General features: G+C 47.7%; 1 protein-coding gene across 1 annotated transcript; it reads right to left on the bottom strand.

Moving 5' to 3' along the window:
• Positions 1-11708: 11708 nt before the first annotated feature.
• RGS8 (regulator of G protein signaling 8) lies at positions 11709-32663 on the bottom strand. Its single transcript, XM_069459567.1, has 5 exons — positions 32638-32663; positions 29990-30091; positions 29097-29161; positions 13098-13264; positions 11709-11891 (listed from the first exon to the last, which is right to left on the bottom strand). Exons 1-5 carry the CDS (start codon positions 32661-32663, stop codon positions 11709-11711), a joined length of 543 nt encoding a protein of 180 aa, XP_069315668.1.
• Between the last annotated feature and the right edge of the window lie 39208 nt (positions 32664-71871).

The raw sequence follows: 71871 nt of genomic DNA, 5'->3' as shown, positions 1-71871 counted from the left end.
GGGCTTCTTTTCGGGAAGGCAAAGTGCAGGTGCGGGAGGTGGAGGGAGGCTGGGACGAGAGCTCCCTGCCAGGTCGCCACCTGCAGGCTGCAAGCCCCTCCCACCACTCACCTGGAGAATCGGGTAAGGCACCCTCAGGGCCCCATTTACATTTTCTATAACACGGGGATGACAATATCTGCTTCATGGGCCGAGGTGAAGCTTACAGACAACGCTGCTTGGAAAACAGGGCGTGTTGTGAGTGCTTCGTAAACAGCAGCGACCTCTGTATCAAGAACCGACTCTTCCCCAGCCCCACTGAGTTCTCTGTTCGAACTCAATGACTACAGGTGGGCTCCTTCCTGGCCTCTGTTCTGTTTCTTCCCGCCCTTTCTTCACTCGTGCAGAATGTGTCCCCAGCGGCATCTTCTTCTGCAGCCTTAGGGAGCGTCTGCCTGCTCTTGTATTCCTACACGCGCGCACACACACACACACACACACACACACGTGCCCCAAAGGCTGATGCATCTGCTCAGGGCGCGTGGGGCAGGCTGCACATGTCCTCATAGAGAGGTGAGGGCAGAAGGCTGAAGCCTTGAACCCCTCCAGAGTGGCCTGGCCTCACCGGCCTCTGCCCAGACTGCTGCTAGCTGATCTGGCTCTGGGACAGGTGCTACCTTGGGTGCAGGGACGTGGGAGACAAGCTAGGCTGGCAGGCAGGACAGCTGCCAGTGTCCCGATGGGGCAGGGCAGGGCATAGGATGGGATGGGCACCTGGGCCATTTTGAGAAGCCAATATCTCAGGCAGGAGGCACAGAACACACTGTGCCCTCTGCTGTCCCTCCCATCTTTATTCAAGGGGCCAGGTTCCTGCACTCCTGCTCAAATACTGGCTTAGCCTGGGCTGAGGAGCAGGTGGCCAACAGCTGCTCCCTCAGCAGAGCAAGCTTGTCTCCGTGACTGCAGAGCAGCCCAAGATGCCAGCCCTCTGCGCGAGAATGTTTCCTCCTGGCGGAGACAAGTCCCTCTGCAGAGTCGCCTGCAAAGGGCCATTTGCCAGTGGGAGGGACAAGGGTCCCCCAGCTCCCATGGCTACTTGCAGGCACTGTCTCCCCTCTTCTTTTGCAGGTGGCTCTATCATAGCAACAGCCGCCCAGAGTCAGGAATGCAAGGCCTTTTTGCCGTGCAGCCCTGGTCCAGCCCTCACGGGCGCTGCCCCGCTTCAGCCAGACCATGGCCAAACAGTGAGGGCCGGGATTACTTCTGAGTAACTGCCCCATATCACCCGCCCAGGAGCCAACTCTCCAGGGAGACTAAGAGGAAGTTTGCCCTGACCCAGCATGCCCTTGTCTCCAGGGTCGCTGTGATTTCAATGAGATTATGACACACGACATCCCAGAAGCCACACTTGAGAATCCCCCTCCCGGCTCTTCAGCCCTTCCTTGCCATTTCCGGGGAGATGCTGCCAACGTAGACCCTGAGGAGTTGCGGCTTTCAATCATCCTTGCTTATTGGGTTAAAACTGACCCGATAGAGCACTTACCAGAAAACCCCGACAATTTCGTTTTTAGAACATATGGTTAAAATCATTTCCCTTAATATCCCAGCAAACCTACACACAGCTATTCCGTTGTCAAGGAAGGCTCCATTTTAACCTATTACAGAGCCGCTTACGAACTCTACACCTTGAATCAGAGACCATCCTCATCAGTTACGTTTCCTGTGTTTCTCCAAAGTCTATAGGTCAAAGGTACAATCCTGGTCATCCCGGGATAAATTAGATAAGAGCATGCCCAAAGTGCCTGACCAGATGATTTGGCTCAGGTATTGTTTTTTTCCTAATCTGCCAACTCCAATATCCAGTTAATCTGCTTGCATTTTGGGTGCCACGTTGAAAATCCTGTGTGGCCAGTGCATGATCCCTGTTATATTTAGCTCCTAGGGCCCTAAGGGGTGATGCAAACACCCTGGCCAGGGCAGAGCACCCTTCTGAATGAAAGGCACCTTGTTTTGTTTCTCGCTGACTGAGGTCCTATTTTTCTGCAAGTCCAGCTTCCGTTCAACCTAGCTCCGCACACTGCCTGCTGTCAGCCTCTCCGTGACAGGCTCTGACCCCCAGACAAGGTGTACAGATGTCTACAAAGCAGGGTCTAGATCTCCAGTACTCACAGCTACTATTTTTTGAGCATCTGCGCAAAAGCAGTACTAGGTCCTTGCCCAGGAGCTCTGCACATTCATCCCTCATCCTTCAAGCCACCCTACCTGGAAATGTGGGTGCTATTATCCCCCTTGTGCTAATAAGAAAACTGAGGCCATGAGCAGCTAAGTACCTTCCCCAAGGTAACACACAGTAAGCAACAACGTCAGGATTCTATCTCAGGCCGGACCGCATCCGAATCCCACGTTTTTTCCCACATAGAGCCCCGGCCCTTTTGGTGCCTGCAAGCTGGTGCAAGCGGATGGGGAGATGAGGGCGGCTTCTCTCTCCTTGAGAAGGGCACGCCTGGAGCCTGCACCCACAGACGTGCTCTCCCTGTAGTAGACGCAGGAGATGGAGCCAACACTTGTCCCCACGACTCAGCCTCCCCAGGAAGAATGAGCTGCTCCGAGGACGTGGGCTACAGCGCGCTGTGGGAGATGGCAGCATACTGACCATCCTAACGAGAGTGCAAAGGGCAGGGCAGAAACAAAGCAAACCCTGCCTGCTCTGCCTGCACTCGCTGCTGCTCTGCTGCTCGGGCGGGTAATTGGCTAATCCAATTTCCAGCGGGCTTTGCAGCCATCAGCATTTCCCACCAGGCCTCCAGCTTCTCCAGGGGCCCAGACTTCTGAGTGAGCAAAAGATGGAGAACTGACTCATCCTTCCCAACCCATGAGCAGTGTGGCTCCACCTTCTCCACCCCTGCCCCTTCCTGCACCCATCCCTCCCCTGCATTCCCTCTGGTCCACAGCGCAGGACAGTCTGAGAACACCGGCTCTGGATTTACAGCACCAGGGTTCTAAATCCATTCTGCCACCTCCATGTTGAATGAACTTGGGTGTACCATTAACCCCTCTGCGCCTCGGTCTGCCCATCCGTAAATAGGGATGATAACTGTATCTACCTGCCATGAGCTGAACTGTGTTTCCCTCACATTGGTATGTTGATACCTGACCCCCAGTATCTCAGAATGTGACAGTATTTGAGGATAGGGTTTTTAAAGAGGCGATTAAGATGAGGCCATTAAGTTGGGGCTTTAATCCAACATGACCGGTGTCCTTATGACAGGAAGAGACGCCAAGGGTGGGAGGCACAGAGGAAAGACCGTGTGAGGATACAGCAAGAAGGCCAAGGGGAGAGGCCTCCATAGAAACCAACCCTGGCCACACCTTGATCTTGGACTTCCAGCCTCCAGAAGCGTGAGACAATACATGTCAGTTGTTTCAGTGCCCCAGTCCGTGGTGCTTTGTCTGGGCAGCCCTAGCAAACTAACACCCCACCTCTTACAATTGTTGAGGGGACCCAACTAGATGAAGCATCTAAATGGCTCAGTGCAGTGTTTCCTATGAGTATTGCCGCGTCTGAATACACAGCTATTTACTTTCTGTACCACTCATTCGATAAGTGCCAGTGTTCGTAAAGCGTTAAGTCCTCTTAAGAGTTAAGTAAGTTCTTACCTCTATCCCCATCTACCCAAGTGCCTAATCTATAAGAGGTGCTCAAAAACATTTGTAGGCCGGGCGCGGTGGCTCACGCCTGTAATCCTAGCACTCTGGGAGGCCGAGGCGGGTGGATCACTCAAGATCAGGAGTTCAAGACCAGCCTGAGCAAGAGTGAGACTCTGTCTCTACTAAAAATAGAAAGAAATTATCTGGCCAACTAAAATATATATAGAAAAAATTAGCCGGGCATGGTGGCACATGCCTGTAGTCCCAGCTACTCGGGAGGCTGAGGCGGTAGGATCGCTTAAGCCCAGGAGTCTGAGGTTGCTGTGAGCTAGGCTGACGCCACGGCCCTCACTCTAGCCCGGGCAACAAAGCGAGACTCTGTCTCAAAAAAAAAAAAAACAAAAACATTTGTAAATACAATATTCTTTCAATAAATATGTAGAGACTAGGCAGTGAGTGCAAGGCAAACCCGGTCTCTGCCCTCAGGGGGGTTAGAGTTTAGCAGCGAAGGGGTGAGCCGCTGATCCTGTAATATTTGAGTGGTTTTCTTTCTCATTCACCTGAGAAGCAGGTGAGCGTTAAAGGGAGGTGCTGGCGTGGCTCCCTGGTGACTCCAGCGTGAGAGAGGATGCCACTTAGCACACACCGTGTGCCTACTGTGCGCCACACTTTCCCCATGTTGACCTACTTGATGTTCATAACAGCCCCAAGCAGTCGGCTCTGTTATTACGTTAGTCGTACAGATGAGGAAACAGGCACAGGGAAGCAACTTCCCTGTGATCACACAACTTGCAAGAGTTGAAACTGGCATTCAAACCCAGACAGCCCAGCGTCAGAGCCCTAATTACCAGGAAGAGTGTGTGATGTGACCCTGGTCAAAGGCAGTTCTCTCAGGCTGGTGGCTTTTCTGCTACCATGGCTGTGACCTGGAGGGGTGGGCTGGGACCCCCTCTGTGCTGGGAAATGAAGCATGAACAGGGGAGGCGGCACCCATGGCATGTCCCTACCCTTTCCCTTCAGCCTCCAGGGCTTTGTCCTGGATAGAGAACCAGGACAGACCCTAAAATGGACTGAATGTTTGTGCCCCACCCCCAAAATGTATATATTGAAACCCTAACCCCAATGTGATGGTATTTGAAGGTAGGGCCTGTGGGAGGTGACTAGGTCATGAAGGTGGAGCTCTCATGATTGGGATTAGTGTTTTTCGTAAGAAGAGGTCAGAGATCCAGCCTGCTTTCCTCTGCCATGTGAGGATACTACAAGAAGGCAACAGTCTGCAACCCAGAAGACAGCCCTCCCCAGAACCTGACCGTGTTGGCGTCCTGATCTTGGACTTCTAGCCTCCAGAACTGCAAGAAATAAATGTCTGCTGTTTGTAAGCCACCAGTCCATGGTGCTTTGTTATAGCAGCCCAGACAAAGACAGACCCCAACTAAGAAATGTGTTCACAGGCGGGAACGGCTCTCAGTTTCTAGATGCAGATCACATGACCAGAAGGGACTCTGCTTGTGTTTTTCCATGTGCATTACATGTTAGTGAGATGCCAGGCATCGTGCTAAGTGTCTTACACATGTAAGAGCCTTTTGTCAAGGCCTAGAAGGGAGATCTCAGATAGCAAAGCAGATTCCAGACCAAGCCAACACTCCGGGGAGGATGTGAAGAACCAGCGAGAGGCACCGAAAGCCTGTCCCACAGAGAAAAAGATCAGGGGGTGGAGAGAACTTGCGAAGGGTTGTGGAAAGTGCTTACTGTGCTGTGAGCCCCACCCCCCCAGAAGAAGGAGGAGGGTGGGTTACCTGCCTCTCAACTCACTCCCAGGGAAAGTGGGGTCTGTGGGTCCCTTGGAGTGCCTCACATGTGCCTTTGATGATGTTTGAGGACCCAGGAGACTGGTGTCTATTCCAGCCTGGAAAATCAAACACATGAGCAGCAAGCTGGCTGGGGTCTGGCTGCAGAGCAAGGAGAGCAGCTGCTGCCTCATATTCTAGGGGAAATAAGGCCGAAATGCCTCCAATAAGCCAGGTGTGGGGCTCTGGAGACAAAGACTGCATAAGTTCATCCTAGGACTTGTCCAAGTGGGTGACTGGAGGGGCCAACACTGCAGCAGAGGGAAGCTGGGCACCGTCAGGAAGGACCAGGCACCAGCCAGCGGGAATCACTCACCCTCCTTGGGAGAGCTGCACGGGGGGTTCCCAAGATACAGTCTCCAATGGACCAGGAAGGACCCCCAGAGTCCTCCCAGGCTGGAGAGCCCATGGGCTATCCCGGATGGCGTCTATGTCAGGTGTGGGCCTTCCCCCAGCTCCCTTACCTCTCCTCCATGGCCCCCATTCTCTCCTGGAGGGGTCAGAAGTCCCAGGTGGCAAGAGGCGTAGGAGGAGAAGAGCTTGAGGGAGAGACACGGCCACCCCCAGCCCCCCCTGTGGCTGGCCTCCTGTCCGCTGCAGCCACTGGGCAAGCCACCACTCCTAGCCCAGTCTACAAAACTGGAACTGCTGGTGATCATCTGCATAACAAAAGGCTTTTTCATTTAACCTAAAGGATTCACCTTGGGAGAAATTTCAGTCTTCCTTTAAAGACAGACCTCTGGAGCATTTTCATTTGGATTAATAAGGTTTTGCATAGCTTCATCTTATCACCCTACCCGAGGAATGAACCTTTGTGAGCAGACACTGCCGTATTCTCCTTCAGTCCCCTCCATGGGAGCTGATCACCAAAAGACACTTAAAGATTGGTGACTAATACACACTTTTCAGGGACACACGGATTGTATAGAGTGAGGTACAGCCACAAGCGAGATCAATGCGCTGCATTTTCAGATTGCTCCAGCTGAATAAATACACAAACCATCCTCAGCCTTTTTTCTCCCTGCAGTTCCAAGCAGTGGGTGGCACTAATAAAAATACCACCTCGGGTTTGTATAGCACTTTACAGTTTCGCAGCCACTCTCTTAACCCAACGTGGCTCTCCACTCCCACGCTCGTCCCATTTCCACCCACGCCCCTGCCTCTCCTGCCGGCCAGCCCCGTGCCGGCTCCACCAGGGCCAGGCCGCGTGCTTCCCCGGGGGAGTCCACGTGCTGCGTGGAGAGTTTCCTCATAAAGAGTCAGCCGGCCAGAAATGTGGGCAGAGAGCAAAGGGCAGCTTGTTCAGGTTCTGTTTATTATGTGCTCACAGCCTTGTTTATAGTAAAGGTGAATGACATTGTTCCACTTTACACGGTAATGAAACAACTCAATGAGGACTCCATCAGCCAAGCGGTGGATACGGCAGATGAGCTGCTACGGATCTGTTGTCGCCGCGTGACTCAGCTAATGCTACCGTGGTTGGAGCGCACACCGAACCCAGCCACCTTTTCCGCACCTGGCAGAGGGAAGGGAGCAGGAGGAGCAAAAGGGAGTAAGAATCAAGAAAAGAACAGTTTATTGAGAGGACCAGACCCCAACTAGGAAGGCCCGTGGCCCATCCCGATGTCTCCCATCTTGGTCTGCAGCATCGTGTAGAGTCCTAAGGGGCCACTGGGACAGGAAGACATCTCTGCTCTTGGCTTCTTCCTCCACAATCTTATGCCAAGTGGCAGGGTGGCACAGGCTCTCAGTGCCAGGAGCAGTCTTGTCACCTCCGGTGTTTCTCACCTGGAGGGAGGCAGATTGAAGGAGAGCTGGCACTCGGCAGACTGAAGGACGGCTGAGGGTGGGAAACTAATTCCTCTGCCTTGCTTGGAAACGGGCACACACAGGGTCGGGAGAACTCGGGCAGTCTTGCTGAGGGGAGACCTTCTGCCTCCGCGTGGGCCGCCCCTCCCTTTCCCTCTGGGCCTCGGAGAAGCAGATACCACCTTAGCAGCTGGTCCCTCCTGCCCATTCCTTCCTCTCCAGTCTTGCCCCCTCCCACCCTTCCCAGCTCTCAACATGGCAGGTCCACACCTTCCCTCGCGGCAGAGCCAGCTTCTCCAGCTGCACAGGCAGACAGGCCGCCCTGCCCGGAAGTGCCCAGGGCCTGCGGCCTGCAGCCTGCACAGAACACCTTTCACAGCTTTGGTTTGTTCAGAGCAGCGAGTTCTGGGGAGAGCACCGGAGAGTAAAATCAACTAGGAACTTCCCAGCAGCCCACCCAGCCTGGGACCAAAGAGGGAATGGTAAGGGCTTGGAGCAGGGGCCAAAACCCCACTGTGGCCTTGGAAAGGCCACACTGATTTTGATGTCCCCAGGATGTGACACCCTCCACTGAGAAATTTGGACGTTGTTATGTGACTACTATCATCGTTACCACGACACTCTTCATCCACGACCTGAGTTCCGACTACCTGGTTGCATGGCCTTGGGTACAGAGGCGCACACAGCCTAACGCAAATGGCCAAACACAAGAGCGCATGAAAACAAACAGGGAACAGCCCAGGAGGCGAGCTTGGAGCAAGCAAGACTCAGACAGCACGGCAAAGCGTCTCTTGATGGAGGGCCCCTTCAACTCCTACCTTTGGATACCTGCTGCCAAGCAATGCATGTAACTCGGGCCAAAACACTTGTCTCAAGGGAGCAAGTCAGACTGAGAGAGCAGAGGCAGCGTCCTGAGCGCCCAACTCCAGGGCCGTGGGTGCCTGGGCATTATGCTTGTTTGCGCTGGACGTGCTCTCGCCCCCTGGGCCCTCACAGCGGTGTTCCGCCCTCGGCTATGTCCCCACTCCTCAGGCCTGCGCCTCCTGAGCTCCTCTGCACGTTGGAATCACCTGTGGAGCTTTAAAAACTACCGACACCTGGTCCCTACCAAAGAGCTTCTGATGTGGCTGTTTCGAGTGAGACCTGGACATGTGGGTTTTTAAAACTCCCCAGCTGGTTCTAATGAGCAGTCAAGGTTGAGAGCCACCATCTTAGACCACCTTTTTTCAAAGTCCACAGGCCGCTACCCAGCTAGGAGCTTTTTCAAAATGCACATTTCTGGTCCCCTTCCCAGGCCTATCAGCTGAACATCTCTGGGTGTGGAACCCGGGAATCGGCACTTGCAACAGACTCCCCGGGTCATTCCTGCGGTGCTCAAGTTTAGTAAGAAATACTGCCTGCGAGGATCCTTCCGCTCCCCAGAGGGGCCCGAGGCTGTGAATGACGGACACTGACTGTGTTCTATTTTGTTCGCCAAGGGCGACAACGAATCTCGCATCAGCCCAAACAGGGTAGCCGTGCAGTGGGGCCAAAGGCCACTCAGGGACGGAGAGCAGTTCTATGTCGCAGCCCTTCCCGACCTGCTGCCCTGGCTTGCCGTGAGCGTGCACAGGCCCCGGGACCAGCACAGGCGCACGGGGCGGTCCCCAGCGCGGGCCGGCACGAGGTGCGGAGGAAGACAGAGACTGGAAGTGGCACAGGTGGCCGCCAGCCCAGAGAGGCGGCGGAGGGCTTGCGGAAGAGGCAACGGGAGACGGGGCAGGACCGGGCGACACAGAAAGTAGGGGATGAGGTATACTCGGATATTGCTCTGGATGTTGTAAACATTTCTTTGTTTTATCACAGACCAAAATCTGGGTTGGCGTGACCAAAGTGCCTAAAAGTAGGCGTCAGAGCAGCGGGCTCTGTGCCTCTCGTGGGAAGCAGGGGGTGTGAGGAAGGCGCCACCCCGCAGGAAGATCACGTCTGCGGTGCACTCGTCTAACGCTCACGACTGTCACACGCGCGCACACACACAGAGACGCGCCACAGGAGAACCATAAATTTAGCCGTCACGATCATCTACACACGGACACGCGCCCACGCACCCTTGCTGAGCTGCAAGATTCAGGATACCCAAGCTTGGTCCTTCACACCCCCCCATCGTGGGAGGAAGTCGCCAGGGCACCGTGTCGCCACCATCCGCAGCCTTCATTTCACCGCTAGTTGGCCAGGACTCTGGGCCCTGAATTTGGCCACCGCACAACTCGCTGGTTGGGACTTTTCTCCTGGGGAGAGTGGAAGTGGTGAAAAGGCCCCTCTTAAGATGTCGCCCGTTTCCATGACTCTGTGCGGTTCCAATTTATACGCACCTCATGTTCGACAGTAGAGTTGGCAGCAGATGCACATTTCGTATGTAAACAATGTTTAAAATACCCTGTTAGAGAATTTAATCATTAAACTAATTCTGGCAGCTTTAGCTAAAAATGGTTTGTTGTGTGGCTTTTTTTTTTTTTTTTTTTTTTTTGCCAGGGTTGGGGGAATACTACCTGCTCTAACTATGAACACCCATTTGAGGCTTCGGAGTTTTTGACGGGTGAAATTCCACAGGTCTCTTCAGCGTGAGGGCCAGGAGGCGTGTGTTCCTCTCTCTCCTCGAGGTTCACACAGTCACGCCAAGCCCCACTCCCAGTAACTGCGCTGGGGCAGGGCAGTGGGCCCTAACCCCAGTGGGGCTCAAGGGCCTTCTCGGCCTATTCTAGCTGTCGCCAAGGAAGAAAGAGATTCTTAAAGTTACTGGGCAGGAATGCAAGCACTGCAACACCCCTATAATCTTGAAAGGTCCATCACCCCACAAAAGGAGAGGGCCTCAGCCCAGTTCTCAATCACCCGCACTCCAGAGCTCATGCCTCATCGTGTGCTGTTTCAAATATGCAAGCTGAAATTTTTGTAGATCTGCAATGACTCCAAATCCATTGGTGGTGAATTATCGCAATAGTACCTCCATCGCGTTCTCTGTGATTCCGTCCACCTGGAGACCAGCCTCTTCCAGGCCCCTCTTCCACTTTCTGGTCTCTGTTCTGAGATTCATCTCCTTGGCATTGCTCTGGTGCAAAAGTCAGCTTTTTCCTGGGTAGCTAGAGTAGGTTCCAGGCAGCCCAATCATCCTCCAAGGAAGAGTGGCCTGACACATTTCCAGGAGCAGCCCCAGGGTACCATGAAAGCATTTCAGGAAGGTTCTCCACAGCCACACGTTCACAGTGATCTTCTTAGCCACACTGCCTATTTCATGCTCAATCCCAAAAGGTCGACGATCAAGAACGAAGCTGCTTTGTGATAGCCAAGAGAGGGACCTTTCTAAGAAAGCACATTCCCTGGAAGCACACTGGAAAGAGTTTCAGCCCACGTTCCCATTCTCCCCCATCATAATAACATGACCTGCATGGAAGGGGGGAGGTGGAAAGACAGGGAAAGTGTTAGGCACCGTGACAGCTGTCCATGCTATGGGGCTTCACCTCCCTTTGCCAAGCTGCCTGTCATCCTAAGAGAGCAATGATGTATGATGCCACAGGAAGGCGAGGGCAGGGAAGACGTTGAGCAACAGACAGGTTATACAGGGCCCCATTGCACAAAAGTCTACTGCTGCTGCATTCCCTGGTCATTTGACTTCTGGAAAAGTTCTGGGTAGAATTGAGGAAGATTTGCAAGCTGTATCTTTCTTAATGGCAGCTCCACTTCAGAAGTCATGAAGGACATCTCCCAAGACCCTTTCTGGAAATGTAAGCGTAAGGGAGTCTTGTGAATTTCCTAAGCCAAGATGGGCAATGATCACAGCTTTTCACACTGGTCCAATGGAAATGGGAGAAATAGCCAACTCCATGGAGTTCACCCCCTCTCGCAGAGGTCACCTGTCAATGACAGTGCTAGAAACCTGGAATTCTACAGAGAGCTCTGTGCTAAGCTGTGAGGTCCCGGCACGTGTGAATGGCCATTAGATTGTGACAGTAAATCACAAAGGTGAGCCAGTCTTCCAGCTGTTCCTTCCAGGCATATAAAACAAGTGGAGAGTTAGGAACCCTAACTGAGGAGGGTGTGGAGGGTGTGCAAATGGCATTTGCATTATTTACAGGTGAGCCTAGCACAGCGGATCTGCCTTCTCAGTGGAGATGACCCAAGGCATTATGAAGGGCAAGTTGCTGACCCAGGGAAGGGTAACAGCAGCAAGGTGCTACCACTAACCAACACACAGACATGGGTACATGGAATAGAGTCCGAGCTCCAGCAGCTGGGTCATACTTTGGCATGGCCCTTCCTTTTCTCCTCACCCCCAGCCTCCTGCCCCAAACGCCACCGCTTTTGAACACCTATGACATTTCACATTAGAGTATGGTCTTGGCAGCAAGGGGAGGGGAAAGCCAGTGATTTCCAAGAGTCCCCATCTGAGGTCTAACTGAGCCTCCTCTGGCTTTGGGACAGCAAATCTAAGTACATTTTGGACCTCAGGAACCTGGGGTAAGAGTCTTTCTCCATGAGGCTGTGTACTTTCCCCTGGGCTTGGTCAAAGCAAGTCAGGGATGGCTCCTGCATGTTCTTCCTTGTGGCTTCTCGGGTCTGAAAGTCGATGTTTACCTGGAGACACAAACAGAGAGCAAGGTCACAGGCCCTCAAGGGCCAAGGCACCTGGCAGCAGACCCTAGCTATGTAATAAATAATAACGACAGCATCTTGTATCTTTAAGATGATTTATGTTTTTCAAACAGCTTTCACGGAGGTCATCTCTTTTCATCACAGCAAGAACCCTGTTGGATCTGAAGACCAGATATTCTCAGTCTCAATTTATAGATAAGAACACTGGAAAAAAGAGAGACTAAGAAGCTCATCTAAGGTGTATGGGACGTTAGTAAGAGAGCCAAGGCAAAATCCCAAATTACTTGAATCCTAATCCAGGGATCTTCACAATGTCAGGCAAAGGGTTAGGCTCAAGCCAAGTGCTACTGCTACAGTAAGCTTTCCCCCTTTGTTCTTTCTTAACTGCCTAGGAAACAAATACCCTGTGGAGAGAGACCCTGGTTAGAATGTATATCTCTGTTCCAACCAGCATTATAAGGGGTCTATAGCATTCTAGCCAACTGGTAAATACCTCATGCATCCAAGTCAAAGCATAATTGAAGAGCTCTAGGAATGCAATGCACCTAAACCTGTAGACAGCTGATATTTTTCTTCAGTCAAAGCCTCCCAAGTAAAATTCTGTATTATAACTCAGAAGAGCAATACAATACAAATTCATCCTATTATAAACAATTATAATAAAATAATACCAATAACTGTAATTACTCATTAATGAGCAGTGGCATTTATTGAATGGGTGCTTTATCCCTAATACTCTGAAAGGCAAGTGATAGTATACCGTTTTACACTGAGGAAAATGAGACTCAGAGAGGTTAAGTTACTTGACCAAGATCACATAGCTAGTAAGTGGTACTGCTGAAATGGGAAGAAGATTCCAAAGCAGATCTGTATTCCATTAAGCTATGTTGTCTTGTACTAGAAAAATGTACATGGACTCAGTGGCATTTATTCTTGCAAAACCCCTGTAGCAACCTAGTTCCTCCTAGCACATGTTCAACTGATAGCTAAAACACTCCTCATAGAGGATAGAAGCTTTGGGTTTCTTGTCCTTAAAAATGATCCTTTTCATCAGAAGCCACTGGAGTCGTGAGGCTCAGTTCAGTGTAAGAAGGTCTCAAGCCTGTCTCAAACCCCCTTTGAGGAGAGAAATGTGAGCCCGGAGCCACGGACAGCAGTCTGACAGGGTGGTCGCCACTGCAAACGTACCTCCCGCGGAGCCTGCACGTCCACAAACTCCTCAAAGATCCTATGGGCCTTGGAGACCAGTTTTGCAGTTGACCTGGTCTTCTTGAACTCCTCACAGGCCAACCAGAACTCCAGGTTCTCCTCACTGAACTCCGTCTTCAGGAAGGCGCGGAATGCAGCCACCCCATCTGTGCACGTGGAAGGAGGTGGAAGGAAGAGAGACAGGAAGTAGCTTAAGTTCAAGAACAGTAGGAGAAAGAAAGAGATGTCGTAACAATATGAGGGCGCCCTAACTGTCCGAGCCCACCGTTCCTCCTCACCCTTTTGAAGGCTCTATTCTCTTAGACACACAGGTACCCTCAGAGGAAACCATGTTTCTTGTTCAAGGATTATAGTGATATTAGAAAGCAATGTTTAAGAAGCCATAGTATTGTTTAGGGCAGAGTTGGCTGTCCCCTGGGTCTACTGGTGAGTCTGTGTTGCTAATTAGGCCAAGATAATGCAAGCAATTTATTCCCTACCCTAATCCAAGTCACCCACCTTGAGAAAACACACAATCTGTTACAAGATGAACTACAAAGGGGTGTGAATGTCTCAGGGCAAATCCTCTACTCCCTGAAAGTAAACACCGTACCAAAATTCAGTCAGTACAGTCATTTTATTATACGAATAGGGTTCCCAGTCTCTCAAAAACCTTCAAGGTACTGTATTTTAATGTTTTATTCCATACATTCTTTATTTTACAAGATCTTGCCTATCAAGTTATATGTTTTAATTAAGATGGATTATAGTTTTTCTACCAAGTGATTTAACAAATTAATACACCCTTTCACTTTTATTAATCAATGTCACACATATTGCCAAGCAAAGCTTCCAATCAGTACAAGACAAGCAGGGTTACCACACCGAGTTGGAAAAGGAAATCACATTTATTGTTAGCGTGTGCATCCAGTTAATGTTTTTATTTTAAAATATTTTTAATAAATTATTTTAACTTTAAAATACTCTCCTCTGATTGAATAACAGTTATAGCTTTCTATAAACTCTCAGGACACGTACAAGCTAGCATAAAGAAGTGCTCCACTGGTTATAAAGGACGCTGGCAATAATGCTTTATTTCTTTTCTAAAATTTACTAGAAAGACAAATTGTTAACAACGCTTAATCCCAGATGAGGAGATGACCTGGGCGTTTGATGTCCACCAATACACAGAACAGTCCACTGCCCAGTCCTTCCCCGGATTGCTGCTGCCCTGCCGTTGATGTATTTAAATGCTTATTTTTACTTTTCTGAAATGTTTTTATTTCTCCAAGTAAAAAACTCATTGTGTATCTTTGTCTTTCAAAACAGACATTTTAATGTCTACACCAGTACAATAGTCATAAAAGCCAAGACTTTTAATTGTAAGAGCCAGAAACTTGAGAGAGAGAAAAGTTTTCATTGGACTCCCAAAACTAAGCTTTACATCACAAAGACATTTACTTTTGGAAGCCTGGGCTTGAAATGTTTTTAAAGAGGAGGATGGCCATGGAATTTACCATCCAAACCAGGACATTTTTGAGCGGGAAGAGGGCACTACTGTTCATTATGCAGGGACAACAAGCATGAACCAGGACCACCACAGTCAAAACCCAGGACACATGGTCACCTTGATTCTAAGCCATGGAGTAGGGAGAAAGCAGAACGTAATACGAGGTTACTTCCCACCAGGCAAGATGGAAATAAAATCATTCCTGTGCTAGGGGTTGGGGAAGAGGAGAGTATCATAGTTTAGCCTCAAATGAGAGGTCTTCTCGGGGTACCGCTCACCCCCATTCCTATATTGGATTCAAAACTCTGGGAGAAGGGAGCAGAAACCTGAAATAAATTGAGAATCAAAATGAGCATAAAACTATGACATGGCAATGTTTGGGCAGAAATGGCCTGAGAATTGTTCATTCAATTCAATGATGTTTTTTAAACAACTACTGATATAAAAAGTACAGATGCTCCTCAACTTACAATGGAGTTACGTCCTAATAAACTCATCCTAAGTTGAAAATATCATTAAGTCGAAAATGCATTTAATACACCTAACCTACTGAACATCATGGGTCAGCCTAGCCTACCTTAGACATCCTCAGAATACTGTTGGTACAACATTCAGTAAATTACATAAGATATGCAACACTTTGCTATAAAATAGGCTTTATGTTAGATTATGCGGCCTGGCATCATAAAAGAGTATCATACCACATGTTGCTAGCCTGGGAAAAGATCCAAATTCAAAATTCGAAGTGCAGTTTCTACTGAATGCGTATGACATTCGGATCATCATAAAGTCGAAAAATCATGAGTCGAACCATAGTAAGTCAGGGACTGTCTGTCCTGTTCAAGGTTTTGGGCTACATCAGAGAATAAATCATAAAATCCTTGCCCATTAAATCTCGCGTGGATATTCTCTTTGCCACCCACCCCCGCCCCCATACTATCCCCTCGAAGTTCTCCAGGGAGGAAATCCAGAAGTCTTCAGAGGCTCCAGCGGGAACTTGGATTAAAAAGCTGGCATGTCTGCTCGCAGAAGGGGCCCAGGGGCAAGGGCCACAGGCAGGGGGTGGATGGAAAAACAGCTGAACCTGTGGAAGCCTCCATGCCCTTGTAGCAGACCCAGTGCCCTTGAGAACCAAGGAGGGGCTGGTTCGGCAGGAGGAACTCTGAGCAGTGATCACTCCACAAGTTGCAGCACACAGAGAGAACCTAAGGACTCAGCCCAGAGGTTCTTTCTCGCTGCCTCCATCTTAACAGACTTTCCACCGTAGTCGGGGGGTGGGAAGGAAAGTGGAGCAAGGAGGCCCCTCAAAGACTGTGCATTGATCGAAAAGATTAACTAGGAGGGGACTTAGAAGAGTAACTCAGAAAAGCCTGTTGTTGTTTTTCAACCAGGAAAGACTAAATTCCTTGAATGGGAAAGTTTAAGTTTGTTGTTTGTGTTGAATTTTGTTTAGCTTTTAACCAAACAAAAACAGGTGTTTGTGAACAAGTTCAGTGTGGTTATAGGTATGAAAAGAAAATTACCTTTCTGCCTTCCCTGATGGTATTGGTAAAGATAACCTTGCTAAGAGGTTATGTCTTATCTCTGTGTCTCTTGGTAGGCAAGGTACAGACATTATCTCTTTTAGTCCAGGTCTCAGCTTTGTTGGGTCTTTGTGTGGATTCAAAGAGATCACACCTGCAGAGTGTTCTCAGGAGTGTGGCTTTACTTAATCCCATTTTATAGATGAGAAAACCGATGCTAAGAAAAGTGACTTGCCTGATCTCACCCACCTAATAACGCGTAGCATTAAAAACTTAGTATAAAGTGTACTAACTCCCAATCCAACATAGCAATAATGCCATCTTCATGCATTCATTCACCCATTATGTGACCCAGGCTTTGCTAGGTGCTAAAGGCAGGCATGATTGTGGTCTATAAAACTTGCTGTCGGCCGGGCGCGGTGGCTCACGCCTGTAATCCTAGCACTCTGGGAGGCCGAGGCGGGTGGATCGCTCAAGGTCAGGAGTTCGAGACCAGCCTGAGCAAGAGCGAGACCCCGTCTCTACTAAAAATAGAAAAAAATTATATGGACAACTAAAAATATATATATAGAAAAATTAGCCGGGCATGGTGGCGCATGCCTGTAGTCCCAGCTACTCGGGAGGCTGAGGCAGGAGGATCGCTTGAGCCCAGGAGTTTGAGGTTGCTGTGAGCTAGGCTGACGCCACGGCACTCACTCTAGCCTGGGCAACAAAGTGAGACTCTGTCTCAAAAAACAAAACAAAACAAAACAAAAAAAAAAAAAAAAAACTTGCTGTCAAAGGGCAGTTTGAGCCAAGAAAACATGCTGGTGATCGTGGTGTAGTGTGAGAAATTATTCTGTAGGGAAAATATAGGGTGTAACAGAAGGACCCAGAGGGGCACCCAAGCCAACCCTGAAGAGGGAAGGGAAGACCTCCCGGAGGAAGAGGCTTTTTAAGCTGAGATGGGAAGTTGAGGCGGAGGAAGCTAAGCGAAACAAGGAAGGGGAAATGGAGAAGAGAATTTCAGGAAGAGGGAACCGTACGTGGGAATCGGAAAAGTTTACTTGAGTAATTAAAAATAGTTTAGTGAGACTAGGGTTTAATAATAACACAGCTAATAATTAGTAGGCCATTAGGCATACAGTGGGAGGCCTGCGAAAAGACCAGAGAGACAGCATTGCACGGCACTACCTAAGGCCTGAAAGAGGACACTTCAAGAAGGAAGAAGTGGCCACTGAGTCTGGTGATGCCCAGAGGTGAAGCCAGGTGCAGTCTGAGAAGGGCGCTAGACTCAGCAATCATGGGCAGGAATGGTCTTGGTGGCATGATGGGGCCCTCGTCACACTGTGGTAGATACGGTGGCAGGCGAGAGGGGAGGAAGTGCAAATGATTCATTCAGAGGGCTCTTGTGGGAAATTTGGTAGAGAAGGAAGGAAAGAGATCAGACAGTGGAGCTAGAAGGAAACATGAGGTCAAGAAAGAGATCTTTTTTTTTATTTTAAGACAGCCTTGGGTATGTTTAAATGTTAATCTGATCAGAAAAGACTTGTTGAGCAGCAGGACTTGAACTTAAAGGAAAGAAAGAATCTAATTAACAAAACGTTGCCCCCAGGAAGGCAGAAGAAATAGGCCTGGGAACTGAATTACGATGCGGAACAAGAAGAAAAGCAGGGAGGTTTCTAGTTTTAGGCAAGAAACGGAAGGAGTTCCTGTCTGATACTAGCTGGAGAAGGTGGCAGGACCTAGGGAAGGTAGAGTTTTATTTTTACTTATTTATTTAGGATTTGGGGCAGGGAATTTTACTTACTTACTATATGCCATGCTTTTTGCTCAGGATTTTACAAAACACCAGCTCAATTTATTTTCACAACAATGCTGATCCGCAGACAGTATCATTCCCATTTTCCACGGGAAGAAAATAAAGCTTAGAGAAGCTGAATAAATTGCCCAATTACACAGCTGGCAAATTTTAGAGAACGAGAAGGACCAAGACAAAGTGCAAGACTTTGTCTTCCTTAAAAGACAAAAGTAAGAATAAAAGAGAGCAGTAGATGATGATAGAAATGGCCAGGAAAGGGACGTCTCTGAGATGCCTCTAGTTGGGCTGCCTTGATCTTTAGTCATCTGGGGTGAGGTCACTGTGAACGTGGCTGTACCCATGCGCTAGGTTTTGGGGCCAGGGCACCTTACAAATCAGATCAAGTCACCACCTCACAGAACTTACAGGCTAGTCTAGTGTAGCAGACACTGGCGATAATTTAAAATAATTGCGTCATTACAAGTGCAGAGTGCGCTACAGTGGGGGTGCGGGATGGGGGGGTGAGGGTTTGGACCAGCTATCTTGGAAAAATGAACATGAACATGATGGGGAACAGGCAAACAATAGACTTTGGTTCCTGGAGAGGGTTACGACGCACCAAGGAGGGAGCAAGAACTTGTCATTTGGGGGTGCGGCCAGCAGCAGAGAGAGGACACCATCGGTTCCAGGCTGGCAACTGAACCTTGCACTTGGAGAACAGCAAGGACTTAGGAACCAGCAGGTGACACATAAAGGAAGGGGAAAAGGATGAGCAGGAGATTAAAAAAAAAAAAAAAAAGTTGAAGCCAGAGAAGGAATTTTAAAAATGACCACAGCAAGCATTTACAGAGCGCTTACTTGGGGCCAGGCACCACACGGAGGCTTTATGAACCTTTTGGCACTTTCTCCTCACGGCAAGTCTATAGCGTATGTCCTGATGTGTTCACTGTCTTGTAGGAGAGAACAATAAAGCTTAGAGATGTTAAATAACCTGCCTGGTCACACAGTTAGCAGGTGGCAAGGACGCCAAACTACCAGGCCAGCACTGCCATGTGTCGGTGATCCAGTCTCCAGCTCAGCCGGACGGTGGCCCACGGGAAGCCTGTGCCAGTGACCACTAGAGTGGAGGGAGAGGACCCCCATTTTAGAACAAGGGGGCCACAAGGGACACCATGGATGGTGACATTTCCAGGAATGATAGCCATAGGCGGAGTGGAGAGAAAATGGGGTAAGTGACCCAGGAAGGCGGAGGGGTATCTGAGCATAGAACAATGACAGGAACAAGGGTGGCCATGGGCAGGACAGTTCAACTGAGTTGCACTGCACACAGCTGAGGCTGACTCAGTGGGGACCAGGATTTGGAGTAAGACGTGTGCTGAACCCGTAGCCAGCTCGACTGGCCGGGCTGCCCGCTGAGGAGGAAGTGCCACAGGTCCCAGCTGGGAGCACCGATTCTGATCCGAGTCAGGCCCATAACTAACCGTGTAACCTCGGACAACACACTCAACTCCACTGGGTCCCAGCGTCTGTAAGGAGAGGGGCTGCCTCTGATGCACTTCCCGGGTGGCCCTAGTGCTGTGCTCTGTGCCCCGTGGCAGCTTAGACCGGCCCCCATCAGACACGGCCCTCAGCCCATCTTCCTCCTCCTCACCGACCTCATCACTGTCACGCAGGGAGGACTCACTCCAGGCCGAGTGCTGTGCTGTCCAGTTTACATACATTCACTCATTTAATCTTTGCATCAACTCTGAGGCCAGACAGCCTGGGTTTGCATCCTGTGTGACCTCGGAAAAGCCTTAACATCTCGAAGCCCAAGTCTTATCTGTAAGGTGGGAAAAATGAAGAAGCCCAGGACTTGCTGCAGTGGCCTGTCATGAGGATTGAATGAGGCAAGCCACATGTAAGTGCCCAGTAGCTCATAATAAGCAGGCGATACGTGTTAGCTTGCAGAGAGGAGTGTTTTTGCAGACAGGGAGAGAGAGGTGTGGAGAGTTCAGTTGTCTGTGGTCACCTGCCCGGGGAAAAGGTGGGAAGAGGATTTGCACACTCATCTGCATGACTTCAGAGCCCACTGTGTCTGTCTCTCCTCTGGTGACAGTTGCCTCGCCTCCCAGATTGTCACTTCCTCCAGAGGAGGGACAGACAGTCACCCCAAGTCAGCCACACACCCTGTGAGGATGCCACAGTGCAGGAAACGCTCCATTTAGCTCACAGACCTGGAGCTTCTCCGGCAGGAGAATACCGGCCATCATCGCCTTCTCTGTGGTGAGAATTAAAGCCATTAGGTGCCACCAATAATCAGGAATCTGCCTAAACTCTCGCCTCCCACAGCGCTGGCAGCCCACTCTACCTCCGATCTCTCATTTGGAAAGAGCTGCAGCACTCTCCCCAAGGTGCCGCGGTGCCGCACAGAACAGAAAGGCAGCTTTCCGGACCGTGGCCCAGGGCCACTGTAACAAAGCATGGCAGAGTGACCGCATAAAGACGCCGTGTTCTTGCAGACAGCCTCAGCCCAAAATGTGGTGCCTGTCTTTCCAGGGCGGGCTCAGAGGCAGTGGGAGGGGAACCAAAACAAAACATGGCACTTGGAAGTTGCCAGGGCTTTCAAGGGAACAGCTTGAGAGATGGGGAAGGAGGAGAGCATGGCCTTACTCTCACGGGCCCTTTCTGGGAGGGTCTGGACCTGAGACGCAGCGGAGAACAGACTGCAGCAAAGACACCCCAGTAGACAAAGATCACAAAGGCCTGCACAGACTGCACCTGCCAGAAGCCCTCCTCCTCTGCTCACCCACTTTCTACGCCCACCTCTCCCAGCCCCCCTGTCTCCCCAACCCTTTTCATATTCCCAGGGCCAGCGCTGAGCAAGGCAGGCCACAGAGGGGTCACTGTGCAAAGAGAACCCTCCCCCTGCACAATAGAAGTGAGAACTGGGTGGAGGGTGGGATGGCGGCGGAGCCCCTCCCCTTGCCCGGAGCAGATGGCAGCAGCCGGCTTCTGTGGATGGACCACCTGCCCCTCCCAAACTGGCCCACCTTTCCCGCTCATGTGACCCAGCAAACAAACTGCATGGGACTAGAGCCAGCTCCACGTTGTTTCTCCCCTTCCCTCCACCTCCCACCTCCTCCCTGCAAACTATTCCTCTGCACCTCGCCCTGACCCCTCAGCATCTTTCCCTGCCCCTCTCCCTCTTCTTCTGTTCTGTCCTTTTTTCTCTCCCTCCTTCCATCTTTTTCCCTTTCCCCTCCATCAGTCCCCTCTCCTTCCCCTCTGCTTGTCTATGAACAGCAGTTGGTTCAAAATGCAGGATGCTGGTTGATCTCTGAAAGGGTCATCAGCATCTACTGGCATCTCTCAGGGCGACGTGCTTGGCATTGGCTGTGCTTCCTCTGCCAGGGCCCCGTGCGCCCCACACCCTGCTCCCTCCCCTAGACCCAGGGAGCTGGAGTGCCCCCTCCACCTCCCCGACAGATTTCAGGCTGCTGGAAACTGTGACTGCACTCTGACCCCAAAGCTCTTCTGCCTGGGATTGTGTCCTGGCTCTGCTGCACACTAGTGAAGTGTGACCTTGGGCAAAAGGCTTAACCTCTTTGTGCCTCAGTTCTCTTATCTGTACAATGCAGATCCTGACAGCACCTGCTCCATGGGGATGTGGTTTGTGCATGTAAACAACATGCAGAAGCTGACACGTAGACAGTGAGTGTTCAAACTGTGTTAGTGACTATTTATTATTCTTGTACTCCAGTGGCTTAAGGAGCCATCATACAGAACACGACATACCTAATGCTAAAAACAATCCTGGTGACTTAAAGGCAGTGGGGTGGTGACTAGTTCAGGACAATGGGAGGGAAACAGAGGGATTTGCCTTTTTGTCATTTCATTTTGGTTTTCTTTGGTTTGTATGACCCTTATGGAGTCAAAGTGCCAAGAACATTACAAATGTTTTGAGATCGGTGCCCACCTAGTAGCAGGAAGGATAAGGCTTGTGTCCAGAATTCCTGGAACGGTAAGCAGAATTTTGGCATCGTCCTGAGCATCCACAGAATCTCCAAGAACACACCGGCAGGCCACACGTGCTGCCGGAGGCTGGCTTTCTCCCCCTAGTTCTTTGATGCAGGGTGCTTACATAAGGAAAGAAACTGGGTCACTACGAATGAACAGTGCAGCTAGTACAGCAGGGAGTGGGGCTTAGGTAACAGTTCAAGGGCTGGGAGCCCTGATTTAGCTGGCATCCGGGGTGGGCTTGTGCCCAGCTCAGTTCTCAGGCTTGGAAAAATATAAGATTACAAGAGAAAAAAAAAAATGTTAAGCTGTTTACCAAAGTGTTGTTCCAAAGACCAGAGTCCTCTTTTGTCCCTGATCAATTGGCGAAAATAAACTGATGAATGAGTTCCAAGGCCAGATAAAGGATAGGAAAATATATTTATAAAATCCAGGGTACAAATACTAACGGTGAAGTCGAAACCTCTTTGATTCAGAACCAAGCCACTGCTTTGAAATTTGTGATGAGAATAGCATCAGGATCAGAGCCTTTCTTTTGTGTTGTCTACAAAGTAAATGTATTTAAACAAATCACTGGGGCCAAACAAGATTTAGGCAGGGAGATTACTCAGAGGACACGTTATTTCCAGTTATGACATTTTATTGGCAAGCAATTGGTTTGCTAATTATACTTCAGTCTGGTGATGAACGTAATTTTCTTCAATGATCTCTACTTTGTTAGTGTATATATATAGCCAGATAATATGTTGTAATTGTAGTAGGACTTGAAGGTTGTTAGAGTCTTTGAGCTAGAAAGGACCTGAGAGATCCTAAGATCAAACCCTGCATTGGACACAAAGCAATGGTGAGGCTCTGAGGTCACGTGGTTTCTTATTCCCAGGACGCGGAAGAGGAAGAGTAAGAAGAGCCTGGGTTTTACAACTCCTATTTCAATGTTCTTTCCTATTGTATCAAGCAGAAGCTGAGCCTAGTAATTAGGAAAAAAAAAAAAGGAAGAGCCTATATCTGCAACTATGATTAGAAATTGGCAAGTACTTCTCTATTAAGGGGGAGACAAATGCAGTTTGCCCCTAATAGGGCAAAAGTTCAGCATTTGCAAATGACCCCTATAGTACAGGAGAAGTGATGTAGAACCTCATGTACACCTGCCTAAAGGATTACAAAAATTCAGTATCCAGGAATATTGGTCTGGTCAGTTTGATACAGGAACGCTGCAGGGACTCACAAAGAAAGAATATATCAAATTCACCTACTGGGATTTTTAGAAACTACATCCCCAGCAGGATCCCCTCCATACATCAAGGGAAAGTAGGAGGCATGAGAAAGGGATGCCAAAAGCCCATGAGGCAAAGGGGGTGAGGTGTTAAGGAATGTGAATAAGCCCCACTGGTGATTCTCACACTGCCCCCAATCCACAAACTCAAGCTGTCTGTGGGATCGAGGTGCTGATACTATCTCTGGAATATAAGAGGCACAAAATGCATGTTTTCTTAATGAATTTAATGTTGTATTATAACAAGAATTTTTTTTTTTTTTTTTTTTTTTTTGGAGACAGAGTCTTATTCTGTCACCCCGGGTAGAGTGCAGCGGCCCAATTATAGCTCACTGTAACCTCAAACTCCTGGGCTCAAGTGACCCTCCTGCCTCAGCCTCCCAAGTAGCTGGGACTGAAGGCATGCACCACCATACCTGGCTAATTTTTTCTATTTTTGGTAGAGATGGGGTCTCACTTTTGTTCAGGCTGATCTCGAACTCCTGACCTCAAGCAATCCTCCCACCTCGGCCTCCCAGAGTTCCAGGATTACAGGCATGAGCCACTGTACCCGGCCTATATAGCAAGAATAACTAAAAACAGCTATCCTTTATCGTGGCCCTGTATGTACAAGTTGTCATGTTTAGGATTTCAGAACCATAACCACATTGAATTCTCACAACTATATAAGGTAAGTCATATCAGCCACCTTTTACAGATGAGGAAAGTGCGGTTTATAGAGGTTAAGTAATCTGCCTAAGGTCACGTACCTGGTAAGTGAAAGAATGGATTGGAAGCTTGTCCAATTGCTTTCATTTAGACCTTTTTCAACAAGCTTTTAGCAGTGGACTAAGATATTCCAGGCATTCCTTCTAGAAAGGCCAAATGCACCCACATTCCTGGGTCCAGATAAAAATTACAACAATGTGGAAATGATGGCAAAGAAGCAACGAGGTTTCTTTTTCACCCATCTCTACCTCACATAACTGTTCCTAACTCTTATCCTCAGTTTAACCAGAAAGCACACCGGCCATACTTGTTTATTTACCGTGGAACCCTCCACCCTCCATATGTGGACTCTGTGATCCCCGATGAACCGTTCAAGGAACGCACTGCCTGAGAACTTTGGAAAGTGCAATCCAAGAGACAGTCTTTAGTGGTTTCTTGGAAAGCGCGGGCCACCTGCCCCACCAAGATGCTACAGCGTCATGGTTTTACTTACTTATGTCTGACAACAGTGCTTCTCAAGCTTCCCTGCGCATAAACATTCCTGGAAGGCTGGTGGAAAACAGATTCCTTGTCCCCACCCCGGCCCCCCTCACCCCCTGGCCCCAGGGATTCTGATTCAATAGGTCTGAGACAAGACTCCCAAGTTTTCATTTCTCAGGAGCTCCCAGCAGAAGCCGGTTCCACCTTCCTTGGGTCGCACTTTGGGCAACACTGTTCTAGAACCTTTTGGCTTGAAGAGGGATGCAGGGAGGGCTGTGCAGTAAGTGGAAGCCTGACTGTTAAACTGCTCTAGAGCCACAGGCCATTTAGATGAATGATCTAAGAAATTCCATAAGGTGATAATTTTAATGTTTGTTTATCCATTGTTTGTTTTGGGTTTTCTGCTGGGTTGCTGTGTAGCCAGCTCAAGTCATTATATTTCTGTATATCTCAACCGTTATCTCAGAGGGGCTAATTTTTAAAAACTAAAAGATTCTTTACTGGTCTCCTTTTCTCGGAGATAGATAAATAACTCTGCAAATGCAAAAGAGTTTTCAGTTGTACTATTCCACCAACCTAGAATTCCCCGGGTCTGGCGGGGACAGGTTGGCACAGACCCTCCATGCTCTGTGCAAACAATGAAACAAGGCCAAGTTCCAAACAGATGCCCAGAGTCAAGCGCTCGGTCATCCAGGTGTGGGGTCCGGTTTGTAAAAGTGAGAGGAGAGGGGGAGGAACCCTGCCTTCATTTTTGCCTTAAAACTGAAATGAATCTAACTTTTATGTCCTAAAAAAAAAAGGAAGACAGGCCAGACAGATGTAGGGAGGAAGGAAGGGAGGAAAAAGAGAGAGAGAAAGGGAGGAAGAGAGAATTGACTCAGAGTTTAGGACTCAACGTCCCACTAAAACCTGGACAGGTAACAAGCACATGCCTGAACCTCACGAGGAATAAAGAAGACGACACACAGTTTTGTGCCTGCTCTCCAGAGACCTGTCAGAAAAGATTTCCACACACTAGGAGCCTTTGCTACACACACACACACACACACACACACCCTTGGGGGCAGACCACATGTACAAATCACAGACACCAGCTCTAATTGTTACTGGATGAACAGGAAGGAAAAACGTGCCAAATTAACACACATTAGGAATCCTTCCCTATTTAATGAAGCTGTCAGCAATTTCAATTTCATTGTTCATTTGTTTTTTAAAAAAAAAAAAGAACACTTAGCAAGTGATTACTGCCCATACCTCAGTGGGTACTCAATTCGCTTTGTACTGAGATTGTGAACAAATGCGATTAGAAATAAAACTGCTCCAAATATTTGCTTTCCAGATTTTTTTTAAAAAAATAGCAAAGTTACTTTCTTTTTGCCTGAGATTTGAGCCCGTGAGGTGGTCTGCTGAGAAGGGGCCCTGCCAAGGAGGGGAGAGGCCTTATCTATCACATAGGTACCTTAGCCTCTCTTCTGGCTGCTGGAGCCATTTCAGCTTGGGAGCAGTTTTACATAACCCTGCAGGCAGTGCTGAGTCAAAGCACCTGCCATAGGTGATTGGTTACTGCCCAGCCTCGGCGTTTGCTACAGACACCATCCTAGAACAAGGGAGTAGAACTGGATCCAGCCTCCCATACATTCTACTCTAGATCTTTCTTTGTATAGACGAGGAAACAGATTTTCCAAGAGCCTGAGGAATCCCATGCAGGCTACCCACCTATCCCATAGCAGAGCTGAGTCAAAATCGAGAACACAGATTGGACTACCAGCCAATGCTCTTCACTTAATTGTCCAAAAGCATGTTCCCTGATTAAGTGGAAACCATGCTCTAAACCAAAAGCAGCTCTTCTGCTCCCAGATCAGTTGGGTCTTCTAATATTGACAAGATGCAATGGAAGAAGAGCACTGAACATCAGAATTCTATTTGAAATGTTAAGACCACCTAGTGTGTAGTCAGCGCATTGTATTGCTTCTTGTGTTGTTTGTATTCATGCCTGTCCTCTCAGAAGGCTGCAGTCTCCACCAGGGATGGACTATGCCTGGCTCATCTTTGTGCACACCCTCCACAGCTTTCGTACCATAGATTTCGTACACAATAAACTCTCAGTACATCTTTTTTAAAATAAACGAGTGTCCAAAACACCCAACAGAACAGAGACAGTAAAGATGCTCTATAGATTGAGAATGAGGGACAAAATAATTACCTGGATTTCCTGAAATAGAAAACTTAGGAAGGACAGCTGCCTAGGTGTGAAGCATCACCAGGGAGTGGGTTCTAGACTAATGCACGTTTTTCTGGAGCCTAGGTATTCAGGGATTCTCCACTCTTTCCTTCTTAGGACATTTTACTGTCTTAAGCGAAAGCTCTATACACCTCTGATAAGAGCTGTCCTTCCTAAGGGACCAGTGCAATCCCTTGGAAAAGCTTAATCAGCCCTAATTGAGCCATCATACCAACCCAAATTAATTAGACTTTTAGAAAGTTGTCAACACCATTCAGAGTAACCTGGCTCTGACTACTCTGTAGCCGTCGCAGGGGAGTAAATGTTCAAGTTCTAAAAGCCTGAAATTCTACCAGTGACCCCTGAATAAAGACCCCTTTCTTCTCAAAGATATTCACTCCACTGACTTTTTATTTCCGTGCTAAATGGAAATAAAAACAGAACATCAGACTCCAAGAAGGATCATCGAACTTCAACATTCAAAAGGACTATTTCTGCAGTGGTTTTACAAAGATGCAATCTGGTGTCAGCTTGTGACCCCTTATCAGAATCCTTATCCAAAAAGTGTCATTGCAGGCCTGGAAACCAAAAGCATCCCTGACAGAAGCAGAACCAAGTGTCTTCAGAACTGCAAGTCATCAAATCAGACAAATAAAATTCAACATTTTAACTCTCAGGTCTTGCCATTGCAGCAATCCAAATATACCCTAAGCTTCCAACCACTAATTTCACCACCATAAACTCTGTCCACAATGGCTTACTATCAATAATTGGCAGCAAAATTCACAACCTTATTCCCCAGGCACATTTATTTTGCATTTGATAAGTAAAAGTGTCATTTTTTTTTTTTAAACCTACCCTATTCTTGCAAAACACCTTTGAGTAGAAAACTCAAAATCCTCTAGAGGTGTCCTTTTATTAAGTGGCTCGTATGCAGGTGACAGGTCGCAAGCCGGTATTTCCATCCCCATTTCGGAATGAGGAAGCAGCCTCAGGGACTTGAACTAAGTGAGTCAGTTGTGAGGCCGAAATAGCAACCAAACTTCAAGATGACCTTGAATCAAATCCAGCCAGAAAAGAATAAATTGGCAATGACACTTGTTTAGCCTAATATGACTCCAGAAAAAAAGTCAGAATAGCCTCATAAGGAAAAAAAAAAAAAAACCATTACTGTGGAATCCTAAATATTGTCATACATATGCCATTACCTTGGCAACTTCACCACATAAGCTTGCTGTTTGGGGTATGGCCATATGTTACATAGGCTGCATCTGTGCTGCTTTATTTTCCTTCTAAGTGCAATCCATATAATGCTAAAACGACTGTTTGTCTCACAAAATTACTTGCTACAATATGTGCTTATTTTTAAATTTTGCATTACATTTTAAAATCTATTCAAATGCATTTGTTTTTAAAATGAGGGGCATCGTGGGAGAGAACCGCTCAAGTTGAAAGCAAAATCATATCTAACAACACCTCCTGAAGACCGAGAGTGTCCATCAAGGCCACCCAAATACCCAGTAACAAAGCTGGGTCAAAACTGAGAACACAAACTTGACTCCCGCCCGATGCCTTTAACTCTATTGTACCAAACCGTGTTCCCCAGTGAAGTGGAAACAATACTTCAAACTCAAAGCAGCCCTTCTGCTCCAGATCAATCAGGGCTTCTAAAATTGACATGGTATATTTAAGAGGCACACCAAATGTCTGTCTGAAACCTTCCTGCCTCTTCAGAACATCCCTCTCCCTCGCCCCTGCTCTGCCACGCGCATGCACTTAATGCTTCTGAGATCTCAAAGCCCAAAGAATTTGGACTTGCTCATGAGGAGGAAAAAACAAGAGCTGAAAATTTGGCTGACATCAGATTGCCCTCCTCACGCCATCATCCACCATGCGCAACTATTTCCGCCCTTGTGGGAAACAAAAGGCATCACAGAGGAGGGAAAAATGGAAGACAAGAGACCGCAGGGCTGTGTTCTAGTAAAATTCACACCCAGGAAGAAGGTGAAGGGTACAAAGCAGCTAGGGCAGTAAACCCTCAAAATAAAAAGCAACAAGAAAACTCAAAACTCTGTCGACTCAAGTGAAGAATAAAATGCAGAAATAGTCATTGGACCGATGCATAGCCCAAGACTCTCCAGTGACTTGGGGGAGGTCATTCAAGTTCATAAACAAGCTCTCGGCTGGAGCCTACATCTCATTCCCAATTAAGCCCATCATTCCAAGCCCCTAAGCTAAACTCTCTCTTGCTAAAATTGCTGAGAACATGAAGCCTGCTTGGGATCACAATTGGAACCCGGAAAAGAAGGCCCCCATGCCACTGCACGGAAATTATCCCTTTTCTTACCTATGTGCTCCTCTAAGCAGGAGGCTGTGTGAGGGCAGGACGCACAGAGGTCCGGGACTCCTAGCTCAGTACCTGAATCACGGTAGGCATTTAGTACATCTTTTATTATACTAAATGGGTGATTTCCCACGACATGATGTGACCTGAATTCGACTTACACTTGTGGGAGAGAAGCACATCAAAGGAATCTGCCCACCTCGTAGCTTCTTCTGTGGATAGTCTCCTAGAAAAGAAGAAAACATCTCTCTTCAATATTTCTGAAATGACCTCCTTGCCCTCAACGCCCATCGAGATCTGCTTGGGAGAACACACTAGAAGGGTAGGGGGCAAATGAAGACCACACCTGGATTCCTGCAACGCTGCCGCCTACATTTGTACATTCTTGAGTAACTGATGAAAGCACCTGCGATTGGAATTCCGTGAGTTTAGGATATTGGCTTTCAGTCTAAAGAACAAAGCTAAGTAAGTGCATGATTTAATAATGTCACGGTAACAAAGGAAAGAAACTGGTCTTGGAGTCAGGAAGGACTCTGGCCCTCACCGTCACCTTGATTTCTGCACCTCTGAATTGGGGACAGTGGGGACAGTGATACCGACTCCAGAGCCGTGTGGGGGTTGAATGAGGTAACGTCTGGGACATTTAATACAGCGCCAGCACAGAGTAGGTGCCGAATCCAGAGTATCTGAATCTAAGCATAATTTTGGAGTAAGTTTGAGTGTTTATTTCCAAATTGGGAGCTCAGATTGACAACTAAGTAGAACCAAGAAGTATCCTTCACCACCCACAGCTCTAGGAGTGATGGGTGATATGGCTTTCTCGGGAGGAAAGGGAGGGTTCCCGTTCTGAGATCACTAAGCTATACACTTTGAAAAGGAAAATGAACATTCCTTTCACTCACATCCAGGGATACAAAAGGAGTTGCCAGGAGGCACGAATTTTTTGTCCGGTGGCTCATGTGGTCAGCAGCTCACTAGAGCAGGATGGGTTAGACAGCCAGGTGGGCACCCCGCTGTGGGCACCCCGGCAGTGCCACGTGGCCGGACTACTCACTTGAGGGCGCGGTTAGGTTTGTCGGGAAGAATAGCTGTGAAATCACTGCACGAATCTGACTTGTGCGACAGGCAGCCCAGTCGAGTCCTCATCCCTTTGTTCCTGCAACAAGCACAGGGGCAGAAGGACGGGGACACTGTCATGATCGGAGCTGTTGGCTCCACACGGAGCCCCCGGAGCTGCTGCTGCAAGAGCCAGCTCGGCCCCCGCCCCATCCCAGGTGGGCCCTGAAGCCTTCATGAATGCGAAGAGAACACCTGGAGAATCACGGCTCCCGGAACAGTCCTGGGTACCCTCCCCGACCCCTAGAGGCTTAACGCTTTTTAAAGCTGACACAGCAAGTCGGTGGTAAGTCAATGAAGGTCGTTAGCTAGGAAAAATTTCTAAATTAGGATTCTCTGTAGGGAAAGGAAATACAATGATGATAAAATAACAATCTGCGTTGTGCTTTCCCACAAGGAGGGCAAAGTAACAGCAGCAGCGGCTCCTGACTGCAAAGCCGCAGAAGTAGCACCGCACGGAGAGCAGAGGGACCCCTGCACAGGGCAGGGTGCGTGTCAGGGAGCCCCAGAGCACAGACAAAGTGTGGGGCCTCCAGGCAGGTCCGCTCGGACTCCGGTTCTCCCCCTCATCCCGCGGATCTGGTCATATACGTGAATGGGCACCGACCTGCAGGGATTGATGCCTACAGGTGAGGAGAAGAGCAGGTGGTCCAATCTCAATGGCTTTAAGAACCAGCGTCCCCTTTGTCACTTCTTATACTTGCTTAACTAAGCTTTTGTATTCCTATTTACATTTTGGCTTATCTCAGTAAACATAATTAAATATTTTGCGCATATATTTAAATTTCTCACTTTTTTTTTTTTTATTTTCCAAAGGACCCATCTAATGACATCAGGCACTTATATAGTTATTAATACCTGTTTGGGAGGAACCAATGAGAAATTACACTAATGTCTCTTCCTGCCTCCCAACATTCGCCTCTGTTTGTCTTTAACCAGGGGCTGACAAACCGTGGATCCACAAGGGTGGCTGTTTGTGTACATACAATTTCACTGGAACACAACGCTATTTGTTTACATATTGTCTGAAGCTGCTTTCAGCGGCAAGGGCAAAGTTGGGTAGTTGCAACACAGACCATATGGCCCACAAAGGTGAAAATATTTACTCTCTGGCCCTTGACAGAACAAGTTTGCTGACCCCTGACCTTTAACCATGGCCGCTCCTCCATGTTGAGGAAGGGCAAAGGTAAGTGGGAAGGGTTTAGTGTGAATATAATCAGATCAGGCCCTACGAGTGACTTATCAAAGGGAAATGCCTCACACACATTTTGGCACAAAATTTGCACAATTTTCCAAAGAAATAGCCCTGGAAGATACCATTCTCCATATGGAAACGCAGTCCTTCCAGCCTGGCTCTTTTTTACAAATCCTAGGGCTGGGCGTAGACCTTACAGGTCATCCAATTCAATCGCTTCCTTTCACTTCGAATGCATTTTCATCCCTGGTAATTGTCTTTGTTCGTAGGAATCTCATCCAGCAAATCTCTACTGGGATGGTATTATATCTGGCAGGGATGGACAGCATTTATATTCCAAAGCACATCTCTGAAGAGCCTCTCAGGGCTGGAACATCCAAGTTTCCAGAAATATCCTTTCTCCTGCAAAAAAATTGGCCCTGTGCATCCCCTGCCCCCACGCCAAATCTCAGGCAGGCCACACTGTGAAACCAGCTATCTCATGGCATTTCCAAACATTGGCTCCAGCCATTCCCTCTCCCGAGACAGCGAGCATCTTATGCGTCCACTCACTCCCACAGATCACAGGGTGCCTGCACCAGGCTATGCGAGCAACTGATGAAGGGCCCTTGAGTCATCACAATCTGTGAATTCAAGGAAAGGTCCTGCTCAGGCCACAGCACAGGCCAGAACCCAACTTTCAGCAAGTCGGTTCATTCCTTGGGGCCTCAGGATCCTTAGTCCTAAAACAGTCAAGTCACTGCCCCCAACGACAATTACGAGGACTTCCAAAAACACAAGCCATTTAACAAGGTTTAGCAGGGGACACTGCAAAGGGTGCTATCTGTTACCAAGACAACTGTGATTCTCCCGAATAGTTTGCAAAAATCCTCAACAAAATATTCTTTGGAACAAAATGGGTTTTATTTTTCATCTTTCTGGCTGAGACCTGAGTTATAAACTTTTTAGTTAGGTCTGAAATGACGACAGCAGAGGCAAGAGTCAAAGGGTGAGGTTACTTAAAACAGCAACAGCAGCAGCAAAACAAACTAGGCTCTCTCTCGTCTGTCTTTTCTCCACAACCGTTATCCCAGTAACGCACAGAGGTTCCTCAATGGTTCCATACAAGCTCATGCACGTCCCTCATCCCACCCCATACGTCACCGCCAAGATGTCCCACCATTCAATGCAAGGGCTCAGAGCTAAGGCAGGTCCTGCTTGCAAGGCCACAATTTTGCAAGAAGCACACAGGCAGGAACAGCGCAATCCACGCAGGAGGCCTGGGGGACAGACGCAGGTGGACCACCCCTGGGCTTAGAAGGCTTGGGCCAGGCTCAAACAGCAGGAAAGGCAGGAAGGTGGAGAAAGGAGGGAAAGGGCAGGGACAAGGAAACAGGTCATCAATCCGTTACCTGCGTGGCATCAGTAAGGCAGCCATACAGGCATCCGCTTACGGTTAACCCTTGGGCTGGTTTGCAGGGACGTCAGGGCAGGAAATAAGACTGCGGGGCTCAGGGATTTACCCTTTCACGTCCTCTCACCTAAAATCAGAGAATCTGCGGTAAGAGGGGCCACCCTGTTATCTGACTGCACTGCACATCCTCTCAGATGGCTCTCTGCCGGTGCAACACCTCCCCACACGCACCCCAGTCCCCACGAATGTCCGCTTGTCCTCAGCAAGGGCGATGGACCGAGGATAGACAAGGGCAAATTGTTGGGTGGCTTTACGTTGCTGACTGCTGGTCAGGAGTTTGTACTTCCCCAACCGCTGGCCACCAACAACAAAGTGGGACGTGTGCCCCAGGGGAGGCATGGGCCTGGCAAACCCAAAACGACTGTTCTCTTTCTCTTAGTAGAGTGGGGCCCAAGTGACCAACAAGCAAGGGGTGGTGGCGGGGCGCTCAGCACCGGCTCCAGAATGATTTGATCGGATGCTGCTCCGAGTCTCACCTCCCTCCCAGTGCCTGTCCTGGTGGGAGTGCGTGGAGGCTCGGGAAGGTGGGAGTGGGAGGGAGGTGGGAGGAACTCCAAGGGAGGCTTGTCAGGCACCGTCACCACGGCTTGCTCCTGTGCAGGGCTCGCAGATGCAGGCTGGGGACATGAATATGCAAGTCACCCTCTCGTGCCCATAAAGAGGCTGCATGACTTTCCTCCACCTGGGGACTGGCCCATTCTTGACCCGCAGCAGGGAGGACATGAGGGTGGGGGGAAAGGGGACATTGGGGCTGAGGGCTGAGTGACTTATGGTCTTCCGCTCCTGAGGGTCCCATTCTCAGGGCTTCAGACCCTTTGTTCCCACAGAAGAACTCTGATAGGAAGAGACACTCGGAGAGAGCAGCCTATGCAGAGAGGTTCCCCCGGGGAACTCTGACACCAAACATAGAATCCATTTGAAAAGAAACCTAATTTAGATAGATAAGGCTCCTATGTGAGCTACACCATTTAAATTATTTTTATATTACCCTGAACATCTCACAGATACTTCTTTAAATAGCTTCTCTAATAATACCATAATTAATAAAATAAAAAGATTGCTTTGTTACAACTAAAAAAAAAATGTAGTTAGACTTTGTGTAAAGGCTTATCCCATGGACGGGTTCCCTGGCAGCAAGGACATTTCCTTCATCTTTGTCCTAATCAGGCTTACACCTGCTTGCCCAGACGCAGGAAAGCAAAAGCCTTTGTGGCTGTAAGGGTCCCCAGAAATCAGGTTTGGGTCACCTAAGCCTCATTTTCTCTTGCTGTGGGATATGGCCCCAGGGGCCTCTATTACGCTGGAGATGAGCGGAACCAGAGATCCACTGCCCATGTAGACCACAGACAAGGTCATTTGGGCAGGGGGCCACTCAGCCTTTTGTCCCTGCCTTGTCACTTTTCCCACCCCACTGCCAGCCAACACTGGCTTGCCCATGCTGTTCAGATGCCTGACTCACTCTCTTCCAACACTAGCACTGCCCAAATTGCCCCTCAGACCCTCCACCGCTCCCCTGATTAGCTCAGCCTCAGACTCCAGTAAATAAGGATCAGCAGGACACTCTGACCCAGCTGCCTGGTCCATTCCCGCATCTCGGGGCTCTTAGTCCATTTGGCCTTAGACTTATGGAGGACAGAGTTAGGGGTTACCCAGAGCCCAGGAAGTTCAAGGGTGTGATTGCACCCACAGTGCATGTGCCCTCGTAGGTGGCATCTAGTCACAGGTGACTCTAGGGCAGACAGAATGGGACATGATGGAAAGAGAGGATGCTCAAGGAAAAAACAAAGGTTAAAAGCAAAGAGCAGAGATTTATAAAAAGGAGGAGAGAAACTAAGAGCCTCAGTGGGGAGAAAGCAATCAATATGCATGAAGAGGCAGGTTAATTAAATATGGATAATGCAGTTGGTACACACAGACACGCGGAGAGGAAAGAGAAAAGCAAAAGCAATACTCACTGTCTTTGGCCAGTCCTCATGGCCTGCGGGTCTTTGCCAACTGGATGGTCAGAGAGGCTGCGGGTTAAGGAGCTCTGGAGAAAAAGTAGATCTTTCTTTTAGCAGTCAAATCCTTGGCGGGTGAAGGGCATGTGTGCATGAACACACACGTGCACACACACACATAGGCATGCACAACACACCTCCCACCACTTGAGCCAGGCAGCAAGCGGCCCTGCTGAAAGCTCCTCTCTCTGCCTGTCACATCCAGTAAATACTGAAGCAGCCTACACCCGGCGGGCGGCGGCTCAGCTCCCGGGCACAGGCTGCACACCCGTCCTCATTGGCAGGATGCAGGAGATGCCCCTGAGCAGAGCTCAGCCTCACTAACCTGAAGCTCCTCTGGCTGCAGCTCAGGGAGAAGTCCCCAAGCCCACAGCGGCCTCCCTCTGCACCCAGAGGCTGTGCAGGGGGCAGCGAAGAATAGGTATTAACTCTTTCCAGCCACCAGTGAGCCGCAACTCAGGTGTCCGGGGGTCCTCTCCTAGTGAGCCCTGCTGCGGGCTGGAGGTTGGCTGCTACACGGGGAGCAGGGAGCAGAAAGATCTTGCCCCAGACAGCTGCTGACAGCGGGAGCCACACCGAATCAAATCTCCTAATGAGCCAGGAGGAGGGGGGCTGTCGTGCTGGGTGTGATGTGATGTGATAAATGCAGAGAGCAGGAGAGCTACGGGGCAGGTCACACATCTAAATTCCACCCCCTTTCTCCCAATCTCTATTGTGCTGCACTACCAAGCCACACCGCACAGCCCTGAAATCAGTCCTCTCCGCCACATCTCAGCTGTCCCTCTTGTCCTACAGAGGCATTTCCCCCAGCCCATCTCCTCTCCCACTCCCCACCAGAGCCAACCGCACCACTCCCCACTTCTTAATGAGACGTTTCCGCCTCCTCTGCCTCCCCAAACGTGCATATTTCCAACTCCGTGCTGCTCTTGCCTCTCACCTGGCTTTTCCTGCAGTAGAGACTCACCTCTCTCCCTCATCCATCACCTAGCAACTTCCCCCTACTTGCGTTTGTTACGGAGTGAGACTTTTCCCTTTGTTCTGCCCGATCTGCACATCATCCCTGTTTTTCTGTCTGTCTTTTCCGTTTTTTCTTCCAAACCTCCTTACCCACATGGATCTTCACACCGCCTGCTTCAGTTGCAGAAGGAAGGCTCTCTCCCTGCTTGCCCTAGTGCAGTGGTTCTCCAAGTGTGGGCCCGAGACCAGCGGTGTCAGCATCACCTGGCAAGTATTAGAAATGCAAATTCTCAGACCCCACCCCCAGACCTACAGCATCAGAAGCTCTGGGGATGGGGCCCGGCCTTCCAGGTGATTCTGATGCATGCTGAAGTTTGCAAACCATTCCCCTTGGATAAAGCATGCCTTCTTGTTATGATCTAGGTCTCTAAGGCTGAGTCTACACTCCCACTCAGGAACTAGCTCCAGATACACCTAGCCTTTGCTGCAAGTCATTTATAAAACCCAGAAGGCAGCAGAAATCTTTAACAGAAAGTGATGGCTTTATAATAACGGTAATAGATTCCATTTGTTTAACTTTTTTTAAATGTATAAAGCATTTCCATGTACTGTCACCCAACAATCCTATGTCACAGAAAGGGTATCGTTGTTCCCGTGTTACAGATGAAAAAACAGAGGCTAGAAAAGACGAAGCGACTTTTTCAAAGTGACGCAACACACAAGAGGCAGCACAAGGACCAGAGTTTGTGTCTTATGACTCTAACAGCAGAGCTTTTTCCACTACGTCACACTGGGAGCCAGTCTTTCCGGGCAGATCTATTGGTGCATAACCTGTATTCTCTCGGTGAAATGATTCTGCCGCAACTGCTCATTGCCTGATGATAGGACAAAATAAAAACTCTGATGCTGCCTCCACAGTGACGCAGTGTCTAAGGTCCACAGTGGCCCTCTCTTAGGGAAAGGGAAATTTGTGTTATAAAATGAGATTCAAAAGAAAAGTTTCCCATTCTTTGTAACCCCTGTCTTGAATCCTATTGCTAGCTAGGGTTTAGAACTTGAGCATAAAGAGAATCCAGACATTTTCCTGGTACACTGTACTCTCAGAAACAGGTACACAGACAAACAGGTAAATAAAAGCCCGCTGATAAGCACTTCCTTAATCCAAGATATGTCTATACCATAACGTGAATCTGCATAGTTAATGTTCAATGAGCATTTAGTATGTGCCAGACACGGTACTAAACATTTCACTTGAGCTATCTTATTATCTTTTTTAATTCTCACAACAAAGTTACAAGGCTGACACCGTTATCATCCCCATTTTACAGACGGAAAAATAGAGACAAGTCATTTATAAGTGGCAGAGCTGGTGTCTGATACCAAACTCGACGCTCTCAGCCTGGGCTCTGCCCCTCACTTTAACACAAAGGTAGTGTCATTATGGGACACTTTTCTACCAGTCCCCCAAGTCCCATGCTGCCAGGCTGGTATGTAGGATGAAAAGCCCCCGAGGAGAGAGGGCAGGGCTGCAGATGGGCCGAGTCTCAAGCGGAAGCTGATCAATATTAACCAGCCATCAGAATCTCCAATAAGCCTTTAGAGAAATAATACAGTTGCAAGAAGTCAATAAGTCAAGTGTTTAAGAAAAGATATGGCAATTAAGAAAGATTTAAAGGAAAGAACAGGAGTATAAAGAGCTGAAGGACAAGAGTGTATGGAGATGTATGGCATTAGGAAAAAGAGAGAATTAAAATTAGTCCAAGATTTTTTTGACCAAAACACTCCTAAACACCAAGGAGTCACCCCAAAGCACCCCAGTTTGAAAAGTGCAGACCTAGTACAGGTCCTCTCTAATGGGCTCTATCATAATCTGCCAAAGAGACAAACACATGAAAACCATCAGGGGGAGAATTGAGCTGAACCTCAACTAAAGTAAAGCATTCTAGCATTGTCTTCCTTCCTGAAGGAAGGAGACAGGACTAGGTGAGCAGGATGCCTCATCCACTCAGAGTCTGCATTTCCCAGCCTTGGAGTCCTGGCCCAGGAATGGAGAGCTCTGGAATCTTTTCTGGCTACTGCTCCTTACTTGCTGGCTGAAGACGGGGCGCAGGACATCTCAGCTGGCTGTGACTCATGGTTTTACCCAGGAATACAGTGATTACAAGCCCCACTCTCGCCTCTCGGGCTGCCAGGCACCCATCTCTGCTCTTCCCATCCCACAGTGGATCCCCTTGGAAACCCTGCCCTCTCCAGGCACGGACCACCCGCTCCCGAGTCGGTGCTTCAGTCCTGCCTCTCCTGAGCTCCAGGCTGCTTTTCCGAGATCTGCTGGACAGCTCCTCCCAGCTCAGCCCCGCACACCAGACCGCATCTGAGACAACCACCTTCCCCTCCCAACCCTCCCTTCTTGCTGGGTTCCCTATGTTTGTTCACGACATCTCTCTGTCCCAGTCCCTCGGGGCAGCAAGTACAAGACACTTCTGGCTTCTTTCTCTCCATTCCCCTTGCTGAAGACTGGAAGGTTTTTTTCATCTTGTCGTTATATTTCTGAAATCTTTCTCAACTTCCTCCCCTCCCATCCATTGATGCTGCCATGTCAGAGGTTATTCGGCTCCCAGCACAGTGCGTGTCCTCCTGCCCCTTCTTAAATAACTGATCTCCCTGCCCCTGTGTCCCCCGCTGCCTGCCAAACCTTCTTGCACACCATAACTGCCCACTGAACAGACAGCTACCATGCAAGTGGACCGTCTATATAAGCATCCTTCATGGGCTCTGTTGCAGCTCCTCACCCTGCCTGACAATAAGTTGGCCCCATTTACCTATCCAGTTTTATATCCCATTGCGTACACACACACACACACACACACACACACACGTGTGCCCGGGTCCTCTGCTGTTCCCTGTGCCCAGAATGTCCCCACCCTCAATCTGCTTGTTAACCCCACGCTGCTTCTCTAAACCCCTGACCTCTAAGCTAAAAATCGTCCTTTCCAGAGCTTTTTCAGAACTCTCTCTGTCAGCAGGAGCCCCTCCATCCCAGTACCGCCACCTTGTTGTATGAGTCTCTGACAGCCCATGTCACAGTCTTAGTTTATCCTTGGGATTTATGGTTTCTGATCCTCCTAACCGACTGTACCCTCCAAAAAGGCGGGCTCTAGGACTTAGTCTCCTTGCTATTAATTCTCATTGCCTCACATGGAGCAGGTGTGTAGTAAATGTCAGCTGAATTTGATTTTGAGTTCATGAAAAAAATCTGAAAAATCACTGAGGATTCCTTATGGCAGAAACACGTTAGGCTTCTGCAGTCTCCTGGTCAAGACTGAAGTGGGCCGGACACTAATGGCACTCAGGGGCCGCAGCATAGGTACGTACGGCATTTACAAACCATCCCAGCAGCCTGGGCAGGGCGGGGTAGAATTAATCAAGAGCAAAAGGAGCACTGGGCATTGTCACACAGGCCACGAAAATGTAATTAGATTGGAGATAAAGGGAATTTAACTCTGCAATATAATATTTTAAAAAGCCATGACGGTAGAGGAGGAGGTTTATTGCCAAATGCCCCCTGTGTGTTTATTTAATCAACATACCACCTAGGATAGTACCACATGAAAAGCTTTTAATAAAACAGTCATTTGGATATTAGATTTGAATTCTGGTCAGCACGCTAAAGCTCTTCCGTAAATCTTTTAAAAGCGATTTCCACTTCGTAGCTTCCTAGTAACAGTAGAAACATGAATCAACATATGCTGCATTGATTTAGGGTTTCCATGGAGACTGGAAGGACACAGGGAAGGGCAGGACAGAAAGAGGCCACTTGGCCCAAAATTCTACTTTAAAAAAAAATGCATCTCGATTTCATTCCTCTGAGCATTAGCAGCCTCATTTCCTGTTCATCAGTTCAAGCATCCAGATATTTAATTTGTAATAACCCTGCTCGACTCTGCATCAGAGGGGATGTGAAGAGAAATCAGAGGCTAAACCTGTGAGCCCATGAGGTTTGCAAAGAAAACCAGAGAAAGCACAGGATGTGGAATCAAAAGAAAGGGCCTTTGGTCCTAACCCTGCCATTAACTAGCTCCGTGACACTAACTACCTTTACCAGCTCTGTGATCACCAACATGACCAAGAGCTTTGAATTTTAATTTCCTCATCTGTAAAACACAAATTAACACACCTTCCCTATCTATTTTTCAGGGTGGTTACATGCAAAGACATGAGAAAGTCTTTGGGGAAATGCTTTGTAAATTCCAGCACACCATACCCTATTATTATATTTGGATATGATCTTAGCTTCCCTTTAAGTGGAATTTTGCCAGTGAGCAAGTATACACAAAAAAAGATTTCTGATTCAGTGCAGAGTAGACTGACCTGGAAAAGAAAGTACAAAGGATTTGACAGCCCTGAGTTTCAATCTCAGCTCCATAATTTTCCAGATCTGGAACTGTGGACAAGCTACTTACCCTCTCTGAGTGTTATTTTCATCATTAAAATGAAGATAATAACAGTACCAATGTCATAGGCTTGGTCTAAGGTTTAAATTAGACAATGTAATAGAGTGTTTACCACAATGCTTGGCAAATGGCAAATGACTACTAGGTGTGAACCACTATTGTCATCATGAGTAGCCTTATCAACTAACTATGCTTCATCATCTGTAAAATGGGAATTAGAATTCCCTGCTTTACACAGAAGATTATTTAGATAAGGTCTGCTCAGCTATTTAACAGGCTGTTTGGGAAAAGGTGCTATAGAAATAGAATGTCATTATTTAAAGATTCATTTTTTACCACCTGCTCACTGAGGTGACACAAAAACGTATAAGGTGACACATTTGTAAGGATGTTCGAGCTTCCTGGTGGCTGAGGGGTTACATAAGTCTCTCAAGCGTTCCTTTTTCTCCTGGCCGCTCACTGCAGGCTTCTCCCCTTTCTAGCCTCTTTTCTTTATTCACTATCTTTATACTCCCCCTTCTAAGCGTGTCTAGAAAGGAATTTTTTAAGTTAAACTTGGGAGGCTTTGGCATCTAAACCTGCAGTTCTTCCTTAGGTCTCCTAAAATGAAACGATATAGCAACACTGAGGGAAATGACACAAAAACAGGAGACGTTATAGATTACACAATGCTGTCTCTCAGGCAATGATCATCAGCGTTAAAAATAAATCTTAAGAGACTTACCAACCAAGTGCAAAATTTGGGTCCTGATTCATGCTTAAAACCATAAAAATATCATGAGGCCATTGGAAAAATCTGAGCCCTGATTGGATACTTAATAGTATTATAATATTATTGTTAATCTTTTAGAGTGATACTGACATTGAGGTTATTTTTTTCTTAAGAGACTTTATATTTTAGATATGTACACTGAAACGTTTACAGTTAAAATGATATGCTCTCTGGGAATTGTTTCAGAGTCATCTCGGGTGGGAAGCTAGGTGGCAGGTACTGGGGCTCATCATTCCGTTCTCTCGACTTGTGTGTATTTGAAATTGTGCATAACGGAAGTCTTAAAGATAGTGTGACCCGTGACCAAGTGTAGCTTCAGTGAAATGAGCCTACAAAGTGCCCACTATTAGTGCAAGAAAACTGAAATGTACAAGGTGGAAGTGGTTGGAATAGGAATTGATTTCCTGTATATTTCCCATTGGAAGTTTTCGTCCCCATGAATAAATCCATTTCCAGAAAAACCTATTATTCGATGCTTAGAGAGCAGACGCTAAAATTCCCTGAGGTTTAGAGTAAATAGGACTTTTAGATACCACCTACAGAAACTATAGAAATTAAAGACTTTGCTCAGGGCCACATTCTCTAGAGGCATGGCCAGGACTCCAGCCCGGAGTTCCTGGGTGGAATCCAGCTACACCCTTTGTTCCCGCTGCTGAACCGCCCGTCTGAACACACAGATCCGAGCCACTAAGTCAACACTGGCTGAGGGTACAAATGATGCACTGTTTGCTTACCTCCCAGCCCTTCTCTGTTCCTAGTGATGATCTCAGCCCTAAACAGTGAACTCGGTTTTTACAAATTAGCTTCCCAGTGGCCAGCTGGCTTCCATGAAGGTGGCTGAAGGGCGGGAAGGTCGAGCGTCGAGAAGGAGAAAGCTCGTGCAGCACACACGGTCCTTCCGCACCCACAGCCTGCTGTCCCGTGCTATCAGCATAACTGGGGCCTCAGGGATGAGAGACCCGCACCCCCTTTCCCCGCTCAGCCCCTGCAAACCCATCCACATCACACACACCCTCGCTTCCTCCTCCCTGCCCGCAGCTGTCTGTTCAAGCTGAATCCTCCAGTGGCCTTGAACCCTCCCTCCACCAACTGGCCTTGTCAACTCTCTCCTCCGTCTTTACTCTCTCCTTCTCCCTTGTTATTTGACACTTAGTGATAACATGCTCAAGCCTCTTTTATTAAAAAAAAAAATTCCCCCAGGGTGTTCCTCCCTTTGTCAGCAGAACTGCTTGGAAGAGTCCCCTCTCCTAGCTCACTTCCTTTCCCTCCCCAGGCCTTTGCCATTTGGCTTCCAGTCCCGCCATCCCCCTGACACACGGCCTGCGTCCTGTGAGATCCAGTGGGCACGTTCCCGTCCTTGTCCTGCTGGAGCCCTTAGCTGCCTTTGCCAGGGTGACCACACATTTCCTCATCTTCCCCCTGGACTTCCTGGGACTGCACTCCCCTGTCTGCCCTTCCCCCTGCTCTCATTCCCCGCCCCTCCCCGGCCCCTGCTCCTCTGCTCACCCCATAAACTCCAGCATGTCCCCTTTTCTTACCCAACCTGGGCTTCCCGCTCTTCTCTCCCTGCCTGCTGCTTGGGCCTGGTGCTAACTACATTGAGTACACGGACCATTTCTAAATAGTTTTCTCCGACTCTGGCCCTGTAGGCCATGGGTTGCTGAACGTGGCCCTCAGATATCCCACAAGCACAACAAATGCACATCTATCTTAAAAATGAGCTCATCATATTTGCATCTTTTCCTGATCCATTTTATCTGCCACCCCCACCCCGCCCACCTCCCGCCCCGCCCCCCACACGCAAACCTTGGCTTCCCTGGAACTGCTGATCTCAGCCTCCGGCACCACCATCCACTGAGTGACTCAAGCCAGAAATAGGGAAGGAGTGAGAGGCAACCCCTTTGCTGTCATCTCCTGTCATCGACCAACCACCGAATCAGACTGATGAAATCTTTTGCACTCTTCAAGCCCACCTCCTCCCCTCCATCCTCACTACCACTGCCCTGGCACGTGTCCTCATGGGCCTGGTTCATGTCCTCACGAGCTCTGGTTTCCAGGATGCAGTCTATCTTTTTGAATTCAGCTTCATTCTGCAGCCATCATTGACTGTATGAATCACAAATATGACTGGGTCTCCTCCTCACAACCTATAAGCCTCAGGATGAAGCTTAATGAAGATCCTGATACACAAACTCCCCCAGATCCGGCCACCTTGAGTGTCACCAACTACTCCCCTGGCTCATGCTTCTGGCTCCGACAACTCCACGTCGTCCACAATCTTGCACACCTGCTACAGGCTCCACATCCCTGGTCATCCTTGATTCCCTTCCCTCTGCCTCACATGCCCCTGACCTGACTAAATCCCACTCATCTTCCAAGCTGCACTTCAGGACCACTTCCTCCAAGAAGCTTCCCTGAACACTCAGTTTCAGGAAGTGCCCTCTGTCCCCCTGTGGCTCCCGGCACACTTCTCTACCTCAGCACCCGGCACAGTTAGGTGCCTGCAACTCTCTTCTCCTAATCAGACCCTAAATTCGTCAAAGGCAGGGAGTGTGTATTCATTTATTCATTCAGCTCACATGTAAGTCTCTCCTATGTGCCAAGCAGTGTGCCAGGCAGGTGCACATGACATTTCTTTTACCTAGGTCAAAGCTATATTTTTCATTTCTAGATCTCCAAAACGTAGCACAGTGCCTGGTACCAAGAAGAGGCTCGGTGAAGGTGTGCTGAGCTGACCTGAACCAGCCAGCAGGTAAGTGAGTGAAACCACGTCCGGAGCAGGGTGCTGGCCAGCGGAGGCAGCGTGGAGTCGCAGGAGCGGCACAGGCTCCAGGGTCTCAAGGTTCATTCAAGGTTTCAACCTTCAACTCAGCCCCATCGTGCATGGCGGGCTCTTCTTAGCTTAAGACCTTGCTTTCCCATCGCTGAAATCAGAATTACCAAGGCAATGGCAACTTCCTGTGTTATTGTAAGAATTCAACGCGATAGATAAGGAAACATGCCTCATAAATTATTTAGCCGTATGAAAACATGAAGTCACACTGAGCGCATCAGAGTCAGAGAAGGCAGAGGCCCCACACCAGGTGGGGGCAGGGACACAGGCTTCGTGGAAGGGGTAGCAGGGCCAGATGTGGAGAAGCAGGGGGACCTCGTTTCCCAAGCCTCGGGGCTGAGTTGCAAGCATGAGGCACAGCCACAACTGAACCGTGGCTCGCTCTCCTATCTCTCCGTGCCAGGATGCTGGTTATCAATCTCTTCCCCTTCTCAGACAGCCACAAAAGCTTTACCATTTGCCATCAGGGTCTACAGCTGTGGGCAGCTTCAGCACTCTCCCCCTCCTCTGAATATAAAATAAGCTCTTTCTAATCCTCCATTTTTAATGACTTCGGGCAATGGCTTTCATGTCCTCCCTTCCAACTCATGCTCTACAGCCACCCAGCATCAGGCAGGAAGGAAATTCCACAGCCATCAGAGCCAAGAACGGGCTTCAACCGCAGCCACAGCCAGAGGAAATAGCGGAGTGGAAACTGGGCCTCTCAGGACACTTCTCTCACTGGAATCTCTTCCTGGATGCACAAAACCCTCCGGGAAACACCAGGTCTCAGCGAGATGCCTTGCTCTCGGGCATGTGCCGGGTGCACACTAATGTCTGTGCTGAGGGCGGGAGGAGGGACAAGGGCTGTGTGGGTTGCACTCTGATGCACAGAGATGCTGAGCAAATTCTCCCTGACACTTTTGCTTGAGAGACAAGGCCCTGGGAGGAATCAACCTTAAGACACTCGGCTTTTCTGAGACCCTCTTCCTTCTAGGCTCTTTTATTGAAGAATTCAAAGGCTTTTTAGAAATTCTGCCCAGAATGCATTGACAAAGTTCCTGATGACAATGCTGATGTTTCCTGGACAGTGAAAAATATCTTAATCTCCAAGGCACAGAGTGGAAGCAAAGAAGCATTTCTAATATCTCTAGAGATGTAGATGTTTGGGGCAAAGAGGAAACAAGAAAGGACAAAACAGAGAGCCTGGGATAGAATTGACAGAAAAATGGTTCTGAGCCATAAGGCATTATATAGAACAAGACTTATATTTGTATAGCACGGTCACAACTTACAAAGTGCTTTCACTTTTCTAGCTGCACTTCTTCAAGGTTTTTAACCTCCTTGTGCCTCAGTTTATTCTGGGGAGTTGGCAGAATTAAATAGCATCGTGGAAGGCAAGCACCTAGCAAAGTTGCTCAGCACATCTTGACCATTGGGAGGTATCGTTATTCCTCCTACTGAGCCTCACAGACACGTTTTTGTTTTTTTCTTTTTTGAGACGGGGTCTCACTGTCTCAAAGCGTAGCGGCACAATCATAGCTTACTGCAACTTCCAACTCCTGGGCTCAAGTGATCCTCCTACCTCGGCCGATTTTTTATTTTATTTTATTTTTTGTAGAGACGAGCTCTCACTATGTGGCCCAGGCTGGTCTCCACCTCCTAGGCTTGAGTGATCCTCCGGCCTCAGCCTCCCAAAATGCTAGGATTATGGGCACGAACCACTGCACCCAGTCCCACAAACAAAGTTGACAGTAAGTTGTTCTCATTTTACAGATTACCAAACCAAAGCTGCTCAGAAACCCCCAGTGAAGGGCCCAGAGTAATTCAGTTAGTGGTCATAGGAAGACTGGAACCCAGGACCTCCAGTGCCTTTTCCACCCCATGCAGCATCTCTGTGTGCTCAGCTGCTGCTGCTGACCAGCCACTGAGATCCACACTTGGAGGGGTTTTCTTAGTGGAAGTATGATGGCTTTTGCTTAGCCGTTCCCCCCACACTGTGGCTCAGTCCCCTACGAGTACCTGGCATTTGTGGCACGGCCATTGTGGCTGAGGAACTGTTCTCCAGGTCAGAGTTCACTGACCCATGGGAGGAAGACCTCGGCCTCATTAGCACGTTCAATTCCACTGGACAAAGAATATGGACATGAGCAGCTTTCCAGATTCCTTTGTGTGTTAGGCACTATGTGAAATATATATATATATATACACACACACACACACAAAAGCTAAACGCATCTGAAGGCCAGAGGTGGCCTACCTTGGCCTGGCCATGGTAGGACGTGGCCACACTACACACTCTACTCCCCACTCACCCACTCCCATCAACCTGCCAACTCTAACCCATGCTTCTTTCGGGAAACTTACTCTGAAGATGGGCAGAGAACAAACAGTTAATAAAAACCAGTCTACTGGATTGATTGCTCATGGGACTATCATTCTCAAAATAATAACAGCTATCATCAGCATCATACCGTGTTGCATGTTTAGAGCTTTTAACTTTTCGCAAGCACTAATATAATCTCATGAATACAGTTATCTCACTCCCACTTTCCAGCACCTCCTCCATCTTCCAAGAAAACCCTAAAGTTTTTCAAATCTGTAGGAAAAAAATAATACAAAATTAGCCCAAGTTGCAGGATGGGGTAAGCTCTCCTTCATAATTTCGCTAGGCTGTAAGCAACCCAAGGCTGGGACCTGCAAGAACCATAAAGCCACGTTTTCAGTACGTGGTCCAACAATGGATTGATGCTGAGTGGCTCTAACACAGAGAGAGAAGAGCCACCCTTCTCCCCCGTGCTCCAAAAAACACTCACTAACTGGATAGCCCTGAGAAGGACTCATTGAGTCCTCGCCTCCTGTAGGTGGCAACTGTGCCCTCACCTCCTGCTTGGAAATTGGTGACCCCCATTGTATTTTAATCTCCCTCGAACCCACTGTGATTGTGAGTCCTTCTGCGTCGGAATGTGTCACCAGAGTTAGTCACCAGCAGCGCTGGAGACCTGAACACCGACTAGAAACAACACAGATGCTGTGTGCAGCCAGACTGCTGTGCAGGCGACCCATTTAAAACAGCAGCAGAAAAAGACATGAATGGAACTAAAAATAAAGAGCCTGTGCTATAGTCCGGGTATCAATCTACAGTATTTTCAGTGCTGGGATCCGAGGGAAGAAACACGATCACTTTCGACCAGAAAGCAGGTTTCAGGGGACCTGAGGGGCTAGGATTGAGGAGCTTGGAGAATAACAAAGGACATTTGCAGCTTGGCACCTATTGAGTAGGAAGAGCAGGGTATTCCTGCACCCTTAGCCGGGCAAAGGTGGTGGGCTTACCGCTCTGAGGAGTCTGTTAGGAATAAATGGGGATGATGACAGGGGGACGATGCCTTTTTTTTTTTTCTGCCTTGCAGTGTCCTGCACCCCTAGCAGGACTCATGGCCCAGGCTGGCCTGTTGAGGGACCCACTCTGGCCCTGCTGGAAGCAGCTATTCTCACTTACCTGTCCGGCGGTGGGCAGCGCAGCTGGGAAAGTGTGGCTGGCACGGGCCCCAGCTGAGCATGGCTCGGGGAGGCCCTGAGTGACAGAGCCAGCCACTTCCTCCTGGTACCTGGGAGAGGGGGGCAGAGGGCGCCCACCTCAGCCGGTGCCCCTAGAAGAACGTCTGCAACACACGGCTCCCGCCGGCTCCGCTGCTCTCCAGCCTGTGCAGCTCATGAAAGGGGGAAGAGCCAGGGAGCGGCGGAGGAGGGGGTGGGGAGGCGGAGGGAGGGGAGGGGGCACTCTGACAGATGATGCGCGCTGCCACGCAGAGCCGGGGGAGGACCGCAGGCTCCAGCAGGATGGCACTGCCTGTGTGGCTCTCCCGCTCGCTCGCTGGCAGCTGCTTCCCAGGGGCCGGTGGCTCTCCGGAACCCAGGGAGAGGCAGAGCGCAGAGGGAGGGCGGAGGGTGGAGGCGAGAGAGGGAAATCACCTGGGTACCAGGAGGGGAGGCAGGGTAACTGGCGTGGGGGAGAAAGGACAACCCTGCTTTTGCTCAAAAACAGTCCAGGGTGGAAATGTTTGATTTATGAGACAGTGAAGGGGAGAAGACAAAGCCCCCTATTCCTGGTCTGGGTTCAAGGTTGTCTCTCTCGCCTCGCATAACCAGCAAGGCCACTTGGCTTAGGATTTAAGGAATGGCTTGAGCGATTCATGTCAGACACAGCTCCAACTTTCTCAAAGAGAAAACGATCAGACATAACAGTGTACAATGCAGGACATGTTCAGTGTCATTTGTCACCCTATGCTGCAGGTAATCCTGAGTACCCCCTCTACCACCTGCCCAAGCTGTGACTCAGGGGTCATGGTGGCAAGAACAGGCGCTCTCTGCTCGCAATGGACCCATTAGGTGACATCCTCCAGGGGGATCCGGAGACGGAGAGACTGTGTTACGTGATGTTCTGTCTGTAAAGTTCCATCTGGATAGTCAGGAGAAAAATCTCTGGCCAGCTTGGGCCAGTGCCCCGAGCAGCTCTGGAGTGTGAGGGACCCTGCACGTAGACCCTCGAGTCTCCTAGACCCGCCATCCACAGGCGGCAGGGTCGCTGCACAGGCCTGGGGCTGACAGTCACCAGCTCTGTTTACAACCACAGCCCGAGAAAGAGGCTGACGGGGAAATAAATAAACAAACAGTGGAAGCCAGAGGAGACCAAAGGAAGCTGCAGCTGGGAACTCTCCACAAGCACAGCTAATGAGGGGAGAAGAGATCTCAAGCAGGGGCCTCCTCCAGAGGGAGGGAACAGGGTGCAGAGGAGGTGAAGAACGAGACCGTGATTTCTATTTCTAGGCAAATGTCCTTCCCTACTACGAGCTCCCTTTTTTTTTTTTTTATAGTCAGATCTGTCACCAGAGCTCCTGACAAGCACTGACCCAGGAGCTGACCCCTCGAGGACGCTGCCTCTGCAGACATTCCCCTCTCCATTTCACGGCTGCACAATCCAACAAAATCAGGTTGATTCAGCAAACAACTGCTGGGAACCTACTGTGTGCTGTGGAGGATGCGGAGATAACGAAGACGACTTTGTCACGCCATAGGTGATCCAGAGGAGGAGAGAGAGACTTCACTAGCTGACTCCAATGCATGCAAAAGGGAGTTATGTACTCAAAGAGCACCATGGAGATGCTGGCGGGTACAGAGGAGAGACTGAGTCCAACTGGGAAGGTTAAGTGTGGACTGTGACCGGCGTAGGTGACTGGGATTGAGAATGCAGGGCTGAAGAAGAACAGCCTGGGCAAAGGCACCTTGTCTGGAGGTGCCTTTGTGTTTGGGAAATGGCGAATGTTCTTCCTGGGAGGCAGGAGTAGAAATCACCTGGGCTGTGACAGGGGCTGAATGGAGCATGTCATCAATGGGTCCATTGCGAGCAGATAGCAAAAAAATCTTTAAATAAAGAAGTGTTGGCCAAATCATGTTTATCCTCAGATCTGTGTTTTGAGAAGAGACTAAGGGGAGAGGGATTGGAGGAAGTGAAGCCAGTCAAGGGTTATTGCAAATTCCTACGGGGGAGAGGATGAGAGCTAAAGTGAGACAAGGGACCTGAGAGGAAAGGGACAGTGCAGGGACCTGGGGAGGCTGAACAGGCATAACCTGGCCTGATGTTAGGGACGGGGTGAGGTCAGAACGGAGGAGGATGGGAAGGAGTTGAGAATGACTATAATCTGTCATTTGAGAACTAGTTTCGAAGGTAAGGGGCGTAGCAGGAAGAGCAGATTTTGGCTGGCCAAAGGAAACCTATGATGTGTTTGGTTTGGAATTAGTTGAGTTCTGCTGATAGCCCAGAGCAGAAGATAAAGAGGAGATAGCAAGACAGCGTTGGATCTTAGCAAAGGTGGGAGCCCTCTGCTTGATGGCAAGCGATGATGGCAGTGGATGAAGTCACTCAAGGGTAGCAAGAGAAGAGAGGCTGCAGGAGGAACCTTAAGAAATGACTACATTTGAAGGAGGAGTACAGAAGGAGGAGACAACCAAAGATATCGAGAAAAAAATGTCAGAGAGAGAGAGAGAGAGAGACAGTAGGAGAAACAGAGGACTGAATCATCACTGCCACAAAAGCCAGGAAAGATGAACTTTTGAGAAGAGTCAAATACCGCAGAGAAGTCTATGTGGGGGAAAACTGAGAGGAAAATGGCAGACTGAATATCAGTCCTTGGTGCCTACTGAGAAACTGGGTTAGAGTGGTGGCTCTCACACTTTAAGGAGCACAAGAATCCTCTAGAGAACTTGTTAAAACATGGATTGCTGGCCCCGACCCAAGTTTTCAACTCAGCAGATCTTGGGTAGAGTCTGGGAATTTGCATTTCTAACAAGTTCCCAATGATGCCAGTGTTGCTGGTTGGAGCACTACATTTGACAACTCCTGGTTTAGAGTATTGCTTTCCGATTTCCAAATCATGGCACATATAGAAAGTAATTTTTGTATGGAACAGTGGAGTAAATGGAGCCAGAGCCCTACCAGGCTGCCCAAAGGCTGGGGGAAGAAATATCCCAGCACATGGCAGTGTATGCTAAACAAACAGGTCGGGAAGGTTCGGCTTAGAGGAATGAAAGGGAAAAAGGCCAAATAGCAAAATGTGAGTGGATGGCTAAGCTGGCAAAGCAACAAAAATAGATTTTGGTTTCAGGAACAGGGGCTCTCAGCCACCTTTGTACTTCCAGCACCAGGTCAATATCTGGCATGTACAGGGACTCTAGATTTGTTAGCATAACCTGAATTGAGAAGTTTGGCTGATAAAGAAAAGGGAGAGGTTGTCACCTGCAGAAAACACAGAACCAACTGAACCAATACAGAAAATGCCGAAAATACAGAAATCAAGGAGACAAAAAACTCCAGCTTTAAGAAGGCAGAAATATTTCTTCACCAAGGAATTTCACGAATTGCTTAGTGAAGAAGGATCAGAAGAAATAACAGACACACTGTAGTTTGTGGTACGTCTACCCAGAGTTACAATACATATTTTCTAAACTGTATATGTACTGTTGTCTGGTAGACGTGGGGCTTTAGGAACTTTCTGGTATTGTGAAGATCCTTGTATTAGTTCACTTGCCAATATTTAGTCAAAGTGTTTATTCTTTTTTTTTTTTTTTTTTTAGGGTGAGCAGACGAGCATTGACAGGAAGAGATGAAAGAGAATGGACGTACGAGAAACTTACACCATCTCACACCTTGTCTTGTTTTTTTCCCCTTCTTTTAATCGAAAGGAATTCTCCCATTAAATCATAAGCTAACCGAGGGCAGAGGCATAACTAACTCATCTTTTTATTGCTAGTGCCCAGTGAGGTGCTTGTCACATAGTAGATGGTTCCAAAAAAAAAAAAAAATCTCTGTTTTTAAGAGATAAGAAGGAGGGGGAGAGAGGGGATGGGGAAGAAGGTAGGGAGGGAAAAGAGGAAAAGGAGACAAGGTATGAAGAATTTGGGAAGGCCAGGGAGCACGAGCACAGATGGAGAGTGTGGTGGGCAGAAAAATGGTCCCCAAAATGTCCACACTCTAATCCTGGAAACTGTGAACATGTCACTTTCCATGGGAAAGGGGACGTTGCAGAGGTGATGAAGGGTAGAGTCCTCAAAATGGAAAGAACATCCTGGATTATTTGGACAGGCTCACTCTAATCACACGAGTCCTTTAAAGTAGAAAAGGAAGACAGAAGAAAGGGTCAGAGACAGGCAGAAGAGGGAGTGGACATTGGAGCATGAGAGGGACCTGGCCCGTGATTGCTGGCCGTGGAATGGGGGAGGAAGGCCGGGAGCCGAGGAACACGGTCGCCACTAGATGCCGGAAACCACCTCAGCTGATGTCCGCCAAGGACACGGGACATCAGTCCTGCAATTGCAAGGAATTGAGTGCAGCCCAGCAACCCGCATGAGCAGGGAAAACAGATGCTCCCCCAGAGCCTCCAGCCCAGCGAGACCCAGGTCAGACTCCAACCTACAGAACCGTGAGAGGATAAATCGGTGCTGTTTAGGTCACTACTTTTGCAGTAATTTGTTGTGGAAGTAAGAGGAAACTAACACAGAGGGGCTGTTCTTGGTTGTAGTAAGGGCATTTCTTGCATTTCGACAGGAGCAAAAAGGAAAAGATAATGAATATTAATAAACAATGTAGAGATATAGAGGACTGTTAAAGAACCCAAATCAGAAATTAGATGGACTCTGCCTTTTAGTGAAATGTAAGGTTTAAATATCTCTATAAGAGTATGTTACACACACACACACACACACACACACGCACACTCCACCAGTGAATGTCTGTGCTAAGTCTTAAGTAATTTGTTAGGATCCGTTCCCTTTCCAGGCATATCTTACTTCCAGCAAAAATAGCTTTATGTGTCTGACTGATTAGTCTCTGCTGAGAAAGGCTTTCTTTGCTCTCCCATACGGTATCATCTGTTACCAGGAACACAATCAGTGCTTAAGGCTTAAGAGGAGAAAAGTAGAGAGCGGGAGAGGAGAGTCTCTCGCAGTAGGAAAGCAGAGTCTGCCCACCGACGGAATGAACACAAACACAAAGCAGACACTCCATGGAAATAAACCAGTCCTAGGATGGGGAGGAGTCAGGGATTCCAGGTAGAAAGAAAATAGGATGGATGGATAGCTAGCTAGCTAGCTATGGATTAGTTCATAGTCAAAGGAACAAAGAACGGTGCAGAACTCCACCACATGGAACAATCTCTATAGAGCCACAAAAGTTCAACTCCCCCCATACTTGGGCACACACGGGCAAAGGCCTGCATGTGAGTGTACACACACACAAACACACACTCTCACCAGTGTCACTCACACAGTTGAAATCTTGTGAGCATCTCAAGGTTACTTACAGGGAATAGAATTTGAAATACCTGCCTGAGAATCTGTTGTCAGCCTGACCATCCCACGAATGACCCTACGGCTCCACCCACCCTCCCTATCCCATTTCCAATAGCAGCAGACAGGAAGGATGAAGAACAACACTCCAGAAGGTTCCAGAGTCAGGGAGGTACTCTAAGTACAAATCCCGGTTCAGCCACTTACCAGTTTTGTGACCTAGCAAGTCACTTCAGTGTCTTTTCCTGTAAAAGAGGGACAGTCATCGTACCTGCCTCATAGGATTGTCATGAGAATGAATTTATATGTAAAGAGCCCAGACTACTAATGGATATCCCCTCTGCCTCTTCATAATTCACGCTCCTTTGACATCCCATAATGTCCTGCACTTGTCCCAGTGCAAAAATGGTACACTATTTTTTAATTACTTTTTTCTTGTCTGTGTCACTGTGCTAGACCACAAGTTCCATGAGGGCCAGATCTGTCTTTTTTTACTAGGCTTTCCTCACCTTCCCAGGTGCTCAAAATATTAATGATGAAATGGAGTTTTGCCTGTCATCCTAATTATTAACTTCTTAAGGTATAAGCATAGATGTTTAAAATATTTATCTGTACCTAGCTCTCTCTTTAAGCAAGTCATTTAACTTCTTGGGGTCTCTATGTCCTCTTCTGTTAAATGGCGAGGCTTAACTAGGTTATCTATAAATTTGTTTCCAACTCTATAATTCTACAACTCTGTACCCCATTTCTCCTCCTGGTCTCATCTGATATAAATTGTTAGAGCAGTTTAGACAAAAGACACTTAGAGATTTGATAAGACCATTATTAGGGAATCATCAACAGCTGTGGTAGATTGTTGGCGTGATGGCCCTTAATTTTCTCACAGCTCCCTGAATCCATGTCCTTGGCTACCCTCTCCCACACTGGCTCTAGGTTTAGCCATGTAACTTGCTTGGCCAATGGGACAATAGCAAATAGGATGCACGTAGAGGCTGAGAAACACTTATGAATTGGGGCTTGCTCTCTCCTGCTGCTCTTGGAATCCTGCAGCCTCCACATTAAGAAGCCTGCACTAACTGAATGAATGAAAACATGTGATCTAGTCACCACTATTGTACCACGCAACAGCCAGGCAGCTGCCAGTATGAGTGAGGTCATACTGGACAATCCAGCCACCGGCCAATCTACTGGCTATTGACAAATGAGTGAGCCCAGCCCAGATTAGCTAAGGCAGCCCAAACCAAAAGGATTTCTCAACTGACTTAAATAATCATAAGCTAATAAATGGTGGTTGTTTTAAGCCACTAAGTTTTAGGATGTTTTGTTACGCAGCGAAAGCTCACTGATACACCATGGAATAGCCCAAATTTCAGCTCTATTCCCTGAACATTAGCCATTTTTAGTTTATCCACCCCAACTTCATTTCTAGTTTTAAAGAGCAGAATTGACATAAGTGAATAAATGAAATCTGGGCTCTATTAGAAAGTTTACTTGTGTTCCTTTCTTCTGAAACCTTGGTCAACCCTTCTTTTTCTCAGGGTGGTTAATGTTTTTCTTGACTATAATATATGTATTAAGTTACCTATCATGACATATTTCACTTATTGACTACAGCTTTGGGAGCTGACTTCACGCCAGCTATTTTGCCCAAATGTCCAATCTTTCCAAAGAAAGTGCTTACTCTTGGAGAAAAGGAGTCATCTTTCTTTGTCCTTCACAGTGCTCACTGTAGCTTTTCAGTGATTTCCAGACTTATAAATCATGACCTAGTAAAAGTTTTTAAAATTCCCATGCAGCAACCACAGGGTCCTCAATCTCTTATTTTTCTAAATAAGAACATTAAAAAATGGTTATGGCTGGGTGCAGCAGCTCATGCCTGTAAGCACTTTGGGAGGCCGAGGCAGGAAGATGGCTTGAGGCCACCAGTTTGAGACCAGCCTGGACAACATAGCATGACCCTACCTCTAAAAAAAAAAATGTTTTTAAAAAAATTATCTGGGCATGGTGGTGCATGCCAGTAGTCCTAGCTACTTAGGAGGCTGAGGTGGAAGGATCTTTCAAGCCCAGGAGTTTGACGCTGCAGTGAACTATGATTGGGCCACTGCACTCCAACCTGGATGACAGGGCAAGACCCCATCTCTAGAGTGAGACCCTGTCTCTAAAAAAAAAAAGGTTATCTGCTATTGCCATCATTTTATAAAATAAAGATAATTTTAATGCCCCCCAAAAGGATAAAGAACATAATCTCAGAAGGAAGGATAATTCTTTCCACAAAGGCACAATTGGCAACCTTGCACCCACATAAAGCTTTCACTATATAGAAACTGCTATGGAGAAATATATACACCCATACGCATGCATATGCACACGTATATGTACGTGCACCCACAAACATACTACATTGTGTTGGTTTTTTCTCTTGTTTTTCTGTGGTCAGCGATGACTTTATCTTTGGCACCTATAGATAGACTGTATTTGGGAACCACTGGCCTACATCATTGAATACGTGAAACAATTACCTGGAATCCCAAAGAACCACAACCAGAAAAGGTGTTTGGTTAGAACATCTAAGAAATATCTATAGCATTCTGCTATAGGAGCTAGTCTTTTTTCACGTTGACTCTGGAAACCTACACTGGAGCAGGCTTTGACCCTCCTCCCACTGGAACAGATCCAAGGGAGACAAGTTTTCAGTGCCGCAAAAATAGATATGTTGTAATAAATAGCCACAACTTACATTTTGCAGAGCACTTTGAAGGAAAAAAAACTTCCCTCATTTTAGCACACTCAGAACCTCATAGCTATTGGAGCTCAAGAATCCTATTGAGGGGAATTCTGTGGGCCAAGTCCAAATTTCAAGTAACTACAAAACTACCTATAATCACTCTTTTTTTTTTTAAGAAATGGGTTCTCACTATGTTACCCAGGCTGGGTTCAAACTCCTGGCTCAAGCTATCCTACTGTCTCAGCCTCCAGAGTAGCTGGGACTACAGGTGCTGCCAGCATGCCTGGCTCTATGATCGCTCTTAAGTAGCTATTTAAGAAAGCATCTCCTCCAACTCAAACTAATATCTTGTGTGAATGGCCTGGGATACAGAAGTGGTCAATAGACAACGAAGAAGCAAGTGGGATAATAAAAACAGAAGAGACATTTCCTAGTCCACACCAACTGTGTCATTCACCTAGTCTTTAGATATGAGAGACTGGAGGTAAATATTAGAACACACTACAGTCTGATGTACACATGCACATGCTTAAGATAAATGTTTAGTTACATACATTCTGTGTCTGGTAGATGTGGAATTTCAAAACTTCCACAGAATCCTGCACTTATATCTTCCCACTTAGGAGTTTTTGTGCCTATATATGGTACTCAATAGGAATTTTGTTAAAAAGATGAATGAATGAATGAATGAACCTTCCACCAGGGAGAGAATTTATTTATTAATTCAGTCAACTTATATTTACTTAGCATCTCCTATGGGCCAGGCATTGTGCTAAGGATACCATTGCTAGGGCTGCTCCCGTGAACGAAACAATCTTGGTTTCTTCTCTAGTTCTCATTCTCCCCGCTCTGTCTGTTTCTCTGTCAGAAGCCATCCAATTTAAGAATTCAACAACTACTCAACTCATAGATATCCCAAAGCTAATCTCAACAATGACCCTCTTTTGTTTCTGAACTACTGTTGCTCCAAACCTAGGCTCTGCCTGACTTTAAACCCTTAGGTGTGGTGCCCTGATTTCAATCCTGTCTTTGTACCAGTTAGCTATTGCTGTGTAACAAAACCACTCAAAACCTTAGTGGCTTAAAATAATCACCGTTTGTTATTGGTCATGTATCTCTGAGTCATTTAGCTGATTCTGCTGATATGAGCCAACCTGGGCTGATCTTTGCTGAACCAGCTTATGAACCTGAAGTCAGCTAGTGGATCAACTGTGCCTGGCTAGTCTGGAAAGGTCTCACTCACATGCCTGGCATTTGGCTGTCTGTTGGCTATCGTGATAGGGGTGGCTGGGCCACATGCTTCTCATCATCTGTCTGTCTAGCCAACGTGTTTTTTTGTTTGTTTGGTTTTGGTTTTTTGTTTGTTTTTTAATAGTAGAGGTAGGAGTCCCAAGAGAAACAGCAGAAGTGCAAAGGCCTCTTGAAGCCCAGGTTTGGAACTGACACAACCCCACTGTGCTACAATTTACCAGCTAAACCAAGCCATAAAGCCAGCCCAGCTTCAAGAGGTAGGAAAGCAGACTTCACATCTTGATGAGAAAAGTTGCAAAGTCATAATATAAAGGCATGGCTATGGGGAGAGATAGAAGGTTGGGGCCATTTGTACGATGGATCTACCACAGTCCTAGCACTTGAATTTATTTCTAGAATTTGAAACTCTCAGCTTTCTCTGGTAATGTCAAACCTGGCTCGTCTCTCTGACTTTTCCAACCCTGGTACCTCAGGTGAGAATCTCCACTCAATTTCCGGCCCATTAGGGGGCAACCCTGAAGCCAGGCCCTTCCTAACAAGAAGGAATCTCAGATCCCGTCCTTGAGTCAGTTCCCTTATTCTTAAGTAATCTTTCTCTTGTCTTGAAAAAAAAAAAGAACCCCTTCAGCTATTGTTAAAAATAGACATCTGAACCAGGCTGAACTCCGGCTGACAACTGTAATCAAAATTCTGATACCCAGAGAGGGCAGACCACATAAGAAGAACCCTTACAAAATGCTACCGTGACAAGGCTCAATTCTTGTTGAAAGACAGAAATAAAATACTATATTTTCTCAATTCTAAAACATGTTTTCCCCACATTTTCACATTTCTATAGCCAAGACATCTAATAATCAGTGAGTATCTATAATGCAGTAAGGTTGCTGCCTACCCCTCACCCCTGCCAATCCTCCACCAAAAGTAAAACTGTATCAAAAACATAATTTATCTTTCAATTAATGGCATCTTAGAACTGTAGTGGGCCCCCACTCTTCATTGCCAAATGCCAACTGAGTGCTTATTAGAATGATTCAAACAGAACCAGGAGAAAAGTGTGGCCATGAGAACTGGCAGGGCTTCCAAAAGCTTCGGTGTGTTAATGTCTTCAATTCGGGGAATTAGAGGTAATACTGGCAAAACTGGGGAGAATGACACAAATAACTGATCATCTTCCTCACCTGACATTTACTAGGATGGTGATCATTAAAAGCGAATGGATTTGAGCTCCCCTGTGTCTGCCTTCCCTGGCTACTCCCAGCACAGTGGCCGCTGGAGGTAGGATGGAGGAAAAGGTAAAATCAGGGAGCAGGAAGCAGCCAAAGCCATGCAAAATCTACAAACTGGTTGACAGCCTTTAAAAAAGAGCCAGCATCATCTGGTCCTCGTCCAGTTCGTTTCTTTCTTTGGTTGGTCAGTTTTATTACGTCCATCGCAGTAGTTAAGGGGGCAGGCTCAAGAGCCAGACTGCCTAGGTTCGAGTCCCAGCTCCACCATTTAAAAGTGCTAGGACCTCAGGCAAGTGACAGTCCTGCTGTGCCTCAGTTTTTGTATCCATAAAACAGGGGTCATAAATCAGTTGATATTTGCACACTTATAGTAATATCTGCCACATAGAAACACTCGATAATTTATTATTATTTTCTACTTGAAATTTTCTCAGAAAAATAATCCGTTTTCTCTGGAAGCCAAAAATAAAGAATTCCATAAAGTCCTGGAAGCAACCTAAAGTACTTCCTGGGTGCTTATTTTTCTCCCCTAAGATTAAAGCCACATATCCCTTTCCCCAAGACTTTTGCTTTCTTAGGGGTGAAGAAAATGCAGCAATATTATTTAGGTAAGGGTGTATTTGCTACTGAACATATTTCTTTTGCAGTGCCCAAAATTTTTACCAGTCCTGACTAAGAAAAGCGCATAATCGTCCCAGATAAAGTCAGGTGCTTACCATTATTTTTTTAACCTTGAGATCATTCTTACTTCTTAGGCACAGAATTCACTGTATGAATTAGAACAAGGGGAATTAGAACAATGTGTTTGTAACTGTGTGCGCACATCTCTGTGATGAATGTCTATGTGAGTGCTCAGAGACATGCTGTATGTATGTCTGTGAAAAAGAGAGCCCAGAGAGACATACAACTATTTATTTGGGAAAAATTAGACTGTTTTTATGATTCTGAAAAGGTTTAGGCCGAAGATAGGTTACTGCATAGAGAGAGTTATGACTTGCGCATTTTGATTCATCTTTTCATATTAAAAGCTGCCTCTCCTGCTGCAATTTCATCACCCTGCACGCCTCCATCCCTGGGCCAGAGCAGTTTTTGTATCATCATCGAGGCAGGGCTTCATTCATTTCATTTATTCTATCTGAGATTAAAGACATTGAAAGGGGAGCCGTGGCTGAACAGGTGTTTCTCAGCAAGGCTCTGTATTTAGAAATCAAAGAAGGGGCTTTCATGTGTGTGTGTGCACGAGGGCAGAGTGGAGAGAGGAGGAGGTGGGCTTCTGCAGACAGACAGCTCCTCCCATCTTCCTGGGGGCAAAGATTAGCTCAGGGACCCAGGCCCCAGGAGCAGAGAGCCAAAAGAAGCAGGTCCAGGGCTTTCCAAAGTCTCAGCGCCCGGGAAATGACACTTACGCAGGGAAAGTGGAAAACGTTTTGCAGAACAGGCTAGACACGTGCCATATGGCTGTGTCCTCAGAAACTTCCACACAGATCCCTGGTGGAGGCTCTTCTCCCTGTGCTGTGGCTCCCAAAAACCTGCTTCGTTGCTGCAGGGACCTTGGGGATCCCGCGGGATTCCCAGAGCCCTGGGAATTGCAGTGGGGCTTTCAAATCCCAGGGAGGGGTCCAGGAAAGCCCCTGGAGTGGCCTGCCATGTGCTGCTGGCCTGGGGCCCTCCTGGCAGGACAGATATCTCTATTCCTGGAACCAGCAGTTTTGAGAGCTAAAGAAAGGGATCCCTCGGGGACTATAACGAACGCTGTGCTCCAGCCGTGCCGGCTCGGTTCAGCCGCTCGATTAATGGCACAGGAGAGGACTCAAATTTTACAGGAGAGCGAACCCTGACAGGGCGTCTGCCCTGAATAAGACCCAGCACCTCACACCCCACAAACGAGACTGCAGAGAGGCTCCTAAAGACGCCTTCTCCAGCTTTGGACCAACGGCGACACCTGTGAAGAGGCTGCCGGGGTCCCAGCATCTGAGTGCATAACAATGTGCCCTGAGAGGCCCGCAAGGGGAGAAGGGCCTCCATCTGCTCCTTCCCAATTCTCTGCTCCGACTAGGGGGAGGGGGATCCCTCAGCTGTTAGGCTGGGTCCTGCCCGGCTATTGGCTGACACATTCAAAGCTACTCTCAAAGGCTTTTATGAAACTGCTGTTGCTGGGCAGCAGCTGAAGCCATTTGCCCTGCAAAATGGAAGGAAGCAGGTGTAACCATTCACCCCACCCTGACCCCCAAAATACGCCCCCCCCCACACACACACTACAACTCAGTGGGTTACTTTGTTCCTGTGTATTTCAATGCGCACACCAATCTGTCGCCTCAGCATTCCTCCCCTAGAATGTAACCAAGAGAATCACTCTTGGCTTCTCTTGCAAGAGAAAGGAAGTGCCCAGCCAGGGTGGTATTCCAGACGGCTGACCCCGGCTGACCCTGGCCGCAGAGGATGCAGGCTGGATCTTCCATCCTCTATTGTCTATAGACCTCGTGAAATAGCAGAGTTGCTGGAAGTCGTGGGTGTCTTAGAAAGACCAAATGCTTCTTGTTAGATTTCACATCTTATTAAGTACACAAAACTGAAATAGCACTTTACTTAAAAATTAATGCAATCTCTAAGTTTTAACAGATTAAATTTTATATTTTAAAGTGCTTTGAATTGGATATTTTGTATGCAAAAGCACTCTTTACTATCATCTGATTTGATCACAACACTCCAGTGGACTACTTACCTAGGGGGATATGGAGACATCAGAAAAAAGCTAAGTATCTAAGGATTTATAGTGAATAATATAGCAGAACTGGGATTCAAGTTCAAGTTTTCCAACTCCCAGTCCAATATTCTTTCCAAGCTTTCCAATTTTAGTGAATGAATTACATATATCGTGAATTACTGCAATACATTCATCATATAAATTTACCCCACGTTTGTCATGTTTCCTTACAGACATACTAAATGTGTCAAACTTGACATTTAGGTCCTCTTCTTTGCCCACCTGTAGCTCTGTCCCAAATAAGGCAAATAAGTGAAACTGGTGACATGAGGTGGAATCGTGGGGATTTGAGTCAGTGGATAATTGGCAACCGTTGGATGCCTTTGAGCAGAATCGAGACACCGTAACAACAGCATTTTAGGAAACCTCATCAGCCAGCAAGGTGTCAGACTCAGAGGAAAAGGCAGACCGGAGTCATCAACTCCCTTGGGCCATATCCATGTCCAATTTTCCTTTGGGACAAATGCAACTTTTGTCCCTTAAAGTGTACCATAAAGGAGGGTTTTGTCCTCTTACATCAGAGGCAGCCACTACTGGGAGAAGCTAAGATGACAAGGTTGATCTCAAGGTTACTGTTTTAAATGCGGCATTGCGTCCAGCAGCCTGGAAAACTGAATGCTACTCACAAACGATCTTACCATCCAGCTAGGGATGGTGCCGGGCCTGGGTGAAATTGGGCAGCAGGACCCCTATCTAAATAGGCAGAGGCAAAGGGGTCTCCCCTCGGGGACCCAGTCAGTCTTGGAGCTGAAATCCTTGAGCTGCCATCTACCCTCAGAACTTCCCTCCTCACTGCTAAGTTCTCTGTTTTAAAAATACTAGTCATGTAGGTCATATACTTGCTAAAAAAGGGATCAATCAGCTAACCTGATAAACTAATGGGAGAGGTTAAAGATCCAACCTTATTTACATTATCCATGACTTCCTGAATACATAAAAAATTAAATTTAGCCATGACTTTCTAAAGAAATTCAGTTCTTCACATTGTTGCCTAACTCCTAAGTGATAATAATGATGGAAATTGTAGGCCAGGTCAAAGGCACAAGTCACTGGGAGATCATCCAATATTTTGAAAGAGATAAAAAATTTTTGCTTTTGATTTAGATCAAATAGGTGCCCACCTACCATACTTACATTCACAGTGCATCTAACCGCAAGTATGTGACCCAGCAAGCCCTCTCCTCTACAGGGAGGTACAATGGGTCATTGTAATGTGTGGGCAATGACAAAAGGTCAGGAAAGGAACACTGTGATTGCTCCCAGCAAGTTCATTCACGCATTTACCCAATCATTCATCCAGCAAGTTTTCCTCTCTGAGTACCCATTGTGGGCCGTGTGCTCTGCAGGGCTGGTGAAGATAGAGAGTTGTGGACAGTACTGCTGAGTAAGCAATTCCAAGCCAGTGCCCTGGCCTAAATTTTGCAAAGATTCTTTACCCTTTACTAATTCCCTGCACATGTCCTCTGAAGGGAAAGGAACATTTTCTCCTGCAAGCCAAATTTTGGGGAGAGATGTTTGTGTGGGAGCAAAAGCTGTAAACCAGAATCTTCTCTGGGAACCAGGAAAATAGTCAGAGCTTATACTAATTTGATTAACAAACAGTTCTGACCCACAAAACCTACCTGTCACCCACACTCCACCCCCAATTCCGAATTAAACCTGATGAGACAGCAACTAGAATTGGAGCTTGTGGGGCGGTGGCCTAAAGGGAAATTTCATTTACATAGACCTCAGCTAAGAAAAATAGTATCTTTTTGTTTTTGTGCCTTCAACTCATCACATCAGGGTTTTTGTGACTTTATTTTCTCCTGATCCGTGCTCTCAGCCCTCTTCCACCTTCTCCTCTGTTCTAAAATGGAAATACAGAACCAATATCAACTATAACCTGATTATCTGTAAAAATTGGGCCAGCACAGGGTCAAGGATAATAACCACAGACAATTTTGAAAATCATTTAAATTTTCCTTTGGCCTACATTTGTTTATACAAGTGCATTTCAAAGTAGATTCACCTTCCTAATTACATTTGATTTGCATTCCCTCAGCACACATTGACTGGGAAGTCAGGGAGGGGCAACGTGGAGTGGGCTGAGTGTTGTGAAAAGCTGGTTTGAGATGAAGATTTGTAGGAGTTAAACCACAAATTGTATCATTCATTTAACAAATATTTATTGAACATCAACAAATAGTACAGCAAGACACTTGATTTCGCAGGAGATGTAAAGTAGGAATACGATGGTTTCTTCCCTGAAGAAGTTTGCCATCTTCTTAGGAAGACAGTACATAACAACTTCACATTTATACAATTAAGATTTCACTACAGCTTTACTATAATCCCAAATAGCACTGTTTTTAACCCAAATATCCACACGGCCCAGGTGGCTTTTGATTTAATGGGACTCAAATAAATAGTGATTCCTCTAAGAACCATAACCGCAATTTTCTGTGTTTCCCCACTTGTATAAAAGATGTTTCTCAGCTTGCATAAAATAGCAAAGGAGTCACTTCCCAGGGTGCAAGAGAGTTTATGGGTGGGAGAGGTTTCAGCTTGAGAGCATGTGTCTGAATGTATGGAGGAGTTCATCACTGAGGAAGCAGATACTCAATGTCTGTCATTGTCCTCAGTTAAACCATTCCCAGCCAAGCCCTAACACAAGTCTTTCTGTTGGTTTATCTCCATGCCTGGAAGCTGCATTACATTACCCCTCCAGGGCCGGGAGCCCTCCTGAATTCAGTCCTCCACAGAAGAAAAATGTGGCAACTTGGAAAAAGCAGGAAAGGAGGAGGCCTGCTTGGCCCCACGGGCAGAGGGGGACAAAAGTGTGGCTCCACAGTACTAGCCCCTCACAGAGCCTCTCCCCTGCAACTGGTTCCTTCTCACTCCCTCTCTGCCACTTCCGCCATGGAAAGAGGAATTGATGATGTGGATTACGTGTGTGTCACTTGCTGAGTGTGAATCTAGATCCACCCTCACTGCCCCGACTCCTGGCAAGACCACGTGAGACCCAAGGTGTCCTTGACATGTTGCTGGGAGGGGGCCTCAGGCTAGGGATGAGTGAAGAGTTCACACAAGACGCCTCTAGCCAGGCTTACCCATGGCCAACATTGTCACCATGAGCACTGTCGACACAGGTACTCAAACCACACGTGTCGTATGTGTGCAAGCCGGGTGTGAACATTAAGAACACCTTCAGTCACACGCAGAAGTGACGTTTTGCCAGCTATCTGGACATCCCTTAGCCCAGTCATGTTGACACGTAAAATTAACAATCACAACAGTTAAAAAAAATAAAAGCTACTTTACCTAGAACATACAGCATTGGTGTGGGCGAGCGTGAAGCAGAAAGCCTTTGGAATGATCCTGTAATACTTTCTGCATCAATACTACGATAACAGTAAATATTTGCACCATGTACAAGCAAACAGCAACATAAATAAAAAGACAAGGAATATGTAGGAGGAATTTCCTTTTTCAACAAGGCTGTGTATAGGAGAGTTGTCGGTCCCTTGCAATTCTTGTAACGGGTTTCACATTCCCAGAAATGGCTCTTGTCCCAACTCGGCAAGGGAGGCAGCAGCGGCCTGCTTTGATAGCTTCGCCCCTGAACGAAGAGTTTTGGGAGCAAGTAGGGAGTGTGGAGAAGAGGACATTGGAGCAACAGGCCCTCTCCTCGGTGCCAGATTCAGTTCCTCAGTATCCCCAAAAAACTTTTTGGAGATGCATCTTGTAAACCAGGACAAGTAGGAGATACATGTGTTCAACTGGTGCTGCTAGTCCCGCCACCCGCTAGGACTGAGCTACAGAGGAGAGCTTTGAAGACCAGGCAGGTAATTAACCACCCAGTAGGAAGACCCAATGCTGCTCCCCCCAGAATGCCTTCCCCGCCTGTGGGCTCTCTTAAAACTGAATGTGGAAGTACATTGTTTTATATAAAAATCTACATTCCCCAAAGAGGTAGCACTTTAGGCCGTCAATCATTTATACCTCAGTATGAATTCATTTTAGATCCTTTTCTAAAGCTAGGTATTGACAGGAACGAGAAGATCATGCCCGAGCGGACACCACTATTATAAAAGGGGCCTCAAGGAAGGAGGCCAGCGAGGCAAAGCCGACCTTTGTTGCTTTGCTTTGCTCAGAGCTGGTGCAGCTGGGGAACGTGGCCTCCTGCCCGCTAAGAACACTGCAGCCAACTGTGGTTCGAGCCAGCTTTCTAAGAACATTGACCATTGGAGCTTGGCTTTGAACCTAGAAGTTCAAATCCAAGTATAAAGCAGGGTAGATGCGCCTGAGTCATCAAGATTTTATTTTAATATTTGTCAAATCATTCTTACTTCTTTTCCTGCCCCTCTGACCACCACTAGGAAAATCATTCCAATAACCCCCTCATTTGGGGCCAGATGATCCCCATGGTGTGGCCAAGAGGAGTCTGGCGGCAGAGATAGCTAAGACAGCTATTTAGTCAATCATGATAATCATAAATCACGTTTACTAGGTACTTTCTATATGCTAACATATGCTGAGCTTTTTATGGTGATTATTTCTTTCAATCATCACAACAACCCATGAAGTAAGTTTGTCATTGTACGGATGATAAAACTAAGGCTTAGAGGAGTTAAGTAACAGGCCACTGTCACATGGCTTGTAAGTAGTAGGGCTGGAATTCAACCAAGGCTGTCCGACTCCAAGCTCTGAACCAGTAGGCTGAGCAGCAGCGACCCTTGGGAAGAAGCGCTAGTCGCCCACGGACTCAGCTGGAAAAGGCCTGCCTCCCTGTGTGTGTTTGCACTCAGGCTCGTCCCTTCAAGAAGTGACCTGACAAAAGAATTTCCCCCCTTACTACCTCCCAGGTAGCAGCAGAAAGGAAACCCCGGCCTGGCCCTGCGGTGTCCTTGAAGGAGAGGCAGACCCGGCTCACAGCCGCTGTCACCTGCGCTGAGAAGCAGAGGTGCCCCTGGGCTCCCCACACCCTTGAAATGAAATAGTGGCTCCGACAAGGGTGTGAAGCCATCAATGGACTCACAGCATAACACCCATGACTTTCCCAGGCTGTGTCTTTCAGCGCAGAAACAAGGGCAGGATAATTTTAGCTCTGCGTGCCTTAGCGCGGCTCTGTCTCCCCTGCCACCAGGCTGGCTCCCAGACCCAGGCTGACTGTGTCCTTCTGCACCGGGCCCTCAGACCCAGCCAAGAGCCACAGACTTCAAAGTCTGCAGAGTAAGCGTAGGTCTCACGGGGAACAGGGCTCAGGCTACCACCAGATCTCGCGGCACGCTCCAGGGCTGCAGTGGCAGCTGGAAGCCACTTCCTCTTCGGCCACAGGCATGAAGTAGTGACCTCCGGACATCCAGGGAGACACTGCTGCTGCCAACATCTGCTCAGTGACGCAGGATGCTCCGAGCAGCTCTAAGTGGGCAGAAGAGAGGAAGAGCGGAAGCATCACCGGTGCAGGACGCTGAGACGGCGGCCTTTGGCCTGGAGAGAGCGGCTTCACCAAAGTGCCCTTTCTCCTTTTCCACACACCTCTTCTCTTCATTTCTCTCTTGGGTTCTAGTGGCTTTTCCTTCTAGATTTTCTTCCTACTTCTGCAGATGTGCTTTTATGTGTGTGTGGCGTTTTGTTTTTGTTTCATCCCTTTTAGATCACTGTCTAATTTTTTTTTTCACTTTCCCAATTTTATGGGTCTTATTTCTTTTCTTTTTTTTTTTTTTTTTTTTTTGAGATAGAGTCTTGCTCTGTCACCCAGGCTAGAGTGCCGTGGCATCAGCCCAGCTCACAGCAACCTCAAGCTCCTGGGCTCAAGCGATCCTCCTGCCTCAGCTTCCCGAGTAGCTGGGACTACAGGCATACGCCACCATGCCAGGCTAATTTTTTCTATTCTCTTTTTAGTAGAGATGGGGTCTCACTCTTGCTCAGGCTGGTCTCGAATTCCTGACCTTGAGCAATCCTCCCGCCTTGGCCTCTCAGAGTGCTAGGATTACAGGCGTGAGCCACCGCGCCTAGCCCGGTCTTATTTCTTAATGGGAAAATCTCGAGTCTCCTAATTTCCACTCTAACCAGTTTTGCTCTCCTCGGCCCCTCTGTCTTTGCTCACCAAAGTCCAGACGTAAGTGCTTATTGACAAAAAAGACTCATCTGAGATATGAAGTACTTGCACGTATACACAGTCCCTCTCTCTCTCTGTCTCTGTCTCACACACACACACAAACACATACACAAATGCACACACACACATGCACACAGCCTTCCCATTCCCACATGGGCCAGAATACTCTTGGCTCAACCTCTTCAGAGCCATTGGAGAGGATGACCTTTCTCTCTCCAATTATGGTCTGGACATCAACGTGACCCCTCACCTCTAATCATCTTTAGAACTCAGGAACTAAGTTTTCTTAACCCTTCATGAACCGTAAGTGACCCCAAAGGGCCAAAGACCGGATAGGCACATACCAAGGGGTGTGCCAGGTGTTATCACTGGATGGCACTATTTCTCACTGGTACTGCCCTGCCTCGGTGGCATTTGGAGTTCTGAAAAGCTACCTCTATTCCCTGTCTTTAAGAAAAACGTGCACAGTTGTGAACTATTGCCAACCTAATTCTTATTTTTCAACTCTCTCCACTGCCTTTTACTACTTTGATGAATATGAGAAATCTTAGCATCCCTTTGCCTTAGTTTCTTCATCTGTAAAATGGGGAGAGTAAGAATGACCTATCCCTTAGGGTGATTGTGTCAAATAAATGTGAAACAGTTATAGTGCTTGGTTGCCAGCAACAGAATCTAACTCCGGGCAACGTAAGCAATGAAAAATCTCCTCGGCCCAAGAGAAAAAAAAACTAAATGCCCAGGCCCCAGAAAAAGCAGGGACCAGGGAAGCCCAAAGAATCTGGGTTACAGGAATGAATGATTTCTTCAGGGCAGCCATGTCAGAATTAATTAGTTCCAATCATTTTTCCATCCTGTTTCATTCAACTCAAGTTTCCTATTTCTAAGTGAGAGAGGCTGACTGGTCTAGTATAGGTCATATACCCATCCTCTTTACCTATGGAGGGCACAGAACTTTTTTTTTTTTTTTTGAAACAGAGTCTCTCTCTGTTGCCCAGGCTAGAGTGAGTGCCATGGCGTCAGCCTAGCTCACAGCAACCTCAAACTCCTGAGCTCAAGGGATCCTCCTGTCTCAGCCTCCCGAGTAGCTGGGACTACAGGCATGTGCCACCATGCCCGGCTAATTTTTTCTATATATATATTTAGCTGTCCATATAATTTCTTTCTATTTTTAGTAGAGATGGGGTCTCGCTCTTGCTCAGGCTGGTCTCGAACTCCTGAGCTCAAACGATCTGCCCACCTCGGCCTCCCAGAGTGCTAGGATTACAGGCGTGAGCCACCGCACCCAGCCTGGGCACAGAACTTTGATTGCAGGTGTGGTATGAGGCCTGACAGTATGTGTGCCTTGACATCTGGGGAAAATGAGGAAGGCCTCGAAGGACTTGACTGCAAATTTCCCTCCTCCTCTGCTCCCTAGCCAAACAACCCTCCCTACCAAATGAACAAAGTGCAATCCCAGCGTGTTCCTTAGTAGTGGGTTCCAGTTCCTGTTGGCCTGTGGAATTATGCAAACAACCCATCACATCCTCATATGGTAATGGGACACCCCACCCTCTTGCTACTACGAAGTCTGTCTCCCACAGCCCCTGCTTGTTCACTTTATTCCCAGGCACAACCCCCGTGTGGCCCTGTGTGACCTCTGGTGTCTTCCTCCCCCAGGCTGTGAGTACATGTGACTAATAAGATACTGATGACCTCATCTGCCCACTGTCAGGGGGCCATGTGTCCAGCCATCCCCATAGCTGGCGAGAATCCCTCCCCCACCAATGAGGCAAAAAGGAAGAAAATGAAATAAAAGGCCGCCAGAGATTTCATGCAATGGGGAATGGCTGGGTCCCAAAAGAAAAATCTAGGTGCTGCTACTAGGAGGTGAGGAGGAATGCAGGAAAAGCAAAAACAACAGGCATTGGATACATCATGCAAAGTGCTTAACACAGTAGCCTGAGAAACAGAAAGTGATCAAAAAACATAGGTAATAGCAATATTATTTCCACATTGTCATGGAATTCAACAAAGTCTCTGAAAAGAAACCTCCCATTACAGCATTTTCCATGTTCATAGAACACTTTTGGTGCTTCCCTGCACCTTTCCCCAGCACCTTCCTGGCGTTGCAGAGCAACAAGCATTAGGGAACCAAAGGCATCTTTAAGGCAACGACGGGTGTGGGTCCCAGGGCAAGAAATGCAAAGACACTGGCAGGGAACACATCTATGCATGAAATTCCAGAGTTGGGCAGGTGAGTGAGGCCTGAGGAGTGCATCACACAAGCACCTCGCTCTGCAAATAAACTCACTGTCAGCCCAAAATGCATCAGACTGGAAGTGAACAGATGATGAATCAGTACCTCCTATGTTGAACTGCTCCCCTGATTAGTTTCCTGCTTCAGGTGACACTTAAAAACACTTTCTGGCAAGGATTGGCCTTCTAAGTAGACAGTGTAGCCACTGCCTCATGATGTATCCCAATCACAAGTGCCAGACAGAGCCCCCTGGCCCCAAATATCAACCTGTTGTCTGTCATTCTGCCATTAAAATGTCATTCTTCTAGTTTCCGAGAGTCCTTTTCAAAATGACACAGGTCCCACCTTGTCAGCAAATCCTTTACCCTTACGAAGGTTCGCTCTCCTTAAGCGGAGAACCAAAATAGGACACAGGCTGAGTACCTGACAGGAAGCAGAGCACCTGACTAGGACAAGACCCAGGAGGGAGGAAAGGAGGACTCATAAGTGGCTGGGGACGCACACCAGTGACAAACATTGAGATGGCGACTCAGTGGACCAGGGTCAGCCAGCATTACCCCCATCCCCAGCCGTGGGACCATCCAGCTAAGTGATATGGCTGCACTCTGGCGTTGCCTTAACCTCTTCTGCGGGGAGCCCAGGCACTTGGCATCTGCACTTACAGTCAGGAATGTGTTGGTCCCAGACACTGGCTAAGCTCAAAAAAAAATCTCTGGATGCTTCACAGGGCCTGGGATCTCAGCTCCTGGAACACTAGGGAAGCCTAACTTGATCTACCCACCATGTCAATCCCTCTTGCCCTCCTTTGCTTTCCACCACCCTGGGGCTTCTAATTGATGTGGTTTAGAAATTGGAACTCTTGAGCAGTTGCATGCGTAGCTGTCTCGAGTGTCAGAGTGTGAGCAGTAACAACAGGGGGGCAACAACTTTTGAGAGCTTATTAAATGCCAGGAACTTTATAAATATTCTCTTATTTACCCCTGTACAGTAACCCTGCCAGGTGGACTTTGTTATTCCCATTTTACAGGTAGGAAATCTAAGTCCCACAGATAGGAAGTGGCAGAGCTAGAATTCAAATCTGACTCCAAAGCCTCAAACACACTCATTGCCTCTGGGAAAAGGGTGCTGGACTCATCATCATTTCCCTAGGCATGCTAAGCAGGCTAGTTATACGTGCATGAAGGACCCATGAAAATGCAACAGTTCTTCCTGAAGTTTTACTCAGACATTCAGAATGTAAACTCATACAACGACTGGAACGTCAATCCATGGCCACACTTGACCTCAACACTCCGGTCACACGGAGCCCAGGCCCTGCCCTCGAGGCTTAGTAAATAAACACATCTTGTTCTGTCTGAATTCAGCCATAAAACCCAGCTATCTTTTCAGTCTGTGTCTAGAGTCCTTACTGATATGTCTTTCCTGTGTGTTCACATATCACGCAGGGCTGGAGCATAAAAATGTCTCTGGCTGGGAACACCATATGAACAGCATTTACACCTTTTAAAAATGTGGGCATCTTTTTAAATATTCATATTTTACAATAAACAATTCCAACACAGACGTATTCTTCTATTCCTTCTGCTCGTCTATTGTAGTCATGGAGATCTCGGATTTGGTTGAAATGAACAGATAAAATTAAAACCTGCACAAAAATTCGGTATCAGAGCAAATAATTTTGGCAGTTAATATTTCTACGGAAATTAATCGTTCTTACAGATGCTAGCTCATTCTGATCTCTTACTAAGGTAGGAAAGAACAGGAGCTCTCTTCCTCTTAAAATCCACACAAGACTCCTGGCAGTAAAGGGGACACTGAGCTGAAATCCACAGCTGAAACGCAAAGAATTGCACCCACCTACTTATTTGGCATCAGACAGGCCAAATTAATCATTTGAATTTAGTATCTTAATCAGTCAAGTCAGCCACAGTGGTCTACACGGATAAGAATTGCCAAATTACTTGTCCCCAAACAAGCCATGGAGAATAACTAAGAAGAAATCCCAGGTCACTCCCTTGAACATACATACTGCTTTAAAAAAGAAACATCGCCCTGCCCAGCGTTGCTCACCTCAATAACTGCCATTGCCACGTGTATCTCCACACTGTCAGCAGAGGGGAGTCTCTAAAACACAGAGCTGGTTACCTGCCTCCCCACTGACCACGGGATAAACCTAAAGCCCTTCCTGATGACCCAGGGCCTCCCTGCTCTGATCTCTCGCCTGCTTTCCCGTCTCATCTTTCGCACCCCCCCCCCGGCCCCCACGGTCCTGCTGTGCTTATAAGAAGCTGTTCATAACTAGCAGTTATTTAAACACTCGAGCTGCTGCCCAAGCCATTGACTTTGCCTAGAAACACCACCTCTCCCAGATACATGTGCACCTCAGCCCTGACCCCATCACTGCCTGTTTGAAAAACACCCGTTTCTCTCTTTTATGAATACCTTAAATAACTATTTTATTGCAAAAGAGGCACACAGGAAGTGCACTAAATAAAAAAAACAGAAACAAGAAAATTAAAAGTATGCATAATGCCATTACCAGAGACAAAAATCCTGTTAGCATTTTGGTGTATTCCTTACAGCCTTCTTTATGTGCACATATATAGACATTTTCTACCACACCAGTTTGACTTCTAAGACTCAACTCAAATGCCACTTCCTATAAGAAGACTTTTCTAACCTTTCCTCCCCCTCATCCCCCCTAACTTAATCTCACTCACTCCCACTCACCCTACAGGTTTCAGCTGAAATGTCACATCCTCAGACAGCTCTTTCCTGACCCCCCGTAGTCAATGGCATCACCCCAATTACTCCCTCTGATAGCACACTGTCCTTTTCTTTCATAACGTTATCTGAATTGATATTGTGTGTTTATTGTCGTATTTATGCATTCATGTCTCTCTTTCCCATGAGGCTACAAGATCCATGAGAGTAGGGACCACAGCTGGCCATGCTTATCCCTGTAGCCCCAAAGCCTGAAAAACCATCTGGCATCCTTAAACACACCATGAATATGTGTCGAATGACTACATGA

The sequence above is a fragment of the Eulemur rufifrons genome, chromosome 27 (assembly GCF_041146395.1).
Source record: "Eulemur rufifrons isolate Redbay chromosome 27, OSU_ERuf_1, whole genome shotgun sequence".
In the NCBI taxonomy this organism is placed as follows: Eukaryota; Metazoa; Chordata; class Mammalia; order Primates; family Lemuridae; genus Eulemur; species Eulemur rufifrons.
This window is presented reverse-complemented; position numbering and strand designations above follow the sequence as displayed.

What these genes read in the sequence shown, in the direction of transcription:
- RGS8 (XM_069459567.1), bottom strand. Translation starts at nt 32,663, where the DNA reads ATGGCTGCCTTACTGATGCCACGCAG. An exon ending in TGTGCTTCTCTCCCACAAGT is followed by an intron (nt 13,265 to 29,096) that starts GTAAGTCGAATT and finishes CCACGTGCACAG; the next exon opens with ATGGGGTGGCTGCATTCCGC. An exon ending in ACGTGCAGGCTCCGCGGGAG is followed by an intron (nt 11,892 to 13,097) that starts GTACGTTTGCAG and finishes TTGTGTCTCCAG; the next exon opens with GTAAACATCGACTTTCAGAC.